General features: G+C 39.7%; 2 protein-coding genes across 5 annotated transcripts; both read right to left on the bottom strand.

The window, feature by feature from the left end:
• Positions 1–24,639: 24,639 nt before the first annotated feature.
• On the bottom strand, positions 24,640–37,424 carry LOC134305713 (uncharacterized). Of its 4 annotated transcripts, none has more exons than XM_062990183.1 (9): positions 36,367–36,435; positions 30,937–31,047; positions 30,752–30,773; positions 30,369–30,455; positions 26,904–27,003; positions 26,713–26,766; positions 26,403–26,614; positions 25,933–26,092; positions 24,640–24,861 (listed from the first exon to the last, which is right to left on the bottom strand). In XM_062990183.1, exons 2-9 carry the CDS (start codon positions 30,993–30,995, stop codon positions 24,737–24,739), a joined length of 819 nt encoding a protein of 272 aa, XP_062846253.1. In that variant the 5' UTR covers positions 30,996–31,047; positions 36,367–36,435; the 3' UTR covers positions 24,640–24,736. The 4 variants fall into 4 exon arrangements, with proteins under 4 accessions (XP_062846253.1, XP_062846252.1, XP_062846251.1 ...); XM_062990181.1 differs by lacking the exons at positions 24,640–24,861; positions 25,933–26,092; positions 30,752–30,773 and adding exons at positions 36,626–36,750; positions 36,839–36,953; positions 37,058–37,424 and having other exon boundaries at positions 26,409–26,614; XM_062990184.1 differs by lacking the exons at positions 24,640–24,861; positions 25,933–26,092; positions 30,752–30,773; positions 30,937–31,047; positions 36,367–36,435 and adding exons at positions 36,626–36,750; positions 36,839–36,953; positions 37,058–37,421 and having other exon boundaries at positions 26,409–26,614.
• A 9,789-nt stretch (positions 37,425–47,213) lies between these two features.
• Positions 47,214–53,280, bottom strand: LOC134305714 (tripartite motif-containing protein 16-like). The gene is made up of 6 exons (XM_062990185.1): positions 52,696–53,280; positions 52,483–52,578; positions 51,441–51,674; positions 50,549–50,708; positions 50,203–50,250; positions 47,214–47,800 (listed from the first exon to the last, which is right to left on the bottom strand). Exons 1-6 carry the CDS (start codon positions 53,278–53,280, stop codon positions 47,265–47,267), a joined length of 1,659 nt encoding a protein of 552 aa, XP_062846255.1. The 3' UTR covers positions 47,214–47,264.
• Between the last annotated feature and the right edge of the window lie 12,144 nt (positions 53,281–65,424).

Here is a 65,424-nt window from a genome sequence, read left to right as displayed (position 1 = left end):
TCGGCGAACGTGACATTATCCTCATTCTGTGTCACATGCACCGCTAGCGGTTTGAACGAATCTGGTAGCCCGCCTAGCACCATGGCCACGATCAGTCCATCACTGAAGGTTTCCCCCGCTTCTCTTAACGCTGTGATAATGTTCTCTGCCCTTATCAGATAATCAGTAACAGTCTCTTTTTCTTCCATGCGCAACTTTGTCAGCGATGTGTACATGTTAATGATTCTCGGTTTACTTTTACCAGCGTAATGTTCTCGCAGTATCTTCAGTGCATTTCTGCCATCTTCAGCAGCCTCATGTCGGATTAGCGAAAGGCTTTTGTCATCGATTAGCCTTACCAGTTCGGCGTAGCAGTCGGCATTCTTTCGTCGGTCATCATCGTTTGGCTGATCTGGTTCTTCTAATATTGTCCCCTTTAGCTTCAGGATGTGTAGGCAGCTCAAAAACCTTGTTTCCCACAGGTCGTATTTCTCCTCAGATCCGTCGAACAACAGCTGTGGTGCTGGAGCTCCAGTGGCTCGGCTAGCCATCTTCACCACGAGCCCGCTAATTTTCTCCTCAGCTCCAAACTTTACTTTTCCACGTAATACGTCGCGCTTAACTAACTACTCATGCTCGTTAATCTTCGTCTCTGGGCCCATAACCTGTTGAGGTGACTATCTTACTGGCGCAGACTTAACCTACGTGGCAAATAATAAGCGGAGCGGAGTTTTTCTGTCATTTTTCTTTATTATAAACACAGAACTGAACTCAGTTCTAGACGTTTTTCCAAGCAGTTTCTCTAATGTCATGTTTTGTTTTCCAACTCAAACATTTACACCAGTAGAAGCTTAAAAATAACACTAGTGTATAAGCACAAGGTGATTAATTTATTTATAGTCGGTGCTGTTTATGCTTTTACACTTTAATTAAGTCAGTGCCTGTGTGAACAATGATCACAAGATCTCCATATCATATTTTTTAACAATTATCCAGTAGTGCCACAGGAGGGGCCAAACAATAATACAAGTCAAGTCACATTTATTTATATAGCGCTTTCTACACTGAACATGGTCTCAAATCAACTTTACAGAATCCACGACCAACAGACCAAAAAAACCCTGTTGAGCAAACCGAGGACGACAGTAAGAAGGAAAAACACCCTTAAAATTACAGGAAAAAAAACCTTGAGAGGAACCAGACTCAGCAGGGACCTCCATCCTCCTTGGGTGGCCTAGAGGAGAATTTAAATTAATAAAATGTAGACAAATCATACATACACAAACCTAACCTAAACAATTTTAAGCTTTTAATTACTTATTTATTAATTTTAGTTTCAAAACAACACGAAGCTGGCAAGAAAAATAAAAGTAAGAGAGAGGAATGGGCTGGGAATACCATGTGCTGGAAACTTTTATCCACACACACCCACCTTCACTCCAAACCTCCTGTTACACACTGACCCAGCTGCATTTTCTTCATCACAGCTAATGTCCAAGGCAGTTAAAAAAGTTATTATTATTTATTTATTGTAATATTTACATTATGATGTCCTGTAGTACGAGCTGGGCGGGTAAGTGTAGCATCTCTCCTATAAAATATTTATTTAAATGAAAAGACATGTGAAACAGTTGCAGGATGAGACATAAAAAGTAGATGTGTGTATTATTTAAAACTAAACTGAATGATAATTGGTTACCTTCAAATAATTGTGCAGCATGTGTTCCTGATTTACATTCAGTGTTAACTAGTAAAGAAGGACCCACTGTGACCCTGACCAGGTTCCATCTCTCTCTCTCTCTCTCTCTGTCGGAGTGCATGCTGGGAGCGAGTGGGCGGAGCGTGGTGAACGTGAGTGTGAATGTGCGTTTAAATGCTTCTCTCTCGTTTGTCATTACTCTATATAATTTAAACATTGTATATCATATAACAAAAGCAATCTAAAACATCTGTTGCATATTTTAACACACTAAACCTTGGTGCGTGTGTGTTTTTTCGGGCGTCTGCACCAGCGTGTGGCTGGAAAGCATGACGACCCGCAGTGGCGGGGTGCTAGACACACTAACGCGGGACCACGGTGTTAAGGTGGCCACCGGCGCTAGTGTGGAAGATTGTATACTGGCTGTAGGAAAATTTGTTAAACTTGAGAATGTGCTGGCAGCGTCCAGGATGAATAGTGCTGTAGTTTTATTTGTAAGCACTGTTGAAATGGCTAGACACCTAGTTGAAGAGGGAGTGGTGATTGGGGGTTCATTCACGAATGTGCTCCCTCTCTCAACTCCATCCAGGAAAGTCATTCTTTCCAATGTTCCCCCGTTTATTAAAGACGAAATGTTGCACAGAGAACTATCGCGCTTCGGTAGACTCATGTCTCCGATTAAAAAGATTAGTATCGGTAGCAAATCTGACTTGCTGAAGCACGTAGTGTCTTTTAGGAGATTCACCTATATGATTTTGAATAACAACGAGAACGAACTAGAGCGCATTCTAACTTTTAAAATAGATGGTTTCAGTTATACGATCTACAGTATGTGTCAACTGATAGCATGCGATGCTTAAACTGTGGTCAGAAAGATCATTTAGTGCGCGCATGCACAAAAGGGAATAACAAGCAAAATAACGATAAAAGTGAAAGTAAAGACAATGAACATAGAGAAAACGAAACAAACAACAAAAATAATGTAAGCAATGAAAATGCTTCAAACAGTGAGAATAGTGAAAGTGGTGAGTGTAGCGTGAGGGATAGTGGTGACTCGGAGCAGCACACACACAGCAGCAGCTCACCCATCCAACCCCCCCCCCCCCCCCCTAATCCATCACCTAATGATGAGAAAAATGTTCCTGATATTGAAGCTCTCATAGAGTGTTACTGTAACTAAGACCAAATGGAAACAGACGAAAGTCTTTTTAAAACACCCATTAAAAGAAAAAAAAAAAAGAAAGAAGACAACACAACTATAAAACAGGCAAAAAAAACTGACATTAACCTCGGTCAACATGAATCAGAAACCGAAAGTGAGACAGGTCTCTCTGACTCCAGTCAATCGAGCTCTACTGAGGTCGGTTGGATCGCAAAAAACTACAACCAAGAGGAAATTAAGTTCTTCCTCAAAACAACAACAAATATGCGACTGGTAAAAATATGCACTGGTGACTTTTCAGATGACTCTGTCCATTAAAACTCTGCCCACACTGTGAGCACTGATACAGTTTCTCTCCAATGTGAACGCGCTGGTGTCTTTTCAGATGACCCTGTCCATTAAAACTCTTTCCACACTGTGAGCACTGATACGGTTTCTCTCCAGTGTGAATGCGCTGGTGTGTTTGGAGATTACTCTGTGTAATAAAACTCTTTCCACACTGTGAGCACTGATACGGTTTCTCTCCAGTGTGAATGCGCTGGTGTATTTTGAGATAACTCTGTGTATTAAAACTCTTCCTACACTGTGAGCACTGATACGGTTTCTCTCCAGTGTGAATGCGCTGGTGATTTTTCAGATTACTCTGTGTATTAAAACTCTTCCCACACTGTGAGCACTGATACGGTTTCTCTCCAGCGTGAATTCGCTGGTGTATTTTGAGAGCACCCCGGGTCCTGAAGCTCTTCCCACACTGTGAGCACTGATACAGTTTCTCTCCAGTGTGAATGCGCTGGTGTATTTTGAGATGACTCAGAAACCTGAAGCTCTTCCCACACTGTGAGCAGACGTTTCCTTCTTCCTGTGTGGGACTGAGAGAGGTGTTAATGCTGACAGTACCAGAGGACGTTTGCTGATTACTGGAGCTTCTGGTGGGCGTCAGATCCTCATGTTCAGTCTTAATCTTCACCAGAGTCTCATATTTATCATGGTTGCAGCTCTTGATGTGATTGTGGAGGTGATTTTGGGTTGTAGAGGAACGTGGACACGAGAAGCAGCAGAAATCCTTGTTCATTTCTGAAGCAGAAAATAATCAAATACATTTATAACATTATAAATAATCAAATACATTTATAACATTATAAATAATCAAATACATTTATAACATTGTAAATAATCAAATACATTTATAACATTATAATTAATCAAATACATTTATAACATTATAAATAATCAAAAACATTTATAACATTATAAATAATCAAATACATTTATAACATTATAAATAATCAAATACATTTATAACATTATAAATAATCAAATACATTCATAACATTATAAATAATCAAATACATTCATAACATTATAAATAATCAAATACATTCATAACATTATAAATAATAAATACATTTATAACATTATAAATAATCAAATACATTTATAACATTATAAATAATCAAATACATTTATAACATTATAAATAATCATATACATTTATAACATTATAAATAATAAATACATTTATAACATTATAAATAATACTGTTAGTAATTGTTAAACTGAGATCTGATGCTAAAGTCCTGTAACGTGATTCATCCTGCATTCATCATTTCCTGCTCACACTGATCTGCATGAGCACAATACAAGCTTTCACTGTATGATGCTTCATCCCAGGTTCCTCTGATTCTATTCAATCCAAATCTTATTTTACTCAAGATAAAAAATATCTTACTGAGTTCATCTTTATCTTCAGGTTCTTCCTTCTTCACAGGCTTCATCTGGAAACCTCCACACTGTTGGTCCTCTGGGGTGAGGTGTTCCTCAGAGGTGACGTGTTCCACAGGGATTAAAGATCCTTCACCTGAAATTCATCAATATGTGAAGAAGAAACTCAACAACTGGAGGAAACTGAAGGTTGTGGGTTTAGTTACCACAAATAAATACTACTTAGATTTAATCCAGACTGGAGGTATCAGCACTTCTACACAGGACAGTACGGTACAGTACAGGTTCTAATCCCACTATCCACATTTTCTTATTAGTTCTACTATACTAACCAAACTGTACTGTACTAACATGGCAAATTGCTCCACATTTACTTACAGAAGTAACTTCCATCTTCTTCCTCCTCCTTTTTTATTAGTTTCTCTTGGAATCCTTCATTTTGTAGATCTATGGGGGTGACGTGTCCCTCTTCTGCTGACTGCATCATTAAAAGATCTGACAGGCAGACGGACAGATAGACAAATGTACTTTATTCCCTATTAAAGAGAAATCCAGGAATACTCTTTCAGACTGTTTTAACTGTTTATTTTTAATGCTGTGAGGCTGTAAACAGAGTGAAAATGTTGAAACTATTGTGGGACTGAGCAGCATCAGACAGAAAAGACTTCTAATAGAACTTTTTGGGTTGGTTTCACAGACAGGGATTAAGCCTAGTCCTAGACTACACAGCATTTTGAATGGAGATTCTCTATTTAAAGCAACATGTAGTCCTGGACTATAAGCCTTAATCCCTGTCTGGGAAACAACCCTTTGAGTTTGGTGGAAGTGGTTTTGTGTCCCAAAGTGAAATGATTAAGTCTGATGTTCTTTACATCTAGTTTCTCATCCACTCCCAATAACAGTGCTGTACTAATACTTTTAACTTTTACTATAAACCTGTAAAACAACCTGTAAACAAAGCTACAAGAACTCGCTGTTTCTATCAAACATTACAAACTGTAAACAAAGCTGAAAATGTGACGCGTTTATATCAAAATGTTAGATTTAATAATGAATAAACTCTGAATCGTTACAATCCACTGATTCATCGGTTCAATGAATCGGTTCATCAGTACTGAATCATGTGTGATGCTAACAGTTAGCGGAGCAGCTAATAGTTTGTTCATTTAAATGAAACTGGAGTTAAAGCTCCTCAAATCCTCACAGTGATGTTTTATTATGAACTCTAGTTTTATTATTATTTAGAATGTGGTTATAATTAAATATAAGGGTTATAATTAAATACATATTTTACTTACAGATGAGGCTCTACAGTACAAACACAGCAGCTTCTTCTTCTTATGATGTTTAATGGCGGTTGGCAGAACAACTTAAGACGCACCAGCGCCACCAACTGGACTGGAGTTGAACAGCAGCTTAGCAGTAAAACATCTCCATTAGCCCTGTATCTCTCAGCTACAGTGTTGGGGGGAACGCGGTACAGTCACGTGATTACTTTTTATCTGTAACGAAGTCATGTAACGCGTTACAGTTACATATTTGTAATGACGTTACAGTTACTGTGATGAGGGATGAGTCGTTCGCGAACGAACCGATTCTATTGAATGACTCTTTTTAAATGAACTAAAAGAACCGAGTCGCTCCTCTAGTATAAGGACAAATAATTAAGGAATAAACTCGTTTAATGATGTTAAATCTGATCGGTTCATGGCGTGTATGTTTTAAAGCAGAAACAAACACAGGCACATCTCTGCACAAGAGAGGATTTTTCTGAAACTAAATAAATAAAGTAAATAAATAGAATTTGTTTGTAGATGTGATTCCAGTATACAGTATTTGTTTGGGTTTAGAATGTAACGTGAAAGTAAAGTAATGAGGAACGAGATTATATTTTCCAGGATGTAATGAGTAAAGTAATCCCATTACAATTTTAGTTAAGTAATGAGTAATCAGTAATGTTCCCGGAAGGTTTTCTTAAGATCTTTAAAGTTTTTTAGTAGGAACTTACCAAAAAGCAGCCTTTCCCAGCTAGCACAATCATCTGGCCCAGTTCCCACTTTTCTATCGGCACCGTCGGCCGAGTGTCAGAATCGGCCAGAATGAATGTAGCCAGATCCGGTCCAGTTGTTACCACAGCTGGGTTTGGCTGGTGCTCGTAGAAACGCGTGCGCGCCGACGCTGGTTGTCCAGCTGTGGCCCAGCGTCCAGTCTCTGATTCAGCGCCGGCAGACGAGCGTCACCATAGCAACAGTGCGATGCGAGCCGTTGAAAAAGAGGAATCGTTCAAAACAAAACAACAATAATAATAATAACAACAAAACAACAATAATAATAATAATAACAACAAAACAACAATAATAATGACAATAATAATAATAACAACAAGACAACAACAATAATAATAATAATGATAATTATAATAATAATAATAATAATAATAATAGTAATACAGTATTAAACAACAGACGAACTACCATCTCTGACTACATCCACAAGGTGGACCAACAAAGCAGGTGTGTACAATAATAGTGTGGACAGTAAGTGGACTCATTGTTTAAAAAGTCCAGCAACACTGCTGCTTGTGATCCTTTTAAACCAGCACAATACACACTAACACACCACCACCATGTCCGTGTCACTGCAGTGCTGAGAATGATCCGCCACCCATAATACTTGCTCTGAGGTGGTCCTGTGGAGGTCCTGACCATTGAAGAATAAGGTAAAAGGGGGCTAATAAAGTATGCAGAGGAACTGATGGACGACAGTGGAACTGTAGAGCTACAAAGTGCTTCTATATGGTTAGTGAAGCTGATAGAATAAGAGTATACATACAAGCAGGTGGTTTTAATGTTGTGGCTGATTGGTGTATTATTTGGTATTGTACATAGTTACATTTGTAAAAGACCGTTGCAGTCTTTTCAGTGACTTTTGCAACTGTTCTCTTTGTGTGACTGAATAACGAACAAAAACTTATTTTTATAGAAAGTTATTTTAAAAGTTAATTGTAGATGACAGTTAACTTAACTGAAGTGTCTGTACTTCTTTATATTATTTCTGTTATGAGAAACTTTTTCTTTCTCACTACTTTTTACTAAAATACTTGTTATTATACTTGTTATACTTGAGTTTTCTCTCTGACATTGCAGTAAACATGGACAGCAAGTAGAACTTTGCTCATTCCTTGGCCTGTAAAAGATCAGCACCATGCAACATGTTAATAAACTCAGACATGAATGTAAATTAGACAGACTCTGAGCTGAAATAAATGGTAGACTTCCATATGGTAGATGGGGTTATTAGATGTACAACATAAACAGAAAACAGTCCTGTCTCTAAATAGCTAAATTATTAAACAAAAAGTACAGAATCTAAATTGCACAGATTTTCTATTTCAGGTTATTTACTGCAATAAACTAGCAGATTTACTAAAACTTAATAATAGGCTTTCAGTCTGTTAATCCCTATCCGAACCCCTATACTTCTGCAGGTGCTGTGAGACAGAATTCATGCAGCAAAGCAGTCGATGAGGAAATTGAAAAATATATAAAAGATGGCGGCAGAAAAAAAGACTGGAAAAAGCAAGACCAAAAGAAATGTGAAGAACTTTACCTATATATATCGTAGTACATAGTATGTATAGTACTATTATGTATGTATAGGATAGTATTGATATTTGCTATATTTATATATATATACTGTATATATATATATATATATATGTATATGTGACATATGTGTGTGATAAATATTTATGGTATGTATTAGTAGATGTAGTAGTAGTAGTATGTTTAGTAGTATTGTGTATGTGTAGTATAGTATTTATATTTACAATATTGTTCACTTTTATAATTATTATTCTTATATGCAATTACACTGCCTGGCCAAAAAAAAGGTCACCACTGTCACACCGGCTGTGGCTGCTCCTCCACACCACCAGAGGTCCCTGTCTCCAGATTTCTAACGTGCAACCACTTCCTGTTTGACGGCCATTCTGTGAGGGTATAAATACCCCACAGAATGAAACACCTGTTGCGAAGTCTTGTTTTGCAATTCTGAGCGTTTTCTAGAGTATATCTGTTTATTAGTGTATGACCTTGATTGTTTCTGTATCTGGATTGTGAGTATTCTCTTTTGCCCTTTGGATTTGTTTGCTTGGACATTTTTGATCACCCGTGTATGACCTTGGACTGTTTTTGGATTCTGACCTTGTTTATTGCCTTTAATAAAACCTGCACTTGATTCCTAATACTGCCTGTGAGTGCTTCGTGACAGAAGACTTCGCCTAAGATGGAATCAGCAGGTTTTGATAACCGATTGGCTCGGCAAGAACAACGAATGGAAGAGATTGCATGTCTCTTGCAAGAAATGTTGCTGAGGACGGCACCTCCACTACCAGACCATGTTGAACCGGAACACTCAACCATAGCCCAAGGGCATGTGAGTACAGTACCATCCACTATGGTGAGTTCTCGAGTACATATCGCCCTACCGGAGAGGTATGATGGGTCAATGGACTTGTGCAAAAGTTTTTTGATGCAGTGTAGTATTTTTATAGAACACCATCCTGAACAATTCCGTGGTGAAGCTGACAAGATCCATTTTGTCATGTCATTACTCACCGGAAAAGCTAAGGAGTGGGCTACTGCATTATGGACCCAAGGTAGCGATGTGTTAAAGTCGGAAGTTCTGTTTTATTCTGTTTTTAAAGAAGTGTTTGATCATCCACAAGCAGGGCGTGATAGCGGCACCAAACTCTGTGAACTAAAGCAGGGAAGAAGGAAGGCATCAGAATATGCGCTGGAGTTCCGAACTATTGCGGCTGGGAGCGGTTGGAATGAACCAGCGTTATTGACAATGTTTAAACGAGGTCTCAGACCGGAACTGCAGGCAGAAATGGCCGTTCGAGGTGCGTCCATGAACATGGATGATTATATTCGGCATACCATTACATTGGACAATCTGCTGTATGACGGTAGGATGATCAGGCGAGTAATGAACTCCACCGAGTCAACAGAAAGAATGGACCGGGATCCTGAACCTATGGAGTTGGGAAGAGCCCACCTCTCCGAGGAGGAGAAACAGAGGAGGTTCCGAGAGTAACGGTGTCTTTACTGTGGGAAAGATGATCATTTGTGCAGATCCTGCCCAACTCGCCCCAGGACCGCAAAAGTGTTGGAGGTAGGTTTTATGCTTCAACCTGAAATAAATGTTAAGTGTATGAGCATAGAGGTTCAGTTGCTCTGGGGTTCAGAGTCTGCGTTTGTTTCAGCGCTCATTGACTCGGGAGCCGCAGGGAACTTCATAAACCGCACCATCGCTGAAAGGCTGCAGATCCCACAAACCAGTACCACCTCTCCAATGGTTCTAAAGGCTGTGGATGGTAGAATCCTGGGAAAGAACTCGGTGACAGAGCGCACCACGGAACTTACCATGAAAATTGGATCACTTCACGAGGAAAGTATTTCCTTCTTTGTCATTACTGCTCCCCAACATGACATTATTCTGGGGTTTCCTTGGCTAGTTAGGCATCAGCCTCACATTTCATGGGGAAGGAATGAAATAGAGAAATGGGGAAAGCAGTGTTGGACAACATGTATGACTTTGCCTATTAGGGCTACTTCAGTTGAAAGCCCCAATACTGTTAAAACAGACAATGTTCCAGATTGTTATAAACCCCTGGGGGAGGTGTTTTCTAAAAAAGGTGCTAGTGAACTACCTCCACATAGGCCTTGGGATTGTGCTATAGAACTGTTGCAGGGCAGCACACCACCTAGAAACAGGATTTATCCCTTATCCCGGATAGAGACTGAGGCACTTGAGAAATATGTGGAGGAGGCTCTAAAACTGGGGTATATTCGCCCATCCACCTCTCCAGCTGCAGCCAGCTTCTTTTTTGTGGAAAAGAAGGATGGGGGGCTGCGTCCTTGTATAGACTACAGAGGATTAAATGACATTTCAGTAAAATACAAGTATCCCCTGCCTTTAGTCCCTGCAGCATTGGAACAACTTCGTGGTGCTAAGGTTTTCACTAAGTTGGACTTAAGGAGTGCATATAACCTCATTAGAATTCGTAAAGGTGATGAATGGAAAACGGCATTTATAACCACCAGGGGGCACTATGAGTATAGGGTGATGCCCTATGGTTTGGCTATAGCGCCCTCTGTTTTCCAGGCCTTCATAAATGAGGTTTTGCGGGAGATGATTGACCAGTGGGTCATAGTGTACATCGATGACATTTTAATTTATTCCAAAACTCTGGAGAAACACATTGATCATGTTAAGAGGGTGTTAGCTCGTTTGTTCGAAAACAAGCTATTCGTCAAGGCGGAAAAGTGCGAATTTCATTTATCCTCTGTCTCGTTTTTAGGTTATGTAGTGGACCAAGAAGGAGTGCGCATGGATGAAGGTAAGGTGAATGCTGTGGTGCAATGGCCCCAACCGAACACAATAAAGGAGCTGCAGAGATTTCTGGGGTTTGCCAATTTTTATAGGCGATTCATTCGAGGCTTTAGTATTGAAGCAGCTCCCCTCACTTCCCTGTTAAAGGGAAAAAAGAAAAAACTAGAATGGACCGAGAAAGCCGAAATAGCTTTCCAATCTATTAAGAATCGGTTCGTGGTTGCTCCCATTTTAAAGCATCCTAACCCAGAATATCCTTTCGTTGTTGAAGTGGATGCTTCTGATTCAGGAGTGGGTGCCATATTGTCTCAGAGAAGTGGTTCTCCTTCTAAACTTCATCCATGCGCCTTCTTTTCAAGAAAGTTGAGTAATGCAGAAAGAAATTATTATGTGGGCAATCGAGAGCTTCTGGCTATGAAACTGGCATTGGAAGAATGGCGGCACTGGTTAGAGGGGGCTAGGTATCAATTTTTGGTTTTGACAGATCATAAGAATCTGGAGTATTTAAAGACCGCTAAAAGGCTTAATACCAGACAGGCTATATGGGCGCTCTTCTTTACGAGATTTGATTTTACCGTGTCTTATCGCCCAGCATCCAAGAACAGCAAAGCGGATGCATTATCTCGCCTGTGGGACGGAGAACGAGAGGAGATTCAGCCATATCCTATCATCAAACCAGAATGTATTATTGGACCCATAAGATGGGATTTTATGGACGAGATACACCGGGAACAGGAGAACGAACCTTCTCCAGAGACGTGTCCACCAGACCGTGAGTTTGTTCCTAGTACATTACGCCAAAATTTGATCGAGAGAATTCATAGTAACCCGAGTTCAGGCCATCCAGGGATCAGTAGAACCCTGGACTTAGTGAAAAACAAGTTCTGATGGAACGAACTGGAGAAGGACGTTCAGACATTTGTAAAAGCATGTCCAGTGTGTGCTCAGTCTAAGACCTCTAGACAGTTACCTGCAGGTTTGTTGGAACCACTCCTTATCCCTAAGCGTCCGTGGTCGCATTTAGGAGTGGATTTTATAACAGATTTACCTATTTCCCAAGGAAATACGGTTATCTTAGTGATGATAGATCGGTTTTCAAAGGCGTGTAGGCTTATCCCTATGAGAAAACTACCTTCCGCACTAGAGACGGCAGAAGAGTTGTTTAGCAATGTTTTTCGGTTTTATGGGATTCCAGAGGACATTGTATCAGATCGGGGACCTCAGTTTACATCAAGGTCTGGAAAGAGTTCTGTAGATTGCTTGACATTAATATCAGCCTTACCTCAGGGTACCATCCACAAGCTAACGGACAAACTGAGTGTTTAAATGGAGAAATAGGCAGGTTTCTTAGGTCATACTGTTCCCGCTCCCAGCAGGATTGGGCCCGATTTTTGCCTTGGGTGGAATATGCCCAAAATTCACTGCGAAGTTCGTCGACAGGTATAACTCCATTTCAGTGTATTTTAGGCTATCAACCACCACTCTTCCCCTGGTCAGGAGAACCTTCGATAGTTCCAGCTGTGGACGACTGGATGAGGAGGAGCAGGCAGACATGGGAGGAGGCACATGTAAGGCTGCAGAGAGCGATTCGTAGACAAAAGGTAAAAGCAGACCTTCATAGACGGGAAGTACCAGGTTTCAGACCAGGACAGAGGGTATGGTTATCCACAAGGGATCTAAAGTTAAAACTACCTTGTAAAAAGCTGAACCCCAAATTTGTGGGGCCTTTCAAGGTATTGAAACAAATTACTCCGGTATCATATAGATTGGAATTACCTGCCTCTTATCGTATCGCTCCTACGTTCCATGTGTCATTGCTGAAGCCAGTGTTTTCTTCTTCCTCCCAGAGGCAGTTGGCTGTGACAGAACCCCCTCCTCCGCTGGACGTGGATGGTTCCCCCGCCTACAGTGTAAGCCGGCTGTTAGATTCAAGACGCCGTGCTGGTAGATTGTTCTACCTGGTCGACTGGGAGGGCTATGGACTAGAGGAGCGGTCTTGGGTCCCTGCAAGGGATATTTTAGATCCCTCACTCATAGAGGACTTTCACAGGGACTTTCCAGATCATCCAGCCCCTAAACCCAGAGGACGCCCCAAAAGGAAGGGGTTCTCGGCGTCGGGAGCCGCCCGTCAGGAGGGGGGTTATGTCACACCGGCTGTGGCTGCTCCTCCACACCACCAGAGGTCCCTGTCTCCAGATTTCTAACGTGCAACCACTTCCTGTTTGACGGCCATTCTGTGAGGGTATAAATACCCCACAGAATGAAACACCTGTTGCGAAGTCTTGTTTTGCAATTCTGAGCGTTTTCTAGAGTATATCTGTTTATTAGTGTATGACCTTGATTGTTTCTGTATCTGGATTGTGAGTATTCTCTTTTGCCCTTTGGATTTGTTTGCTTGGACATTTTTGATCACCCGTGTATGACCTTGGACTGTTTTTGGATTCTGACCTTGTTTATTGCCTTTAATAAAACCTGCACTTGATTCCTAATACTGCCTGTGAGTGCTTCGTGACAACCACCTGGATTTAACTAAGCAAATAGGTAAGAGCCTCCCATTGGATAATTACTTCATGGGTGATTATGTTTCAGCTGGCAACAAGTTATTTACCCCATTTCTCATTTGTTAACCATGTGGAAAGACATCCTGTGGTCATGGAAAAGATGTTAATCTGTTTCAGAAGGGTCAAATTATTGGCATGCATCAAGCAGAGAAAACATCTAAGGAGATTGCTGAAACTACTAAAATCGGGTTAAGGACTGTCCAACGCATTATTAAAAAGTGGAAGGACAGTGGGGAAACATCATCTTCAAGGAAAATCTTGAATGATCGATCACTTAAACATTTGGTGAAATCAAATGGTAGAAAAACTCCAGTAGAACTGTTTTGTAGGGAGATGTTTAATAGTGAAAGTAAGAGCATTTCCACACGCACAATGCAAAGAGAACTCAAGGGATTGGGACTAAACAGCTGTGTAGCCTTAAGAAAACCACTTGTCAGTGAGGCTAACCAGCAAAAATGGCTTCAATTTGCTAGGGAGCATAAAGATTGGACTCTGGAGCAATAGAAGGTCATGTGGTCTGATGAGTCCAGATTTACCCTGTTCCAGAGTGATGGGCGCATCAGGGTAAGAAGAGAGGTGGCTGAAGTGATGCACCCATCATGCCTAGTGCCTACTGTACAAGCATGTGGGGGCAGTGCTATGATCTGGGGTTGCTGCAGTCAGTCAGGTCTAGGTTCAGCAACGTTATGTGCCCAAAGAATGAGGTCAGCTGACTACCTGAATATACTGAACCACCAGGTTATTCCATCAATGGATTTTTTTTCCCTGATGGCACGGGCATATTCCAAGATGACAATGCCAGGATTCATCGGGGCTCAAACTGTGAAAGAGTGGTTCAGGGAGCATGAGACATCATTTTCACACATGGATTGGCCACCACAGAGTCCAGACCTGAACCCCATTGAGAATCTTTGGGATGTGCTGGAGAAGACTTTGCGCAGTGGTCCAAATCTCCCATCATCAATACAAGATCTTGGGGAAAAATTAATGCAACTCTGGACAGAAATAAATGTTGTGACATTGCAGAAGCTTGTGGAAACGATGCCACAGCAAATGTGTGCCGTAATCAAAGCTAAAGGCGGTCCAACCAATTGGAGTGTGTGATCTTTTTTTTGGCCAGGCAGTGTATATGTTATTTTCTTTATAATATTCATATAGTTGTCATTTTGGTTCACTTTTATAATATTCTGATGATTATTTTTTAATATTCTGATTATTATTATTATTATACTACTTGCTGCAATTATCTTAATAAAATACTTTCTGCTGCACAATCTGTAGTTAATCTGTAGCATAAATGTACTATTTTATTTATGAGGATGTGAAAGGAGAAGAAAACGGTAAATAAATGGTATCGCAGTGTTTTGGGGCAATTCCGGCCCAGTTATGGGAGATTAAGCGGAGATCTGGCATCCGGATTTGGGCCAGTGTATTTGGCCCGATTCTGGGCAGTCATTCAAAAAGAGTCAGAGCCGACACGGGCTGCCGGCACTGAACCAGATGCGGCAGGCTCGGCTGGCAGGAGCTGCGCCGGAAGTGGGCCACAATTACAAGGCTAGCTGGGTAATAAGTAATGAGTAATGGATTACTTTTTTGAGTAACTACCCCAACACCACTCAGGTAGCTTTAGAGAGGACTACAGTCAGTCCTAGACGTTCTTCTAAGTAGTTTCTCTAATGTCATGTTTTGTTTTCCAGCTCGCACATTCACACCAGTAGAAGTTTAGAAATAACACTACAAACCAACTAGTCTATAAGCACAAGAGGATCCACAAGAGGATCCACGTACAGATAACTGATCCAGGACTTCATGGACTGGTGTCTGCAGAACCACCTCCAGTTAAACGTGGGGAAGACCAAAGAGCTGGTGGTGGATTTCCACAGGTGCAGACCCACTTTACCATCAGTGAACATCCAGGGAATGGACATTGAGAGAGTGGACTCTTATAAGTACCTGGGTGTTCATCTAAATAACAAACTGGACTGGTCAGCTAACACTACTGCACTTTATAAAAAAGGTCAGAGCAGACTGTACCTACTCAGGCGACTGAGTTCATTTGGAGTGCGGGGGGCACTCCTGAGGACTTTCTTTGACACAGTGGTGGCATCAGCCATCTTTTATGGAGTGGTATGCTGGGGCAGCAGCATCTCTACAGCGGACAGGAAGAGACTAGACAAACTCATTAAGAGGGCCGGCTCTGTCCTGGGGAGCCCCTTAGACCCAGTGCAGGTGGTGGGAGACAGGAGGATGCTAGCCAAGCTCCAACGACTCCCACCCCATGCATGAGACTCTGGCAGCACTGGGCAGCTCCTTCAGTGACCGGTTGCTTCACCCCAAATGTGGGAAGGAGCGGTAGCGCAGGTCCTTCCTTCCAGCTGCTGTTAGACTGTATAACCAGCACTGCTCCAAGCAGATCACACACACACACACACACACACACTTTAAATTATTCATAACAATGTTTGACTTTTTTCCCCATGTGAAATTATTACAATGTGCAATATTTCTCCCAGGTGCAATTATTTGTAATTATTGTAAATATTTTTCAGAGTTTTTTTCCTGACTAATTATTACAGTTTTTTTCAACTGCTTACACACTAAATATTTGCTTGTCACACAACTTTCTAAACATGTCCTTCAAACACCATAACCCCACACCAAATCTGCAAAACCACACACTAATTCTCAGTGTCTGACTCAGTTTTCAATTTTTTAAAACACATTTTGCAAAACTCCACACACAATTTTCTACCTAATACACAAAAATCAAACAGGAAGTAACTTGATTTCTTTTTTCAAACACAACCTATCAAAATGCCACACTAAATCACCAGTGCTTCACTCTCACTCCTCACATGTGCAAACACTCATTACTTTATTGAACACCAAAGAATCATTAGCATAGGTCACATATTGACATAGGTCAAGATGTCTGTTTTGAACTATGAATGACAACGCAGAGAGAGCCAGGAGAGTTGGAGGTAGAGGCAGACCACAAGGAGTTCGGGTTTGAGGAGAAGGAGTTGGAAGGAGAGGAAGGGGAGGAAGAGGAGGAAGAGGACAAGAGTGACAGGGAAGAGGACGAGGGCAAAGAAGGGAAGCAAAGAGAGCGATTGAGGAATTTTTCTCCACATGGCGCTGGCGATATGATCGTCGTCCCTGTGCCCGCATTCCACTTCTCCAGGCAATAGAGGAAGCATGTGGCGACATTGACGCTGCCTCTATTCAAGGATGGATGCGCCATGCAAGAAGGTTCTTTCCTCTGTGTTTAGCAAGAGAGGACATAGCATGCGACGTGGATGAAGTACTGTGGCCAGACCCAGCCCGGAGGAGAGATGAAGCCTAGACACAGACCCAACCCCTACCCTCCCCCCAACCAACACACACACACAAACACACACACAATTAATTTTTTGGTAAAAAATACAATATTTGTTTGAAATTAGCTTTTTCATAGATGTGTTTGGTTTCTGTCCAACTACATATGGTGGTTGGATTTTTTTCTTCTTATGTGCTGTACAAACATTGTATTTAGAGCAGCAAATGATTTGGAAAAAATAAATATTTTTGGTTTCAATACTGCTTCTGTGTGTTGTGAGTATATTCCACCTTCTCTCTGCACGTTTGTATGGAAATAAACGTAGAATCCCATGAAAGACAGAAGAGCTTTAGGTTTTAAACATGTGTGTACATGATGTATCCAACATGTCATATTATGACAAAAGTGTTTGCAATGTGAGGTAAATGCTTGCTTTTGAGATGTGTTTATGACATTTTGAATGTTGTGTGTCATTTTGCTTGAGATTTGAGGCATTTTGCGTGAGCAATTGTGGGTTTTGTGTGTAGAGTTTTGAAAAATAGACACAGAATTTTGAAAATGTGTGTAATTATTTGTTAAAAACTGTAATATGTTCTGACTCAATAACACATGTGGCAGGAACTTTATCTTTAAGCAGATACACAGCACGTACTTTAACAGACTCGTTTCTGAAAATTAAATCACTAAAACTGACACTAAATTTGTATTTCCGCGGTTCACCTGACGCGAAACTCGAGACACTTGGTTGAGATAACGGTCTCAAATCAAGTGCGCATGTGCACATGCCCAGATGTCCAGACTGACATGATGTCTGCAGAAGAGAGCTTTGTGCAAAATAGGCATAATAAAAGGCGCTATAAAGTCATCTGTCTGATGTAATATTGATGTAATGTAATATTTGTCCTGTCTGCATGAGGTAATTTGTATTTTTGTAATATTATAAATATGTAAATCTGTGCTGTATTCTTTTTTTACTGGAGTATTGTTAATCATCTAATTTTTTTTAGATGTAAACAATGTCTTTTTGACATGTTTTTCATGTCATGTAATTAACTTACTCCCCCACACATTAGAGGTGGGCGATACCGGGAATTTTGGTATCGATCCGATACCAAGTAAATGCAGGGCCAGTATCGCCGATATCGATACCGATACCGATACTTTTTAATATTTAAGCTTCATAGATCCAAAGGATCCAAAAGACCTAGGATAGAATTTCGCCAAACATTGTACGTGACAACAAAATACTTTGTTATCACAATCAACATTTTTGTTTAGAAACAATGGAACAGTAACAAAACAAAGTTTGCCTCAACATTAGGACAATAAATCTTTTTTGAGGTAGAAAAGGAGAAACCACAATACACAAATAAAATAAAAATTCTCCCCTCACTAGACATCTTTTCTAGTTCTTTCTTTCTTTGTTTCTTTTTTCAAATAGAATTGTTCTTAGGAAAAACAATAAAAAATAAGGAATTTTCTTCCTTTCAGTGCAATTCTGTTTTTTCTTAAATAAACAGAGTGTAAAAAAATATCACTCAACACAACTTAAAACAAAATCTCCTGAGGTAGAGGGCTGACAAACCACAATACAACAAAATTAACACACCACAACAAATACTGTAAACAGTTTCAAACTTATTCTGTTTTTTCTGAGGAGAGCGCTGAGTGGGCGGGCCAGGCTGAGCCTACCTGCATGGCTGTTTGGCTGGCGCCGCTGAGCCACGTGACGGTGCAACAACAAAAGACGGGGGTGCACCTGTGTGTGACACAGCGCAGCGCTACTCTTACAGACAGAGAGTAGACTTTGATGAATCCGTGTGCGCAGCAGTCAGTGCGTGTGGGAGGGAAAAAAAGCTTAAGTATCGATCTTTTTACACGAGTATTGCTCAATATCAATACCAGCGTTGGTATCGATATTATCGATATTTGAATCGATCCGCCCACCTCTACACACATACACTTACACCCTTCATTCACATACCTCGTGTGATATTGTTAATATGTGCATGAAATGAAAGATTGTGAGTGGAAGGAGAGACGACTGAGTTCTTCATCATCACTGAGAATGTGTTAGATTTAGAGAGAGGAGATTTTCTACCTATAAGAAGAATTTCAGTTATATCAGCATTTAATGTGAGAAAATTGTAAGAGAACCATGTTCTTAATTCTATTAGACAATCAGAGAGAGAGATGGAGGAGGAAGAGTAGCCGTGAGCACAGTGGACAGGTATAGCTCGGTGTCGTCTGCATAACAACAAAATTGAATGTTGTATTTCCTAAAGATACATCCAATGGGAAGCAGGTAAATTATAAATAGTATAGGCCTCAAGACAGAGCCCTGAGGGACACCACTAATAACAAGAGTTACTGTGAATACGTCTACTGTACACGTCTAGAAATGTATGAAGAAAACCAATCAAGCACAGTATCACTAAGACCAATATATGCTAGCCGATCCAATACCTTTTATTTTAAATTCACTTTCACTATTAACTGATAGCATTCACTTACATCAGGCTCTAAACCTCCTGGTTCTACCCACCATTCACTCCACTATAGATAATCACATTATTTCCCAGTAATAGTTTAACTTAAAGATTTATACTTTTATTATTACTATTTACTTATTAATGTTTACTGTGTAATTAATGACCTATTAATTACACAGTATAATTCATTCATTGCTAAACATTTCTCCCCAACACTGTGAGCATCATTTCTGTAAAATGTGAATGCGCTGGTGTTTTTTGAGATTACTCTGTGTAATAAAACTCTTTCCACACTGTGAGCACTGACACGGTTTCTCTCCAGTGTGAATGCGCTGATGTATTTTGAGATGACTCGGTATATTAAAACTCTTTCCACACTGTGAGCACTGATACGGTTTCTCTCCCGTGTGAATGTTCTGGTGTCTTTTTAGATCACTCTGTCCATTAAAACTCTTTCCACACTGTGAGCACTGATACGGTTTCTCTCCAGTGTGAATGCGCTTGTGTGTTTTGAGAGCACTCTGTTGATTAAAACTCTTTCCACACTGTGAGCACTGATATGGTTTCTCTCCAGTGTGAATGTGCTGGTGTCTTTTCAGATCACTCTGTCCATTAAAACTCTTTCCACACTGTGAGCACTGATACGGTTTCTCTCCAGTGTGAATGCGCTTGTGTGTATTGAGAGCACTCTTTCGATTAAAACTCTTTCCACACTGTGAGCACTGATATGGTTTTACTCCAGTGTGAATGCGCTGGTGTATTTTGAGATTAGTCTGTCTATTAAAACTCTTTCCACACTGTGAGCACTGATATGGATTCTCTCCAGTGTGAATGTGCTGGTGTCTCTTCAGAGCACTCTGTCCATTAAAACTCTTTCCACACTGTGAGCACTGATACAGTTTTTCTCCAGTGTGAATGCGCTGGTGTCTTTTGAGATGACTCTGTCCATTAAAACTCTTTCCACACTGTGAGCACTGATACGGTTTCTCTCCAGTGTGAATGCGCTGGTGTCTTTTGAGACAACTCTGTCCATTAAAACTCTTTCCACACTGTGAGCACTGATACGGTTTCTCTCCAGTGTGAATGCGCTGGTGTCTTTTGAGATGACTCTGTCTATTAAAATGCTTTCCACACTGTGAGCACTGATACGGTTTCTCTCCAGTGTGAATGTGCTGGTGTGTTTTGAGATGACTCTGTCTATTAAAACTCTTTCCACAATGTGAGCACTGATACGGTTTCTCTCCAGTGTGAATGTGCTGGTGTTTTTTGAGATTACTCTGTATATTAAAACTCTTTCCACACTGTGAACACTGATACGGTTTCTCCCCAGTGTGAATGCGCTGGTGTCTTTTGAGATGACTCTGTCTATTAAAATGCTTTCCACACTGTGAGCACTGATACGGTTTCTCTCCAGTGTGAATGTGCTGGTGTACTTCAAGTTTACTCTGTGTATTAAAACTCTTCACACACTGTGCGCACTGATACGGTTTCTCTACTGTGTGAATGCGCTGGTGTCTTTTGAGCACACTCTGGAACTTGAAGCTCTTCCCACACTGTGAGCAGACGTTTCCTTCTTCCTGTGTGGGACTGAGAGAGGTGTTAATGCTGACAGTACCAGAGGACGTTTGCTGATTACTGGAGCTTCTGGTGGGCGTCAGATCCTCATGTTCAGTCTTAATCTTCACCAGAGTCTGATATTTATCATGGTTGCAGCTCTTGATGTGATTGTGGAGCTGATTTTGGGTTGTAGAGGATTGTGGACACGAGGAGCAGCAGAAATCCTTGTTCAGTTCTGAAGCAGAAAATAATAAAATACATTTATAACATTATAAATATTAAATACATTTATAACATTATAAATAATAAAATACATTTATAACATTATAAATAATAAAATACATTTATAACATTATAAATAATCACATACATTTATAACATTATAAATAATCAAATACATTTATAACATTATAAATAATCAAATACATTTATAACATTATAAATAATCACATATATTTATAACATTATAAATAATCAAATACATTTATAACATTATAAATAATCACATACATTTATAACATTATAAATAATAAATACATTTATAACATTATAAATAATAAATACATTTATAACATTATAAATAATAAATACATTTATAACATTATAAATAATCAAATACATTCATAACATTATAAATAATAAATACATTTATAACATTATAAATAATCAAATACATTTATAAAATTATAAATAATCAAACACATTTATAACATTATAAATAATCAAATACATTTATACCATTATAAATAATCAAATACATTTATAACATTATAAACAAATACATTTATAACATTATAAATAATCAAATACATTTATAACAATATAAATAATAAATACATTTATAACATTATAAATAATCAAATACATTCATAACATTATAAATAATAAATACATTTATAACATTATAAATAATCAAATACATTTATAACATTATAAATAATCAAATACATTTATAACATTATAAATAATCAAATACATTTATAACATTATAAATAATCAAATACATTTATAACATTATAAATAATCAAATACATTCATAACATTATAAATAATCAAATACATTCATAACATTATAAATAATAAATAAATTTATAACATTATAAATAATCAAATACATTTATAACATTATAAATAATCAAATACATTTATAACATTATAAATAATCAAATACATTTATAACATTATAAATAATCATATACATTTATAAAATTATAAATAATCAAATAAATTTATAACATTATAAATAATCAAATACATTCATAACATTATAAATAATAAATACTGTTAGTAATTGTTAAACTGAGATCTGATGCTAAAGTCCTGTAACTTGATTCATCATTTCCTGCTCACACTGATCTGCATGAGCACAATACAAGCTTTCACTGTATGATGCTTCATCCCAGGTTCCTCTGATTCTATTCAATCCAAATCTTATTTTACTCAAGATAAAAAATATCTTACTGAGTTCATCTTTATCTTCAGGTTCTTCCTTCTTCACAGGCTTCATCTGGAAACCTCCACACTGTTGGTCCTCTGGGGTGAGGTGTTCCTCAGAGGTGACGTGTTCCACAGGGATTAAAGATCCTTCACCTGAAATTCATCAATATGTGAAGAAGAAACTCAACAACTGGAGGAAACTGAAGGTTGTGGGTTTAGTTACCACAAATAAATACTTAGATTTATCCAGACTGGAAGTATCAGCACTTCTCCACAGGACAGCACGGTACAGTACAGGTTCTAATCCCACTATCCACATTCTCTTATTAGTTCTACTATACTAACCAAACTGTACTGTACTAACATGGCAAATTGCTCCACATTTACTTACAGAAGTAACTTCCATCTTCTTCCTCCTCCTTCTTTATTAGTTTCTCTTGGAATCCTTCATTTTGTAGATCTATGGGGGTGACGTGTCCCTCTTCTGCTGACTGCATTATTAAAAGATCTGACAGGCAGACGGACAGATAGACAAATGTACTTTATTTATTCCCTATTAAAGAGAAATCCAGGAAAACTCTTTCAGACTGTTTTAACTGTTTATTTTTAATGCTGTGAGGCTGTAAACAGAGTGAAAATTTTGAAACTATTGTGGGACTGAGCAGCATCAGACAGAAAAGACTTCTAATAGAACTTTTTGGGTTGGTTTCACAGACAGGGATTAAGCCTAGTCCTAGACTACACAGCATTTTGAATGGAGATTCTCTATTTAAACCTAAATGTAGTCCTGGACTATAAACCTTAATCCCTGTCTGGGAAACAACCCTTTGAGTTTGGTGGAAGTGGTTTTGTGGCCCAAAGTGAAATGATGAAGTCTGATGTTCTTTACATCTAGTTTCTCATCCACTCCCAATAACAGTGCTGTACTAATACTTTTAGCTTTTACTATAAACCTGTAAAACAACCTGGAAACAAAGCTACAAGAACTCGCTGTTTCTATCAAACATTAAACACTGTAAACAAAGCTGAAAATGTGACGCGTTTATATCAAAATGTTACATTTAATAATGAATAAACTCTGAATCCGTTACAATCGACTGATTCGTCGGTTCAATGAATCGGTTCATCAGTACTGAATCATGTGTGATGCTAACAGTTAGTGGAGTAGCTAATAGTTTGTTTGTTTAAATAAAACTGGAGATAAAGCTCCTCAAATCCTCACAGTGATGTTTTATTATAAACTCTAGTTTTATTATTAATTAGAATGTGGTTATAATTAAATATAAGGGTTATAATTAAATACATATTTTACTTACAGATGAGGCTCTACAGTACAAACACAGCAGCTTCTTGTTCTTCTTATGATGTTTAATGGCGGTTGGCAGAACAACTTAAGACGCACCAGCGCCACCAACTGGACTGGAGTTGAACAGCAGCTTAGCAGTAAAACATCTCCATTAGCACATCTGTATTAGTGGTGTGCGATACTGCAACATTTGGTAACATCCGATTGAACGACTCTTTGAAATGAACTAAAGGAACCGAGTCGCTCCTCTAGTATAAGGATAAATAATTAAGGAATAAACTTGTTTAATGATGTTAAATCTGATTGGTTCATGGCGTTTGTGTTTTAAAGCAGAAACAAACACAGGCACATCTCTGTACAAGAGAATATTTTTCTGAAACTAAATAAATAAAGTAAATAAATGGAATTTGTTTGTAGATGTGATTCCAGTATACAGTATTTGTTTGGGTTTAGAATGTAACGTGAAAGTAAAGTAATGAGGAACGAGATTATATTTTCCAGGATGTAATGAGTAAAGTAATCCCATTACAATTTTAGTTAAGTACCCTTATAGCACATCTACATCTCTGAGACGTCTGTTGGATGTAACCCAGTTGGTCTGGAATACGTATTTAATAGAGCGTTTGCTCATCTGCAATACGTCTCTGATACGTCACTGGCGGATCGTGGAAGATCTTCAGCTGCTGCGTTCCAGATCAATCTAACTACATCATCATGCCTGCATCTCAGAGACGCTTATGAGAGCTATCCGAGACCATCTAATAGAGCGCTTATTCATCTGTAATACATCTCCTAAATATCAGGCTTGGATGCTGAAATGGCGTTCACATGCTGTATTCCAGACTTATGTGTACAGTATAGCTAAAATACAGCGTCTGAATGTAATTGAATGTGTGTGTGCACTCCCCTCTCATGTACTGCTTTAATAATAATAATAAGAATAAGAATAAGAATAATAGATAATACAGATAATATATCTATAAACAACAGACATTATAATCAGGGGTAGTAACATTCTTATTTATTATTGTTCCTTATATTATAATTATACATTATAATAATAATAATTACGATGAACACAAATAACAAAACAAAAATAACAATTAACTACTAAATAAAATGTAATTTAAAGTTTTCTTTCTTGTTGCCAGCCGCAAGTAATCTTTTAAGCAGTTCTCCGCTTCTGCTTCAGTTGGCGCTGGCAGCACTGGATTTTTCATCGCGGCAGCTGTATGTGAGAAACAAACAGTATTAAAAGAGTCACAAAATAAGTGCTACACTTATGTTATATTAAAGTGGATAAATGGCGCTGTATGTAAGCAAAACGTAGCCTAATCTGACAAAAGGGCATGGTTTTAAACATGACGTTGCTGTCGGGGTCTTCTTTATTTGTATTTTTTTAAGATTAAAAGGGACATTGAAGGTTAAATTTGCTGACAGCTTTACCCCATTTGAAGTAAAGTCGATTTTTTGTACAAATTACACAAATTGTATCCTATGTGCTTTGACAACACATGAAAACCACATGACCAATAGCCGGCAGTAAAACGCTGTGACTGACCTGTAGCGAGAAAAGACTCCTGAGGAGGATGACACGTGGCGGAGATCAGCTTTCTAAACGGTAGGTTTCAGTTTGTAAACTAAATGAATGAATAAATAAATGTGACTTATCAATGTGTTTATCATTACAGTTTAGGTATATGAATACGTGAGTGCAGTTTGGACATGTTTGTAGAATTATCAGTGTGAGTCACCAGGTGCATTGTGGCAAAAGTTTGTGGTGTACCCCTCAGCAGGACCAGTATCTGCTCCTTTGTGCAAGGAGGAACAGGATAAGCACTGCCAGAGCCCTACAAAATGAACTCGAGCAGGCCACTGGTGTGAATGTGTCTGACCAAACAATCAAAACAGGCTTCATGAGGGTGGCCTGAAGGCCCCACGTCCTGTAGTGGGCCCTGTGCTCACAGCCCAGCACCGTAGAGCTCGATTGGCATTTGCCATAGAACACCGGAATTGGCAGATCCGCCACTGGCGCCCAGTGGGTCCTGGGTTCCTCCTGGTGCACGACAGTGCCCGGCCTCATGTGACGAGAGTATGACTTTGAATTCAACCTTCTCTAGGATGATAATTATCATTTCCATTAATCTATGTGGCATCCTTTCGTTCCTAACACATTACCCAGTCCATATCAGGAAAGATAATCTGCATTATTTTTTTTCTCCCATTGAGATCTGATGTGTAGGCTCCATATAAACATTCTGATTGTTTCTTTAGGTGTAAATTGTTTATCTTGACTTACCAATAATAACTTGTCCACATGCGGTTTGTTTTAGACCTCGCTTGTCTCCCCTGCCGCACCAGTTAAGGCTTTTCGCAAGGTTGGGGGTGAACACCTTGCTGGCAATTCTCCAGATTGTCTTTTTCATGGTATGTCCACCACTTAGTGACAGCATGTTAATCTGAAATAATGCACAGTAATAGAAATGTATAAACTTCATACATTTTGTTGTTACTATTAAATGTCTTATTTGCATTTTATTTAAAGGTTTTTTTTAATTAAGTATGAATCCGTATATATAAAGTTACATTCTCCCATTGTCATTCACCCAAATGTTATTTGTATTTTTTTTTTCTTGCATTTGTAGTACATTTTTAAAGTTAAGGCTATCATACACTTAAAAATATAAAACAACAGGAAATATTTGTGAATACTTTGTGAATCTTGTCATGGTCTTATTTGATGGAAAATAATTGATAAATGAGCTTTACCATCCTTTGCTTCAGTCCGTTGCTCAGAAGCCTTTCTTCTAAATTTTCTAGGGCTTCTACTGAATCCAGAGGGATGACATTCAAGTCTTCATCATCTTGCTGTTGTGGGGGCAAAATTCGACGACCACCCACAAGAGATTCTACAAGAGATGTCAGGTAATTTATCTTCAGGTCCATCTCTCTCAGTGCCTCCAGGACAGTTCTGTCTACAGCTGCAAAATAAAAAAAATATCATTTTACAAGATCTAGTCCATTTTCTATTCATGATTAATGTGTTGTAGGGCTGTTCATTCTAACTGATCAAACTTACGTGCGCACTGATTGGGTATGAACCGCCTTGACAGTCCCTGCTGTATGGTGGGTGCTGTTAAAGCAGAAATTAAAATGAAAAAGTTCACTCTACAGAAGATGCATTTTGCAACCTAAGACGTTGTTCTTACCTATAATATTTATGTATTAATAAACTGATAAATTGCTTTTCTCCTTCTTCAGTAAACTCACCGTTGACATGAGGTAGGACGCCCTGGCCTTGTCCTGTCCCTTGAGAAGCATCTGCCCATGTACACTGGTTGGACATGGGCCACCTTGATGGATCTCGTTGCTGTTAACAGCGAATAAAAAATTAGAAAATACATGACTTTTTTTTTTCTTTTTTCTTTATTTATTTTGTAAACATTTTTACTGCAAACCCTTTGGAATTGTCTATATTTCTGCATAAATTTGACCTAAAACTTCATCCGGTTTTCACACAAGTCCTAATAGTAGATAGGGAGATTCAAATCAAACAAATAAGACAAATATTAGACTTGGTCATTTATTTATTGAGGAAAATGATCCAATATAACATACAACCCCTGGCAAAAATTATGGAATCACCACTCTTGGAAGATGTTCTGTCAATTGTTTAATTTTGTAGAAAAAAAAAAAATCACAGACATGCCACAAAACTATCATTTTTCAAAATGTCAACCTTCTGGCATTAAGAAACAATAAAAAAAAGAAACAAATATAATAGTTGTGGTCAGTCACAATTGCTTTTTTTAGATCAAGTAGAGGAAAAAAATATGGAATCACTCAAATCTGAGGAAAAAATTTTGGAATCACTCTGTAATTTGCAGTTTAAAAACAAAACATCTGCAGCAGATTAGATTTGCTAATTATTCTTCAGTTTAAAAAGAGTGCTTACACCTCGGAGAGCTGTTGCACAAAGCAGATTGTCATGAATCATGGTTCCAACACAAGATATGTCAGTTGAAACAAATGAGAGGATTATAAAACTCCTTCAAGAAGATAAATCATTGTGGAATGTCGCAAAAGATGTTGGTTGTTCCCAGTAAGCTGTGTTTAAAATCTGGACCAAGTACAAACAAAATGGGAAGGTTGTAAAAGGGAAGCATACTGGTAGACCAAGTAAGACATCAAAGCATCAAGATAGAAAACTTAAAGCAATATGTCTTGAAAACAGAAAATGCACAACAAAACAAATGAGAAACAAGTGACCGGAAAGTGGAGTCAATGTCTGTGACTGAACTGTAAGAAATCACCTAAAAGAAATGGGATTTACATACAGAAAAGCCAAACAAAAGCCATCATTAACACCTAAAAAGAAAAGAACAAGGTTAAAGAAGGCTAAAGAAAAGCAATCGTGGACTGTGGGTGACTGGATAAAAGTGATCTTCAGTGATGAATCGCGAATCTGCATTGGGCAAGGTGATGATGCTGGAACTTTTGTTTGGTGTCTGTCCAATGAAATTTATGAAGATAACTGCCTAAAGAAAACATGTTAATTTCCACAGTTGTTGATGATATGGGCCTGCATGTCGGGTAAAGGCACAGGGGAGATGGTCTTCAATAAATGCCAAAGTCCACATTGAAATTTTGGACGCTTTTCTTATTCCATCAGTTGAAAGGATGTTTGGTGATGATGACTTCATTTTTCAAGATGATAATGCATCTTGCCATAGGGCAAAGGACGTGAAAAATTTCCTTCAAGAAAACATATAATGTCAATGGCATGGCCTGCAAATAGTCAGGATCTCAATCCATTTGAAAATCTCTGGTGGAAATTGAAGAAAATGGTCAATGACAAGGTTCCAACCTGCAAAGCTGATCTGGCAACAGCAAGAGACAGTTGAAGGCAGATTGATGAAGAATACTGTTTGTCATTAGTTAACTCCATGCCTCAGAGAGTTTAAACCATTATAAAAGCCAGAGGTGGTGCAACAAAGTAATAATGGTGCAGTGTTTTCTAATGATTCCATAATTTTTTCCTCAGATTTGAGTGATTCCATATTTTTTTCCTCTACTTGATCTAAAAAAAAGCAATTGTGACTGACCACAACTATTATATTTGTTTCTTTTTTTATTGTTTCTTAATGCCAGAGGGTTGACAGTTTGAGAAATGATAGTTTTGTGGCATGTCTGTGATTTATTTTTTTTCTACAAAATTAAACAATTGAAAGAACATCTTCCAAGAGTGGTGATTCCATAATTTTTGCCAGGGGTTGTATATGTGAGTGAATCTTCAGGATTAGCAGATAATTTGAAGGTGAAATTAGAGTCAGGTGTTTTCAATCAATGGGATGACAATCAGGTATGAGTGGGCACCCTGTTTTATTTAAAGAACAGGGATCTATCAAAGTCTGATCTTCACAGCACACATTTGTGGAAGTGTATCATGGCACAAACAAAGAAGATTTCTGAGAGAAGTCATTGATTCTCATCAGGCTGGAAAGGGTTACAAAACCATCTCTAAAGAGTTTGGACTCCACCAATCCACAGTCAGACAGGTTGTGTACAAATGTTGGAAATTCAAGACCATTATTACCTTCCCCAGGAGTGGTCGACCAACAGTGATCATGACAAGAGCAAGGCGTGTAATAGTCGGCGAGGTCACGAAGGAACCCAAGGTAACTTATAAGCAACTACAGGTCTTTCTCACATTGGCTAATGTTGTTCATGAGTCCACCATCAGGAGAACACTGAACAACAGTGGTGTGCATGGCAGGGTTGCAAGGAGAAAGCCACTGCTCTCCAAAAAGAACATTGCTGCTCGTCTGCAGTTTGCTAAAGATAAAGAAGACAAGCCAGAAGGCTACTGGAACAATGGAACAGATCTTTTTGGTTTAAATGAGAAGCGTTATGTTTGGAGAAAGGAAAACACTGCATTCCAGCATAAAAACCTTATCCCATCTGTGAAACACGGTGGTGGTAGTATCATGGTTTAGGCCTTTTTTGCTGCATCTGCAAGAGAATGTGGGTCACGCAGCAAGACAACAACCAGAAGCACACAAGTCATTTTACCAAAGAATAGTTAAAGAAGAATAAAGTTAATGTTTTGGAATGGCCAAGTCAAAGTCCCGATATTAATGCAATAATGTTGTGGATGGACCTGAAGCAAGCGGTTCATGTGAGGAAACCCACCAACATAACAGAGTTGAAGCTGTGAAGTTGTACGGAGGAATGGGTTAAAACTCCTCCAAGCCGATGTGCAGGACTAATCAGGAGTTTTCGGAAACGTTTAGTTGCAGTTATTGCTGCACAAAGGGGTCACACCAGATACTGAAAGCAAAGGTTCACATACTTTTACCACTCATAGATCTGTAACATTGTCATTTTTTTATTGAAGAAAATGGTCCAAAGTCTAATATTTGTGTTTCATTTGTTTGATATGGTTCTCCTTATCTACTTGTAGGACTTGTGTGAAAAGCTGATGATGTTTTAAGTCAAATGTATGCAGAAATATAAAATTCTAAAGGGTTTCAAGCACCACTGTAGTTTTGGTTTTGATAAGGCATGATGAGAAAATTAGCTTGGTTACGGCAATTATGGCACATTCTGTGCTTTTGAGAATGCTTGATTTTTATTATTTGCATTTCAGCGACTTCAGGCATCATTCTTACCTGTAGTGTTAACGTATTAATACCCAACTGAAAAATTGCTTTTCTCCTTCTTCAGTAAACTCACCATTGACATGAGGTAGAACCCCCTGGCCTTGTCCTGTACACTGGTCAGAAATGGGCCACCTTGATGGCTCTTGTTGCATGGTATATGCTGTTTACAGGGAATAAAAAAAAAGATACTCAGAACATGTGTGACTCTAGTTTTGTTTTGACTGGGCATGATGAGAAAATTAGCTTGGTTATGGTGATTATGGCTCATCCTGTGTGTCACAAGAAGACTAACTAACCTGGGCCCAGATTCTTAAAAGAATCTTGGTGTAAAGATAAACTTAACTGGTAGAGCAAGCATCACACTAAACACACACTCTGACAGTTAAGATTATCTTAACGCTATTTTAAGCATCATATTCATGCTCAGATGCTTTTGAGATTAAAAGTGTACTTAACTGTCATAGCTGTATGGTGGGTGCTGTTAATGGAGAAATAAAAATAAAAATGGTTACTCTACAGAAAATGCCTGACTTTTATTTTTAGTATTTTAGCTACCTAAAGTGTCATTGTTAACTATATTATTCATGTATTAATGCCCAACTGGATAAAAAAATATTTTTCTGCTTCTTCAGTAAACTCACCACTGACATGAGGTAGAACACCCTGGCCTTGTGCTGTCCCATGAGAAGCATCTGCCCATGTACACTGGTTGGACATAGGCCACCTTGATGCATCTTGTTGCATGGTAGGTGCTGTTTACAGAAAATTAAAATAAAAAATGACTTTGTGATATTACATTTTTTCCATATCACCCACCTCTAACTCTGAGATTATTTATTTATAGTTTTGGTATTGACAGAGCATGACTAGATTAGTTTGGTTATGACAATTATGGCTCAATTATGGAATGTCACAAGAAGACTAACTAACCTGGGCCAAGATTCCCAAAAGGATCTTAGTGTTAAGATTATCTTAACTTGTAGAGCGAGCATTACACTTAAGACTTACGCTCTACTAGTTAACATTCATAAACACTAATTTAAGAATCATATTCATGCTAAGATGCTTTTAAAAACCCCATGCCTGCTTTATAACTAACTCACATGGCTGTTAAGTCCTGTGTTTAGTTAATAATTGCTCGTTAACCGCAGGACTTCTCATGAATTAAAAAAAAAATTCACCATGTGTATTGTCATGATAGAAACTATTTGCAGTGCTATGTCCAGCTTTATTAGCTGATACAGCCCCATCTATTTAAAGCCAAGAGTGATGATTTTGTACACTAGCATTTTATTTTTAAACAGGCCACTAAAGTGGATACTAAACAAAGCAACCAGCAGCTAAGCAGCCCCTTAAAACACTTACTGTACTGAATTACTAAAAATGAAAGTTCCAAATCTTTAAGGGCCTAGATAGTATACAAAATGTATAGAATTTAGAGAATTAAACATTCTCTCTGACTGAGGAACAAATTGGGTAATCTTAAAAAATAAATCACAAGTTTGTTGTGTGCTCATGTTAGCTTCAAATCAGAAGTGCTTCTTGGTAAATAGCTTACCATAGAATCCTGTACTTAATGTTGATGCCTTGAAGTCTCAGTTGTAATTTGACGTATGTAACTATGATCCCAATTTATCCTTGGCGTAAAAGTAATCTATTGTTCCAAATGCACAAACACTTTCAAATTGCAAATTTCACATCTTTTTATGGCAAACTAGCATTGACATTATGATAACATCAACTTTTTTCTTAAATGTAATAAGAAATTCCTTGAATGTTGTCTTTGTTGTGTTTAACATTTGGGAGCCCTTGGTAAGTGAAAATAAGTACAGATACTCTACAGAGAACACAATTACTATTTTGGCTGAATTTAACATGTTGGAAAAAAGTAAACATAAAATGTGGCCTGACATACAATTGTCCCCTGCTTCTGATTTGTCGTCATTTAGGACAGTGTTGCTGTGGTGATCCATGTGTTGAATAAAGCAGAAAAGACCGGGTAAGTATTATGTTTTTTTTTCAGAAGTGCCAATATCTATAGTGGACAACAGTCATTTCCTTTATGTGGGGAAACAAAAATGGCTTTCTGATCATTAACGAAACATGATATTAACAAGTTGGATTGATGACGTCTGGATGTTCTATTTGCATAATGAGATTGATACTACTATTTTATTAAAACAGAGGTTTTTACTTGAGTCATAAGACTTGGACTCAACTCATGAATAGATGGTTTCATGAGCAACGTTACTAAAAAGATGTGCGCTCATTTTGGCAACAGAAGTTGAGATTTATTCCATTGATCCACTGTGTTAATCAGTGGAATAAATCAATAATACAGGACAACATATCTTAATGTATATTAGCTTCTTAAAGTTTGTACTGAGTGATGATACAGATGCACAGATTTATGGGTTTAAATAAATCTCAAAATAGAAATGTAGTTAGCCTTGTTTAGTTTAGCCTAAAACAGTCAGGTTTTTATTGAGAATAACACAAAATGGATTTGTTCCCTCGGCTAGCATGGGTCAGTGAGTGAATGCTTCACTTCTGTTGCCAGAATGCGCACTCATCTTCGCGACAACTTTGAAAGGGTCTATTTGATGACAAGTCAATTGAGACTCGACTTGACAAAATCAAAAAAGACCCTCAACTGGACTCATAACAGGAGTTGATATCCAAGTTCAAGACCCAAAATGGAAGAACCATGAGAGGCATTTGACTGCAAACAGGACTTTACACAGTCTATGGAAGCATATCAGTATTATGTTTTATGGAATGTGTGGCAGATATTTCTGATTTAATAGTCCGTGTTAGCTGACCATAGGCTGTCTTCCTTATTCCGCTACGCCCACGCCACAAAGAGTTTGTTTCTTCCGCCTTTGCGTTAGAATTTCCGGTCATATCATATCAGATGGTTTACGGTCGTATCGTATTCAAAGTGAATGCAGTCTAAAGTAGGCTTCTGCTGTGGACACTGATTATAAAGTAGCTAGCTATGCTAACCCAACATTCCAACAGATTTCCAACACAACACACAAATAATAAAGTGTTGTAGGGCACCATATCTAAAGAAGAAGAGGACCTGCATCTATGGGTTAAGGAGCTAAATTTACATTTAAATTTAACAAACGTCCACACGTCTATTGTTATTATTTTGTGGATGGGGAAACTTGGTTATGAAGCTCCAGTGAAAAGGACACGTCAGGTGTTTGTGAAGCTATCTGGTAAGATATTAGCCTAAGAGAGATCCTTGCCAAGAGCCTCGCAAGCATAATAACATAATTACTCTGGGTAAGGACGTGGTCTTGGTTTCCCCACCACAAAATGGTAAGAGCAGACGTGTGGATGTTTGGGTGGATGTTTTAAATTTAGCAACTTCAACCACAGACGCAGCTCCTCTTCTTTGGAAGACTGTGGATGTGGCTTCTTTGGATGGTTATATGGTGCTCCACAACACTTCAATCTTTTTGTGTTGTGTTCATAACACTATTGTTCAAGTGGAATTCTCCTCCTCTTCCAATTATTCAACTAGAATCTGTGCGACGAAACCAAGCTGAAATTAGTTTCTTATTCTTATTTTTTATTCTTACCTTTCATTTAGGCACCAGAACGTAACTGCTGTATCGTTTAAAGAGGAACGGAAAATTAGAAAAATAAGCTGGTGAATTGGACGTGAATTTTTATAATTGCTCGTAGCTCAGCCTTGTTTTGTCAACCAGACTGATAAACCAAATAACTTGGCAACACGTTTTCAAAGACATTTTGTCACAGAATGAGTGTAGTAGGCTAAAATATGTAATTGCAAAAAGGAGAGGTGCTATTTCCTTTTAATATTTCAATTTTGTCATCTTTCTAGCTTGGTGTTGTCTATGATAATAGAAACATATAAAAACATTATTAGAGAGTGCAAATGCATATAAGGTGAATTATCATTTTGACGTCATTATTGTGTAATCATAAGGCATGAATATGCAGTTCTGGAAATGCGTTGTAATTAAAATGCATTTATAATTAAATTGTTAATTTAATTATCAATTGAATTTAATTAATCATTTGTGTAAATGAAATGTCAATAGTGCATCAAATGGCAAATTTAAATGTTAAAACTGAATTTGAATTATCATTTGGAGACCAACATTGAGTGGGAAATTTAAATTCAAACATACACTATATTGCCAAAAGTATTCACTCACCCACGCAAATCATTGAATTCAGGTGTTCCAATCCCTTCCATGGCCACAGGTGTATAAAACCAAGCACCTAGGCATGCAGACTGCTTCTACAAACATTTGTGAAAGAATGGATCGCTCTCAGGAGCTCAGTGAACTCCAGCATGGTACCGTTATAGGATGCCACCTGTGCAACAAGTCCTGTCGTGAAATTTCCTCGCTGCTAAATATTCCACAGTCGACTGTCAGTGGTATTATAACAAAGTGGAAGCGATTGGGAACGACAGCAACTCAGCCACGAAGTGGTAGGCCTTGTAAAATGACGGGGTCAGCAGATGCTGGGGCGCATAGTGCGCAGAGGTCACCAACTTTCTGCAGAGTCAAGCGCTATAGACCTCCAAACTTCATGTGGCCTTCAGATTAGCTCAAGAACAGTGTGTAGAGCTTCATGGAATTGGTTTCCATGGCCGAGCAGATGCATCCAAACCTTACATCACCAAGCGCAATGAAAAGCGTCGGATGCAGTGGTGTAAAGCACACCTCCACTGGACTCTAGAGCAGTGGAGACGTGTTCTCTGGAGTGACGAATCACGCTTTTCCGTCTGGCAATCCGATGGACGAGTCTTGGTTTGGCGGTTGCCAGGAGAACGGTACTCGTCTGTCTGCATTGTGCCGAGTGTAAGGTTTGGTGGAGGGGGGATTATGGTGTGGAGTTGTTTTTCAGGATTTGGGCTCTTAATGCTTCAGCAAACCAAGAGATTTTGGCCAATTTCATGCTCCCAACTTTGCAGGAACAGTTTGGGGATGGCCTCTTCCTGTTCCAACATGACTGCGCACCAGTGCACAAAGCAAGGTCCATAAAGACATAGATGAGTGAGTTTGGTGTGGAAGAACTTGACTGGCCTGCACAGAGTCCTGACCTCAACCCGACAGAACACCTTTGGGATGAATTAGAGCGGAGACTGTGAGCCAGGCCTTCTCGTCCAACATCAGTGTCTGGCCTCACAAATGCGCTTCTGGAAGAATGGTCAAAAATTCCCATAAACACACTCCTAAACCTTGTGAAAAGCTTTCCCAGAAGAGTTGAAGCTGTTATAGCTGCAAAGGGTGGGCCCACATCATATTAAACCCTATGGATTAAGAATAGGACGTCACTCAAGTTCATATGCGTGCGAAAGGGAGATGAGCGAATACTTTTGGCAATATAGTGTAAGAATACATTTTACATATTATATTTTCATTAGATTTTTGCTACTGATCTGCTTCCATATACATAAACAGTCTGAACTGGTCCTGATGATGAGGGAGATTTCTACTGCCATCATCACATTGCTTTTTCAGCTGATTGTAGAATAAACAGTTCTGGCTGAAGGGTTGAGTTGCAGTTGTGAAAGTGTTGGTCTAAACTACTCGACTAAACTACACACTAATAAATAAAGTAATTGTACTTTACTATACTTGGGTATTGTTTTTGGAAGACTTTTGCTTTAGTACAAGAATGTTAGTACAGTATTTGTAATATTTGTACTTTGTCAAGAGCTTACATTTGCTTACATTTTTAATTAGACATTCAAACTACTCTTCCCAAAGGGTGAAGTCCAGGGGAGTTTTACATAACTTTTCCCTTGCCTGATGAGTCTTTTTTTTTTTTCTTTTCTTTTTTTCTTCTTTTTTTTTTTTTTACATTCCTGTCTCTGTAAAATTGAACCCTCTGTAACTCATCTTTGTTCAAAGCCCAATGTTGTGTGCAGTGCAGAGGTACTCTAGGACCAGGATTCCGAAAACTGCTTAAAGGTAACAGGGGAAAATGCATGCTGTTGATTACTTCAGTCATTAGGTTAAAAATACTGAAGTGTTCCTTTTAAATCCACCATTCTAAATGTTTCAGACATTATATACCTTGACTATCTGACAGGTTGTTACACCACTCCTGCTCTGCTCTTCCAGGCTGAAAGGTGCTGGTTAGTGCTAAGAATGCAAAAAAAAAAAAAAATGTCAGGTTTAGAGCGTTGACATTTTTGCAACTCTTTTGTGATGAAAGGTGTAGCTATGGTATGAGATTGTTAGTAGATGACATGCACTGTGGTTGCTTCAACAACAAAAATGTGTGTAGTCTGTGTGGTAGGATCCACACAATTGTAAAATTAAATGCACTAACCGTTATTTTTTGAACCATGTTTCTGTCTTTGTGGTGGGGCTGGGGGCCTTGGTGCATTTGCAAGTTTTTTTACTTTGGCAGGTTGTGGTTCTTCTTCTTGTTCAGAGGAAGAGTATATTTTCTTTCTATAAGAGTACAGTAATAAATTAGCAATAGGTAGTACACACTGCAGAATTGTTTTACAATATGTATAGCACAGTATGCACAGCTCACTTCCTGACTCTCTTTCCCAGAGTTTCTGTGCTGGAGTTTCTTAACTCAGTTTCTGAGTTAAGATCTGATGTGTAGCATGACTTTTTCCAGTTGGCAACAATGTTGTCAAACGACTCTGAGGAGGGCAAAAAAAGAAAAGAGTAGCTTAGATCAGGTATATTATGGTTACAATAATATATTTTTCCATACAGTGTGTGGTCACCAAACTTTTATTATCACCTGATTCATAAAGTATTCGCACGCTGTGCTTGCTCCACCCTTTATCAGGCTGTGGGACCTCTGATTTCCTGAAACTTTTCAAGAGTCGGTTTTCGTCTTTGTAGGGAGGCCACCAGGAGAAGCCATCCTCATACCAAGATTTTGCCACTGGTCCGGTCTGCTCCTCCCCAACAAACTCTACTATGAGGTACATTGCAGGAGCTGCACCATGCCCAACCCCCCCAAAATGACACGTTTTTTCTGACAGAAAGGTACTAATACTTTTGTTATTTTTTTTTAAAGTGAGCTGTAAATAGATGCATTAATAAATTTTTCACACATACTACCATTCACCGTTTGCGATCACAGTTAAAAATATATCATTCTAATATTATTTAATGCAAAACTAGAAGTTTCAGATAATGAGGAAGCTACAAATGTAACACAATTTCCAAAATGTAGATGTATCCAGAGTAATGTGTGTGTGTGTGTGTGTGTGTGTGTGTGTGTGTGTGTGTGTGTGTGTGTGTGTGTGTGTGTGTGTGTTTTTATACACACGTTCATTACTCTGGATACATCTACATTTTGGATATTGTGCTACATTTGTAGCTTCCTAATTATCTGAAACTTCTAGTTTTACATTACACACACAATTCTCCACTTATCAAATGTGATGCTTACATTTCAGGGTAAACAAAAATGGTAAACAAAATTGCAGTATTTGATTTATCACTTTTAAAAAATAAAATAAAAAATATTGAATTAATTGAATAGACAGTTTGATATGTAGTTTGCTATATTTAAATCCACATTGTAGTTAGTTTTGGATATAAAAAAATTCTTGCTAGTGATTCCAAACATTATGAAAGGTAGTACACATTTACTGAGTTTTTGCATGCAAGAGTGGAATTGACACAAATTTGTGTTTATATGGAATTAGGAAGGCCTTCCCCTCTATTTGATCAGCTTTGCAGAAATGTATCGTTCTTGTGAGCCCATGAACCAAATATATGCCAAAGGTAGATGATGACAGTGGATAATCAAAGAATGATTCATGCTGCTCAAATCTGCTGTATGCCACAAATACCTCATTCCTGCAAGAGATGATATTTTTAACCTTTGCAACTTTTCCCTCAAGGTAAATATAACTGTTGGCCTGGTCAAGCTTGACAGTGAACTGTGGTGTTACCAGCTTTTTGTATTGGGTTGCACCATAAAAAGGTGAAGGAAGAGGACCAGAGATGCTTTGTCTTAATAAACATATCTCTTTTTCTGGGCTATCTCTCCATGGTACCTCTGACAGTCTTTTTACAATTTGACTGAGTGGGCTGCTAGGTTTTCTAATCATTTTTTTCATTTTACTCAGGTGGTTTTCATATTGGAAGGCACTGAAGCTGTCAAGAACACCGTGATTTTTAACGTCTTGCGCAAGATGCGCTAGATTGTGAACATTGTACGACACAAATTTAGGGCCATAGAGCTGTCCAAAATGAGAAACAAAAAGACCTAGGATGTTATTGGCATATTCAAGATAGTCCTCAATCAGAGTATTGTTGCTAAGGATGAAAATGCCCACAAATAGCAGCAGAAAACTTTGGTACACTGCGGTGCTCAATGTATCTTTGAGCAGAACAGGGCCAGTGTACAATAAAAATTGTCTAAACTCTGTGGCTTTCCACCTGTCAATTTCTCTGAGAGTCCTTGGTCGATGTGCAAACTCAATAGGTACATAGCTTTGGATACCCAGCAGCCTTTCCGTTAATGCGTTTTCCTGAAAGTTGGACAGCCTACAAGTGAGAGCACCTAACTTCAGCCACAGGTACAGAAGTCGCCGCATGACACCTAGGCACACAAGGTGCATGTAATCAAGAAGGAACCCAGATACCATTCCCAGAGATGTCTTTTCTAGAGCTGAAATACCATGGTGGTGATCCAAATCGGTCTTATTCCTGAAACTTTGATCTGTCCGTTGTGGCAGGTCGGTTCTAGGATACGTCATTCTGTTGTCTATGTAAACGCCTTCCTGTGTGCATTTCTCACACTCATGGTACCCTGTGTGACCTTTTATACACTTAATAAAAGCACGAGCTGGGGCATCACAGACCATTGAAGAGAGCTGCAAAGTTAACCTTACTCCCTCAAAGTCAAACCCCTCAGCAAGCTTGGCTATCTCTAATGCAAAGTCATCAAGAAACTCGTTTGGTGAATTAGGCTTTCTTTCACCACAAAACCGCCCAATTGTCACTGGCTCATGATGAGGCAAGTTAATAACAGTGCCAAGGATGGGCCACAGCTGCGTTGGTGAGCTTTTGAAAAGTGGTAGCCCATCAATATTGACTTGAAGTTTCAGGTGTTTTGTATTGGTCACTAAACCCTTGTTTTTTTGCAGAATGTGTGTAATTGATTGGAGCACACCAAAGTAGTAGTACTGACCACCGGCTTTATCCTGAATTGCAAGATCATTTGATCTTGCTGTACTCAAGAGTGTCCTGGCATCTTTTGGCAAGATTGAGTGATACTTGCCAAGGACATCTAGCAGTGCATTTATTGCACTGTGCGTGATGTGGTGTTGAATTGCCCATTTTGCTAGTTCATCACGCAAAGAATTAAACTCCAGTTCTGACTCTGATCCAGAATCAAAGTCCTCACAGTCAAAAAATCCATCATTAGTAATGCAACTGAGGTCATTTTTACACACAGCAGATTGGCAATCCATGAACTCCAAATCATCATCATCGTGGTCTTCGTCTTCAAGTAGAGCATTGTTTTCCATTTCTGAATCAATGCTCTGCCCCCCCTCCCCCCCTTGTGCCTGAATTGACTCTAAGTCTCGATCAACCCATGCTTTTGTTTTTCGCCTAAGTGTCCAATATGATGGTTTTCTGCAAGACATTCTGTACAGTTAGACAAAAGATACAAAACAGAATCATTGTCACATTCAATGTATGTTATTAAAGTTATTAAATGATCTATTGCTTGTTCATTACATACCTTTGTCTTCTGCGCACCTGTCTTGCTAGTGAACCTGATTATAAGAAGACAACTGTGAGTAATTGTATAAAAAAAGGTTAATATGGTAAATAATCCATACTCCTTTGATAAGTGTACTCACTTAAAAAAATATATGGTTCTTCAAGGGTTCTTTAGTAAAGTGAATGACCATGAGCATTAAGGACCTATATAGAATGGAGAATTCGTTGTACATGTTTCTATTTAGCACCAAGAGGGTGCTTGTAGTGTTACAATGTCAAGCTTGTAACAGTAGAAGAACCCTTTTGGTGCTATATAGAACCATGCACAACACAATCTCCATCAATCTAAAGAACCATTTCACTATGCAAAGAACCTTTTAAGCATGAAATTGTTCCATATAGAAGTCATAGTTCTAAGTAGAACTACTTCCTTAACTAACGAACCCTTGAAAAAAATCATTGTTTTGTCAAAGGGTTCTCTGAGTCATGCCACAGAAGAACTACTTTTGGTTCCATAAAATACTATGTTTGTAGAAGGGATGTGTGAGTGTGAAGAAGTCTTAAAGAATCTTAATTTGGAAAAGGTTGTGTTTTTTGTTTTTTAATGTAAAGGTTCTTCACACTCTCACGTTCCTTGTGCAAACTTTGTATTTTATGGTAACAAACGTGGATCTTCTGTGGCATCACTCAGAAAACCCTTTGACAGTTTTCCATAAGGAAAAAAGTAATCCTGGATTGATCTTAATCACTATCTGGGAACACTGACCCTGTGGTGTGTTGAAATGTTTGCAAAGTTCCTGATTTTGTGCACTTTTTTGACTGCTCAACTATAGTGAAGGTAAATATATTTAAATGTAGGTTTGATCATTTTTACACATGTATTTAATAATAAATGGGAGATAATGTTAACTATCCATTGAACGACTGAATGTACCATGCTTCTTTAATATATAGTTTCTTGATGTTTGAAAGAACCTGTGTATTTTTATTCAGCATTGTCCAGAGCTGGACAGTTAACTGCTGGATTTCTTTCCAGACAAGCCAGAGCACATCAGGTTAACTGTTTAAAGACTGAGGCCAACTGATTACACAAGTATATGTGCCCAGGCTACTTTATGAAAACCTGCAGCCACACCGGCCCTTTGCGGATGTAGGGAACCCGCCTACTATTTATTTAACTGGCTGAAGCATGTATCACATGCTTTATGTGGAGAGGCGTGACTTCTCAAAAAAAAAAAACCCAAAGAACTAAAGGTGAGTGGTTTAGCTGCAGCTGATGAGAAACGGAGGGATTTCACGTAGTATGTTGAAATTTTCACTGCTTAAAAGTCTGCAGAGAGGTAATACTAACATTTTGTGTTTTTCTAAAGGCATGTTTCTTAGCGTTAGCTAAAGCTAAAATTAGACATTTACATTTTCAGCATTTAGCAGACGCTCTTATCCAGAGCGACTTACAGAAGTGATGAGGTTAGCTAGCTCGCTAGAAGGCCAATTAGTGAGGATACTAGTGCTTGCTAGCAAAAGTCGTTTAGCCCGTAATTACGCCACTGATGTAACCTTCGCTAGTAGTGTTAAGTTAACAGAATTGTATTCAGAATTGACACTTCTAACTAACAAATACCAAAACTATTTCCGGCTAATGCTATAGCTAGTTTTTTTTTTTGCTTCAAGCTAAAGTCGTAATGCTAGCCAAGTTAGCTAGCTAGTGCTACTTACTTTGTAAATGGGGGTAAATACTTTGTATGCAAACAGGAATGTAACTTATACTCAGGGAAGATGTATTGAAGAAAAGTCAGTGGAATTACTATATACAAAAAGCAACTATATGCTACAATAAATCGATGGTTTTGACGGGTAGAAGAGCAGCGTCTCGGGCTATAGCTTACAAAACCGTTGAGTGTCCGTTAACTGGTTCGCTCGCGCTAACCTTTTAAATTCGCCACGAAGATTCTAACTCATCCACGCGCACAGTTAGTGTTTCGTGCTTGAGCTATAACTCCTAATGAGATGATTTGTTAGTTCAGTGTTGGTATAAAAAGTGAGAACTTCAAAATATACAGGGATATGGATTTTAAATGCCAGGATTGGTAATCACTGGACTCCATTTCATGCCACCGATAGTCAGAGCGGTCAGATGACCGGAGCTCAGCGCTTCTATAGGTATAAGTAGGTCAGACCTGCGCAGCATTGCTAGTAATAGCTATCAAATAAACAAAAGGCATTCCCTGTGTGATATATACTATTTATATTTAACATAAAACACTCCTCATATGATGGGTTAGGTTGGGTGGTGTTCTTACCTGGATAATGTTTCGAAAGCAGAACTGTATAAGTGACTTGTCCAGAAAGTCGCCAATAAACAAGCCCTCGTCTTTCAGTTCCCCAAGCAGCTGTATCCAGTATTCCACACCTTGTTTGCGCATCATTCCCCACCAACTCTCAATTCTTTGGTTTGTAGTACTTGACCCACTGATAAAGCTCCTTTCTCCAGCTTTGTCATCAGTATCATCTTGGCGGAGGAATCTTTGCATGTCACGAATCACCACATTTTCCATCCCCAAGTCTGTACGGACGATCCTGGGGCAGCCGCCTACCTGATCCACGGCTTCCAAGAAGTACCCTCCTATAACCCGTGGGTCACTACTCGTGTGGGCTGCTTTAAGCCAAATTACTTTACGGGAAAAGCCATCGATGCAGCCATTAATGCAGATCCCATAGGTTTTCAATTTGTCATAAGAATCTACATGCCAGATGTAGTTAGGCCCTTCAGCAAAATACCGCCTACGGTTAAGTCGCCGTCTGCAACGCATTGCTGAGGCACCTGGGTTTAGAGCTGCAAGGATCAGTCGAACATCTTCCTTTCTTGCTTTAATGCCCCGTTCCAGGCATTTGCTGAACATCCATCTGTAGCCGTGTAGCCTTCCAGGTCCATCAATTTGTTGGGCGATGAAATCTGTCACTTCTGCCAAGTCTGTATACTGTCTGCGTCTGAGTTCATGTGCTTTCAGTTTGCGAAGCAAATGTCTCTTGCTCAGGATTATGCCATGTCTCACTGCAAGAGACTCCAAAATATCAGCATAATTCATTCCAAGATGGAAATAAAAAGAAATCAATTCACTCTCCATTTTCTAGGGAGCCGTAGATTGTTTGTTTTGGAGCCTTGATGTAATATGCAATTTCCTGGGTGTAAGAACGGAGCCCCTTGTACATTCCCACTCCTTAGTAAGTCGTGGCCACGCGTTACTAAGTCGTGGCCACGCGTTACTAAGGCGTGGGAACGCGTTAAGTAAGTCGTGGCCACGCGTTACTAAGTCGTGGCCACGCCTTAGTAACGCGTGGCCACGACTTAGTAACGCATTCCCACGCCTTAGTAACGCGTGGGAACGCGTTAAGTAAGTCGTGGCCACGCGTTATTAAGGCGTGGGAACGCGTTAAGTAAGTCGTGGCCACGCGTTATTAAGGCGTGGGAACGCGTTAAGTAAGTCGTGGCCACGCGTTACTAAGTCGTGGGAACGCGTTATTTTTTTTTTTAGGGGATGTCACCTTAGGGGCTCCGTACTTGGGGGCATTTCAGCAGGTGTAAAAATACAGCATGAGATGTATTTTTTCCAATTTGTTTAAACAGTTTTTTTATTTTTTTTTCTGGTTAAATAGTCAGTAGTAAGTTCCAAGACTCAGCCCATACGTATTCACTACCGTCCTCCACTGGAATTTGTTTTCATAATTTAGCATGTGAAGATCTTTTGTTTTTGGATCACTGAGATTTGATTTTTATTGCAGGTGTTTCAGTGTTAATGGTTGAGGATTTTATTACATTTATATACTGAATGTGTAATGCTATGTTATATTCAGACTGTATCTTGATTGTGTCAGGTACTGGTTGGAATAAAGTAATGCAATCTTGTATTTTCTTGTTGTTAACTTGTGCTTAATGTCTTACTATAGTATATGTTTTACAGCATGTGAAGGATGTGGTAATTTAGGATAGGATTTGGCAAATAGAAGTAAGTACCGGTTGAGTAAAGAAAGTAAGTCGGCTAAACAATAGAATTTTAGTAAGGCCAATGTAAAAATCGTGATGCATCATGTTGCCTTAAAATTTTGAGTTCTGCCAACAACTTAATTTTTTCAGTCAAGTTAGAATTTCTTGTTTTGCAAACAGGGCATTTATAGTTCAATGAACTCAAAAACTGAACAGGAATTTTGTAGTTATCAGAACATTACGTTCTTAATAGCCTGAACTAAATAATCAGTGTTGCTTATACAAGCAAATCTAAGTTGGCTAAACAAGCAAATATTAGTAAGAATGACTTCAGTGCAGTTGTTGAGATAACTAAAAAATCTTAGTGCATCATGTTGCTTTAATATTTTGAGTTTTCTCAACAATTTGTTTTTTACAGTGCACTCCATAAAAGATGGCTGATGCCACCACTGTGTCAAAGAAAGTCCTCAGGAGTGCCCCCCGCACTCCAAATGACCTCAGTCGCCTAAGCAGGTAGAGTCTGCTCTGACCTTTTTTATAAAGTGCAGTAGTGTTAGCTGACCAGTCCAGTTTGTTATTTAGATGAACACCCAGGTACTTATAAGAGTCCACTCTCTCAATGTCCATTCCCTGGATGTTCACTGATGGTAAAGTGGATCTGCACCTGCGGAAATCCACCACCAGCTCTTTGGTCTTTCCCACGTTTAACTGGAGGTGGTTCTGCAGACACCAGTCCACGAAGTCCTGAATCAGTCCTCTGTACTCACTGTCCTCGTCATTGTTTATGAGTCCGACAATCGCTGAGTCGTCAGAGAACTTCTGGAGGTGACAGTCCGGTGAGCTATACATGAAGTCAGCCGTGTACAGGGTGAAGAGAAACGGTGCCAAGACCGTTCCCTGAGGGGCCCCTGTGCTGCTGACCACCATATCAGACACACAGTCCCGTGCCCTCACATACTGTGGTCGGTTAGTGAGGTAGTCCAGTATCCAGTTGGACAGGTGACTGTCCACTCCAACAAGATCCAGTTTGTCCTTCAGGAGCCCCGGTTGTATGGTGTTAAAAGCACTGGAGAAATCGAAGAAGGTGATTCTCACAGTGCTCCCAGGTTTCTCCAGCTGAAAAAGAGCTCTGTGTAACAGAGAGATGATGGCATCATCCACCCCGACGCCAGGTTGGTAGGCAAACTAAAGAGGGTCCATGAATGGGCTCACCAGAGGGCGGAGATGGGTAAGGACCAGCCTCTACAGTGATTTCATCAACTGTGTAGCTGTCGAGGTCCTTTGGGTGCTGTGTTTTCGGCACAGGTACCACACAAGATGTTTTCCACAGCTGTGGTACTCTTCCCAGCTTCAGACTCAAGTTGAACATGTGCTCGACTACCCCGCACAGCTGATCTGCACAGGACTTGAGGAGCCTGGCACTGATGCCATCTGGACCTGCAGCTTTCTTCACCTTGATTTTCCTCAGCTCATTCCTCACCTGGGCTGTTGTGAAGGACAGATTGGAGCATGGGGGCTGGGTGTTGAAGTGCGTGAATGGGAAGTTAAAGTTGCTAGCAGATGAACCAGTGGGGGGTGGTGGTGATAAGGGCGTGAGTGTGAGAGACGACGGGGGAGGGCAGCAAGTTGGTGGTGCCACAGAAGGGGGATTCAGCCGTAATGTCTGTGTAGGGGGAGGGACAGGTGAGTGATCAAATCTATTGAAGAACAAATTGAGTTCATTCACCCACTTCTGGTCCCCCACCACCTGGGAGTCGGGCTTCTTGTGGCCAGAGATGGTATTAAGGCCTTTCCAAACTCCGCTGACATTGTTCTGCTGTAGTTCTTCTTCCAACTTCCTCCTGTAGCCGGCTTTCCCCTCCCTGATCTTCCTTCTCAGTTCTCTCTGCACAGCTTTCAGCTCATCCTTATCGCCCGATCTGAAGGCCCTCTTTTTCCTTTTTAGGAAAGCCTTTATGTCAGGATTTATCCACGGCTTATTGTTGGAGAAACACCAAACAGTCTTGGTGGGGACAGTGTTCTCCACACAGAAGTTGACATAATCCGTAATGCAATGAGTGAGACTGTCAATGTCCTCCCCATTAGGCTCACACAGTTCTTCCCACACTGTTGTTTCAAAACAGTCCTTCAGAGCCTCTTCAGTCTCCTTAGACCATTTCTTCACTGTGCGTGTGACTGCTGGTTCTCTGTGCACAAGGGGTTTGTACACAGGCAGAAGATGAACCAGATTGTGATCAGATCTTCCAAGGGGAGGGAGAGGTGATGAGTTATAAGCCTCCTTTGTGTTGGCATAAAACAAGTCCAGTATTTTATTGTCTCTAGTGTGGCAGGTTACATATTGTGTGAAGGTGGACAGAGGGCGGGACATACGCAGCTATCGCGATAACATGCGAGAATTCCCTCGGGAGATAGTACGGTCTCATGCTAACGGCTAACAGTTCAATGTTTTTACAGCAGATTTGTTGCTTAATAGCGATGTGTCCAGAGTTACACCATATTTCATTCACAAATACTGCCAGTCCTCCTCCCTTCCTCTTACCGCTCTCCGTTGTCCTGTCCGCTCGGATGAGGTGAAAGCCATCCAGAGATACGAGCGTGTCCGGAATGAGCGCGTTGAGCCATGACTCTGTAAACACCATGACGCTACATTCCCGATACTCCCTCTGATGCAGCGTTAGCGCCGTCAGCTCGTCCATCTTATTGGTGAGATATCTTACATTCCCCATAATGATGGAAGGAAGAACCGGTTTATAACGTCTCCTTCTATCCCGACACCGAGCTCCAGCCCGTTTCCCCCGCTTCCTCCTCCTCAGCTCGCGGGGGATGTCATGCCTCTCATGCGGTAGCACAGCTGTGTTGCTAAGCGCTAACAGCTGATCCCTGGTGTAAACAATAGGAGCGTGGCTCCGCACGGGATCTCCAGACACAGTCGTAAACAGCAAAAATAGTAGTGCAAAAACCAAAACAAGCACCAGTTTGGTGTCCATTGTGCATAAAAACAAGTACAAACACTTAACTAACAAAAAGTAAAACTTAAGTACTTAAAAGTAAGGAAAAAAGTAAGAAAAAACTCAAACGTGAGCAGGAGCTGTTGCAACAGGCAGCCACCTCTGCGGCGCCTTCCGTTAATAAAGGGGGTAAATACTTTTTCACAGCACTGAATAAATGGTGGTTAATAAATTGAAAAAGAAAATCTTCATAAATGTATCACTGCCTCACAGATTCTAAAATCACTCAAACAGTTTAATGTTAGACTTTCACGTAAATTTTACATTTAATTTGTTAAATCTGACAGTTTCACTTCTGACCCTGGATAAAGAAAAAACCCCGGGTAGAGGAGCTGAGTGAACGTGGTCTGAACTCTGTGGAGGAGCTTCATTGTATCAGAGACGCTGTAGAAGGACAGAGTTCCTGCTTCATAATCCACATACACTCCTATTCTAGAGGAACTCGGCATTATGGGAATTTTAGTCTCTTTGTTATTGGGCCTGAATAGAAATCCGAATGGAGAACACTCTAATCTCCAGGACTGATCATTACATCCAAACAAACACTCACCACCATCTCCCTTCCTGCTGATGCTTTTATATGACACTGCTATATAAACCCCATAATTCCCACTCCACTCAACCTCCCAGTAACAGCGTCCACTCACACTCTCTTTACACAGAACCTGAGGCCAACAATCAAATCTATCTGGATGATCAGGATACGACTGTAATGTTCTACTGCAGGTCACCACTTTGTTCTCCTCAGACAGACGGAGGTTTTTATTTACTGTGTTTGGATCCAGTGTGAACCGACAAACATCTGGAGAGGAAACACAAAATAAACCAATTAACATAGAAGAGAGAGAGAGAGTGTGTGTGTGTGTGTGTGTGTGTGTACACTATGTGTGTGTACAGTGTATGTGTGTGTGTACAGTGTGTGTGTGTACAGTGTGTGTGTGTGTGTGTGTGTGTACACTGTGTGTGTACAGTGTGTGTGTGTGTGTGTGTACAGTGTGTGTGTGTGTGTGTGTGTGTACACTGTGTGTGTACAGTGTGTGTGTGTGTGTGTACAGTGTGTGTGTGTGTGTGTGTGTACAGTGTGTGTGTACAGTGTGTGTGAGAGAGAGAGTGTGACTAAACAAACACACACACACAAACACTGTACAATCACACAAACTCTACACATACACACAAACACTGTACAATCACACAAACTCTACACATACACACAAACACTGCACAATCACACACATTAGACAAACACTACACAATTACACAAACCCCACACATATACACAAACTCACACATACATTACACAAACACTACACAATCACACAAACACTGCACAATCACACAAACTCTACACATACACACAAACACTGTACAATCACACAATCTCTACACAATCACACAAACTCTACACATACACACAAACACTGTACAATCACACAATCTCTACACATACACACAAACTCTACACATACACACAAACACTGCACAATCACACAAACTCTACACATACACACAAACACTGGACAATCACACAAACTCTACACAATCACACAAACAATGCACAATCACACAATACAAACGCTACACAAACACAACACGAACACAAATACACAGACACTACACATACAAATACTACTCAAGCACACAAATGCAACACAAACTCATAAACACTACACATACATGCAGTCACTAAACATGCATACAGACACTGCACAATTACACAAACACAAAAACAAATGCTACACAAACACATGAACAACTACACAAAAATACACAAACACATACATTACACACACTACACATACACACAGATAATACTCAAACACACACAAATGCTACACAAACACACACATACATTACACAAACACTGCACATATACACACAGACACTACACATACACACAGATAATACTCAAACACACATAAATGCTACACAAACACACAAACACTACACAAACACACACATACATTACACAAACACAACACATTCACAAACAGTACACAGACACACACCAGCAACACACAATCCAACAACAAACACACACACAGTAATGCTAATAAAGCTTTTTGAATTGTGTGTTTCAGTGTTTCAGTGTGCGCGCACACGTGTAAATGTGTATAAGCATGTATGTGAGTGGGTGTGTCTCTGTAACTGTGTGAATGTGTGTTGGTTTATGTTAGTGTGTGTGTGTGTGTGTGTGTGTATTTCAGTGGTTTCTGTGACTGAATGATTGAGACTCATAAAATCTCCTGGATCATAAATATACAGACAGCAGTTTAAATGATTGTTTTACTTGTTTTAACTTCATGGCCTCTGAAGTTCTTGGTGATTTTAAATAACTATTGAAGAAGAGTACATGGAACCGTGGTCTTTGGCAGGGACTCAAAATGTCCCTAATCTGAGGCATGATCACTGTCAGAACGATGTCACCACTGTCCAAACAAATTCAAAAACAGATAAAAAAGTAATTGCAATATATCAGTCTGGAAAAAGTTACAAAGCCCATTCTAAGGTTTTAGTACTTCAGCGAACCACAGTAAGAGCCATGATCTCCAAATGACATCTGGAACAGTTAAGATTGCTTCAAGAGCTCATCAACGTCTCATCAAGGAAAATATACAAGAACCCAGACAAACATTTAGGAAACCGCAGGACCTGCTGTCCTCAATTTAGATCTGATTTAATGATTCCAGTATTAGAAGGAAACTGAGCACAAATTAAGTCCATGGGAGAGTCAAGTAGTAAAATCACTGTTAACTAAGAGGAACATAAAGCCTCGCCTCTCATTTACCAATATAAGATCCTTAATGACCCTCAAGCATTTTGGTGATGATGTTCTGTGAACTGATGAGTCAGAATTCTTATACTTGCAATGAAGTTAAAACAGCATTTTACAATAAAAACATCTTACTAACAGTCAGTCATGGTGGTGGTAGTGTGATGGTGTTTTAGGGCTAAAGAAGAACATCTGGTCATCAGTCCATGATTTAAAGATTAAACACCAATAACAAGAGCAGATCTTTGTTAAAATAAATCTGAGGAAATAAAGTTTAGGTTTTGGACTTAATCAAATCTGGACTTGAACCAAACTGAGCTGCTGTAGCATCTTAACTAGTAACGTGTAACAAATATGTAAAATAACAGATAACTGGGGGGTGAAAATACTTTTTCACTGCACTGTGTATGTTTGTGTGCTCGTGAAGAACTTACATTGTAGAAAATCTTCTCTAATAGGTGAAGTAATCCGGACTTTCTTCACTGCAGAAAGAGTAACAGTACAATCACTAATCACAGTTAATACATATTTACACCAGAAACTGTTGCAGGTAAAGCCAGTAAAAAGTTTGGCTTGTTCTCCCAGTGTTTGTCTAAATTGACATTAAGTCTGGGTAATTGACCAAGTGTGAGTGTATTTCATTCACCATGACCAGTACTGGGTTGATGAGTAAATGAATGATGTTGTTAAATGTTCATGTTGGTGGATTTGATTGTTTTGTTTGATGTTTGAGTACTGAAGCATTTTGGAGACAATGGAACACTGAGGGCTTAAACTCACCTTCATCTGGTATCTTCTCACACTGATCTTTCCAGAATTCTTCTACTTTCTCTCTCAGCTGAGATACAGACTTTGTAACATCATCAAATGAGAGGAAAGGACTGATTGTGATGGTGGCTGATTCTGCAGATCCAGCAGGAGCCGAGAGAGAGTGAAAATTCTACATCCAGATAAATAATGTTCACAGAGAAACAACAAGATGATGATGAATCACAAATGATGGACAACAGACATGAAGCACAGAGTGATGTTTCTCCTAATAACATTAACAGTATTTCATGATCTCTTAGAAAAGCTGATTCTGATTCTCACAATTTTTCAGAACCCCAAGTGTTACGACTTTATGGGTCATAATGTGTTTTGTGTAGGTGGGGTTTCCCTATTTTACAGATTTGTGGAAGATGCATGAACATGCGCAAAAGTTACCACCATGTGAAGATGCCTATAAAAAGGAGACCTCAGGGAAGACAGGAGAGGATGCTTTGCTTGTGATGTGGTTTTTGTTGCATTTCCGGCTCTCCCCAACATGTTTGAATGAATGCTAACAATAATCAAGTTTAAGGGAACAAATCTTTCAACAAAAGGCATCAGGTTTTAAAGATTTTTAGTTAAGGGGACGTCAAGTTACAAGGTACCGCTGTAATTTATTACTTGGACTGGTGCAGCAATAATATAATTATTTTTAGTTCTGTTAAAAATAATTCTGTTAAAAATCACTGAGGCCAGTACTGGGCTAGTAAGCAGAAGGTTACTGGTTCAAGCCCCGCGGCCACCACCAAGTTGCCACTGTTGGGTCCCTGAGCAAGGCCCTTAACCCTCAATTGCTCATTGTGTTCAGGTCATTGTGTAAGTCGCTTTGGATAAAAGTGTCTGCTGAAAATGTAAATGTTACCTGGAGGAAATGGACGGGATCCTCTGTGTGTGAAAGCTGTTCCAGTTCAGCATCTTTCCTCTTCAGCTCTACAATCTGCTCCTCCACCTGCTTCAGGACTTTTTCAGCTCGACTTACTTCTGCTGTCTCTCGATCTCTGATCAGATCTTTTAGCTCAGAGCATCTTCTGTTAATTGAGTTGATTAGTTCAGTACAGATCCTCTCAATGTTTTTCACTGCTGTCTGTGCAGAACACTGTTAGAAGATTCAGAAAGAGGAAACGTTTCTCACTCAGATATTTGTCCATCCTTCACATTCATATGTAGCTACTGGCCAGACTAAGACTTTCATCTCATAGCTTGGTGATGGTGCTAATGGCTTGACTTTTCATACCCTTGAAAATGTTACCATCATCATCATGTCCACATGATGCAGTACTTGATACTCTACTTCCCAAATATAAGAAAGAGTTCCAGTCTTCTACCTTCCACCTTAAACTCCAGCACTTCTTCAGTGTTCATCATCACTTTAGTTTTTACTGCATTTATCAGCATGTTATATTTCCTCACAGAACACACCTGCTCCTGTATGTCCTTAATTCAAAATTATATGTGTGGATTAAATCTAATAATACGCAAAAACACCATATATACTGTGAAATGTGCTGGTGGTAGCATATTGTTACAGAAATACTTTTGAGTATCAGGAAACACCAGCCGGGACAGGACTGGGATTCAATTTAGTGATCTTCTCAAGTCAATAATCAATAACAACTATCAATAAGTCAATAACAACAATCAATAATATTCTTGGGTGGCTCAGTCAAAGCCCTAATCTGATCTTATCACCCTTATCATTATTAGCACAACCTTAAAATTGTTGTACAGCATTAATCACCAACTAACCAGGCAGAATGTGAAGATTTTTTGAACAAAAATGAACAAAAATGTTTGTTTATGTTTACAAAGTTACCTGAGATATAAAATATCTCATTTTTAATGGAGATTGGTTTAATGGAGGCGAGTCGGACTGATCCTGAGAGCTTTTTGTTGATAAAACTTACCTTGTGAGACTCCATAGCATTTATCAGCTCACAAAGTTCCTTCTCTCTGTTCTGGATTTTCTCCTGGAATTTTCTCTGGATCTCCAGCAGCTGCTTCTACACAGAATAACAATTCAGAATTTACTTGTATTGTGTACGAGCACCACATAAACAACGTCAGTGTAAATGATAATGAGTTGTTACTTGTTAAAGAGAGCTGTGTAATATTTTTACCTGTTTCTCAGTTCTTTCTGCTGCAGCTGATATTGTATCATGTCCTTTATGATCATCCATGGTACACATCAGGCAGATACACTGCTGATCAGTACGACAGTAAACCTCCAGCAGTTTATTATGCTGAGAGCAGATCTGATCCTGGAGTCGTCTGGAGGCTTTAACCAGCTTGTGATTCTTATAAGCAGAAGATTCATAGTGAGGCTGAAGGTGAGTTTCACACAAAGAGGCCAAACACACCAGACAGGATTTAACAGCTTTGGATTTTTTCCCAGTGCAGGAATCACACTCCACATCTTCAGATCCAGCAAAACAGTGACCAGGATGTGGAGCTTGAAGTTCTGTTTTCCTTAGTTTCTCCACAACTCCAGCCAGAATTGTGCTTCTTCTCAAAACAGGTCTTGGAGTGAAGGTTTGTCTACACTGTGGACAGCTGTATGTTCCCTTATCATCCTCCAGATCCCAGCAGTTATTAATACACACCATACAGAAACTGTGTCCACATGATGTAGTTACTGGATCCTTCAGTGTTTCAAGACAGACTGAACAGCTGAACTCGTCCTGAGTTACTGAATTTTTGGACATTTTTCTACACGTAAACAGAAACACCAGTAAACACAGCAGGTTATTTACAGCAGCTCAGATTTCCTGGTTTAGTTCGTGAGCATCATGTTTATGTTTACTTTTCTCGATTTCTGTTCATTTAAAATTTTTTGATTATCTTTTGTACTCATGCTGTGGGACTTTTAATTTGCAATGTTGTTGTAGTAAGTAGTATAAGACACTAGTTAACTACTACAACCTTCATCTTATCAAAACTTGCATTTCTTAATTTTTGTTAATCTTCTATATTTTATTATTGCTGTACCTTTACTGTAGTACATTTTATGATTCGTTACTGTACCCATGCTTTAGGACTTTTATAATGTGGTTGTAGTAACTAGTACAAGTGACAAGTTAACTACTACATCCTTGGTTGTAGAATTTTTTTTTTTTTTTTTTTACTTTTAATTCTTTATTACTGTACCCATACTGTAGGGTTTGTTTCTGTAATGTAAGTGTAGTGGGTGGTACATGTCACTAGGTAACTATTGCATCGTTTATTATATTAAAATGATTGATTTTAGAATTGTTGACACTATATATTGTTACTGTACCCATACTGAAGTACTTTATACAGTTATATTGAATGGTACATGCCACTGGGTAATAACTACACCTCGGCTTCATGCACTTTGTAGACGCTCCCTTAGCACTTCCTTATCATTTCAACTCAGATGAAGCTCACATTTACAAAATAACAGAAAATAAAAATGTACAGAAAAAACGTTTTAAACATATTTGATTGTAGTTTGTTCCTTGTTTACTGCAGAATCAGTTAATGCAGTTTCACTTATTTTTGGATGTTTATTAGCCGAGAACGAGACGAAAGAAACTCGAATGTCAGGCGAATGTCCAAGACTTCCTGGTTTAGTTCGTGAGTGTTCTGTTCAAAACAAGTGTGTTTAAATCAAATCAACAATCTGAACTACATAAAGTAACAATACACAGTAATGTACAGAAGTGTGGAAATGTATAAACTCACCTGCGTTCATCAACTTCAATTATTAACAAAACTACAAACACGGAACAGATCCACACTCAAACAGAACAGGATCAGATCAGTTTCACTTCTGCTGAACTAAAGGAGAGAGAGAGAGAGAGAGAGAGAGAGAGAGAGAGAGAGAGAGAGACTTTTTTTGACTTTTAAGACACCTTTAATCAACATTTTCAGATAACACCAGCAGTTAAAACCAGCTCAAGGAAAATCCAATGAGACAAGGGAGAAAAAAATTAAAATAAAATTAATAATAAATAAATTATACAACAACGATTAAAACAGTCATATTACAGTGACAGTAATTTAGATATTCATCACCAACTCACCAAGATCACCAGGTTCACACAAAATACCCCCAACCCCCCACACGTCAAAAAAATTATCTACATTATCCATGATGGTATAATATGTAAATTCAATCAATAATCGCTTTCTCACTAAACCTCTGACCATCAAGACTGGATCGGTACCACCACAACCCTTGATCCTGCTCTTCCTTGTGCACCAGATTGCCAATTTTGCGGCACCATACAGAAAATTTAAAAGAACCACTTTATGTCTATTTGTAACAGAGTACTTGGGCCCATAAATAAAAAAACTTTTGTCAAAAAAACCTACAAATCCAATTCCCCAGTTCTTAATTAAATTCAAAAGGGGGTCTAAACGTGAACACTGTAAAAAGACATGAAAAAGTGACTCAGTGGCCCCACAAAAAGGACAGCTGTCACTAGCCGAAGGATCAATCCGTGCCACGTGCCTGTTGGTAGCTAAGATCCCATGCACAATCCTCCACTGGAGGTCACCCACCCTCTTCTGAATGGGTCTTTTGTACAGGGACCGCCAGCTACCCTTAGGGGAAAAACCAGCCCCAACAACCACTGCCCATTTGGTCTCTCTTAAGTCTCGCAAGTTGTGAAAATGCACAGCTTTAACACAAGCCATGTACAGTGACCGTTTTTGTAGAGTGCTAAAGACACCCAGTGTAGGCATTTTGGAAGACAGCAGTGTCCCCTGTCCCTCCTGCCAATCCTCCCAGCCCAAGTCCATCACTATATCTGGAAAAATGGCCTCATCACTCCGACATTGCTCAACAGGGGTCATTCTAAGGTACTCGGACACAGAGGCAGACATATCAGATTTTAAATGGTCTAGTACCTGCCCAACCAGGCGCAAAGACCTAAAACCGACCCGTTCTGCCAGCTGTTCTACCGGTACCCAGTCCATACCTCTCCTTAAGTGGCAGAGCTTAGTAATTCCACTCTGTATCAGACGACCTCTCACAGAGCCTGAAATCTGGCCCAGAGATGGAAAAACCGGGTTAAAAAACAGTGGCTCTTCAAAAATCCATGCAGATGGTACATCACACTCCTTTGAGAAGGAAAACAGTTGCCAAGCCTCCATAGCAGCCGAGTAAAAGGGTGTCAGGCCCCCTAAATCCATGGTCTTCAGTGAAAGAGAGAACAAATGTCTATCCAAGCCCAAACGCCCAGCAGTTCTCAAAAGAGCGCAGGCTACCTCCGTCCAACTGTGATGCTCATGGTACAGCAGGCGTTGTATAGCCTGCAAACGCAAGGCAGCCACTCTGGAACGAATGTCCATGAGCCCTTGTCCCCCCTCTTGCACAGGAAGGTACAAAACTGCAGCTCTCAACCAATGTTGTCCATTCCAGAAAAAATTCACCAGCTCTCTCTGAATATCATCAATAAGTCCCCTTGGTGGATTCAAGACAGTGAACTTATGCCATAAAGCAGATGCAACAAGGTTGTTGGCGACTAGAACTCTACCCCTATATGATAACTGGGGTAGCAACCAAGACCATTTGGACAACCTGGCACGGACTTTCTCCACTACACTTTCCCAATTTTTTGTTTTTGCTTCATCAGTGCCCAACCATACTCCTAAAAACTTCAGACCAGTTCTGCTCCACTGTATACTACCTGGAAGTTGTGGCAAAGAGTCACCCCTTATTTCTGAACCACACCAAAGAGCCTCAGTCTTACCCCAATTTAGTTTTGCGGAGGTGGCCTGTTCATAAACCTGTAATGCATTTTTCAATGCCAAAATGTCTTGTTTATGACGTACCACTACTGTGATGTCATCAGCATATGCTGAAATCTTAACTATGCTGTTCCCAATCTGCAAACCAGACAACCTTTTCCTAAGTGAACACAAAAAAGGTTCTACAGCGAGCGAGTACAACTGTCCAGACAAAGGGCAGCCTTGACGTATTCCCCTTCCTACCAATACAGGAGTACTCAGACCCCCACCCGCCTTTATTATACAAGATGCCCCCGCATATAACAGCTTGATCCAAGAGATAAAACCATTTCCAAATCCAAAAGCCTTCAAGGTTGAAAAAAGATAGCCATGATCTACTCGATCAAAAGCTTTTTCTTGATCAAGCGATAAAAAACCAAAATCTGATCCAGACAGTTTAGCATAATCAAATAAATCTCTAATTAAAAACAGATTATCATAAATGGATCTTTTTGGTATGCAGTAGGACTGATCTTCGTTAATCACCATGTCTAAAACAGTTTTCAATCTATTTGCGATTGAACGAGATAAAATTTTATAATCAGAACACAATAAAGACACAGGTCTCCAGTTCGTCAGTCGGCAAAGATCCCCCTTTTTTGGAATGAGTGACAAAACAGCACGCTGACAGCTTATTGGAAGAACACCAGCACTGGAACTTTCCAGTAACACCTCATAAAAGTCCCTCCCTATAACTCCCCAAAAACTTCTGTAGAAGTCCACTGGTAAGCCGTCTATCCCAGGTGCTCTCCCAGGAGTGAGTTGATATACGGCCTCAGTGACCTCCTCAAAAGTCAATTCATTGTCCATTTCCAGTTGATACTGTTCATCCAGTTGAGGTAAGCCCTCAAGCAGGACATCTGCACTTTGCAGATCTGGAACATCTGCAGTGTACAGGTCTGAATAAAACTCTACAGCCAGCTTCCGAACCTCAACTGGGTCTGTGGCAATCATACCATCCTCTTTACGCACTGAAATCAAAGTCTTATGTACAGATGAGGGCTTTTCCAGATTGAAAAAGAAAGCAGTGGGAGCGTCCATGTCTTGCACAGAAAGGAACCTTGACCTCACCAGTGCTCCCTTTGCTTTTTCATGCAGAATGTCACTCAGCTCCTGAAATTTTGTGGTGAGCTCCGTCCGCAAATCAGGAACATTCTGATTTATCAATGAATTATGTATCCTTGTAATGTCCTTTTCTAAAGCAGTCATAGTGGTTCTTAGTCGGGATGTAGAGTAGGAAGTAAAATCTTGGCAGAAAACTCGTATTTGAGCTTTCCCCACGTCCCACCACTGCATTAGATTATCAAAATCTCCTTTTTTTCCTACCCACTCAGCCCAAAACAGCTTAAAATCTTCACAGAACCTTCTGTCTTGTAAAAGTGACTTATTAAAATACCACAGACAGGGTCTAGGTGTATGAAAATTAAAAGAAAAATCCACAGTACATAAGTGGTGATCAGAAAAAGAAGTGGGCTGTATACTAGATCGAGAAATTGTATCACGTGCACAGTCTGAAACATAAAACCTGTCCAGACGTGCTGCAAACACTCCCCTAGCCTCCACTTTAACCCAAGAATACTGCCTAACAGAGGGGTGTTTCTCTCGCCACACATCTATCAGTTCAAAATCAGAAACAATATTAGTAAGAACACGAGCAGACTGGGGGTGTGGCTCCTCTCCATTTCTGTCTTTAACAAAATCAAGGGTACAATTCCAATCACCTCCTAAGACAACAACATCTTCAGACGAGAAAGATTGTAAAAACTGCCTTAGCTTAGTAAACAGCTCACTTCTCTCTGATCCTCTATTAGGGGCATACACATTAATAAAAATAAAAACATGATCATAAACCTTGGCTCTAATCACAAGTAAACGCCCTGCTACAACTTCATTCACCGATAATACAGTTACTAAAGAGAATTGAGAGAAAAGAATGGCAACCCCTGCACTAACATTCGTCCCATGACTAAGATAAGCCTGCCCCTTCCACCATAAACCCCATTCAGAGACTGAATTATCATCACTGTGTGTCTCTTGTAAAAAACAAACATTTAATTTCTTAAAATTAAAAAGTTCAGAAAAAAGGGCCTGTTTACTCCTATCTCTAAAACCATTTACATTTAAAGTACCCACCCTCAAAACCCCCATTAAAACAGAAAAAAGAGAGAGGGAACAATAAAGCAGAAAACAGGTAAAGAGGACAGGATAAAACTTCTCCCCATGTGCTCTGTATTTATACAGCCTCACGATCAGAGACAAACCGTAAACCACTCCTCACATTTTTAGCTTTTCGGATGGCAGTGATGTGTTTTTTCAAACGGAACCGTTTCTGTTTGGAAAGAATTTCATACCCAACATCTCTTTGCGCCTTCAACACTGAAGCCACAAACGTATCTAAATCCGGGAAAAAATCAGTCACATCCACAGTTTTTCCCTTCGTCATATCCAAAAAAGAGTTGATCTGATCTACAGAGTACAGCATCTCACTTCCAAGTTGACTACCTCCAAAATCAGACACCACAGACATTCTGTCCTCCTCCATGTCCTCTTCTTGGGACACAACTGGACCTGACTGAGCGTCACATATACTCGCAGACATCTGCACTGAAGCATTGGCACCAACAGTGCTCAGGCCTTCCTGAGCACCCCCCTCACCACTTATATGAGCACCCTCCTCACCATTCACCTGAGCATCCCCCTCACCACTTACATGAACACCCTCCTCACCACTCACCTGAGCACCCCCCTCACCACTCTCCTGAGCACTCTCTTTATCACTCACCTTAGCACCCCCTTGCACACTCACCGCACCGCTCACCTGAGCACCCTCCTCACCGCTCACCTGGGTCTCCCCCTCACCACTCACCTTGGCACCTACCACACTTTCACCCTGGCTAGCTTGCTGCTGACCAGCCTCACTGTCTGAAACACTAGTTTTTAAACGCTCACTCACCTCAACTCCACAATGCGCCTCCGGAGCTGGAGCTGTGGACGATCCCTCACCTGAATCCTCAGGAGCGGTATCCGCAGCGTCCCTCTCCGGGGCGCCACCATTCTCAGCTGCGGTAGAATCCCGGTTCTCCTGCACAGTCCTCCGTTCATTCAATGGGCACTCAAAGCGCTTATGCCCTACATTGCCACACTGAAAACACCTCAAACTATCCGTACTGGCGAAGACCAGGTACGAGCCTTCACCATCCGAAACACGGAACGAGGCCTCGAGGGTTTTGTCCGCGCTGTTTAGAATCATGAGCACCTGGCGCCTGAAAGACAGGACGTGCTTTAGTCCTGATTTCTTGCATCCTAGTGGTATGTCCCTGATCTCACCCACAAATTTGCCAAAACGACTCAGCTCCTTTATTATTGGTTCATGGGACATGTACGGGGGAACATTAGAGATGGTGACCTTCGTCACGGGTGTAGAAAGGGGGGACACCGGCACAAAAGTCTCCTGCACCCAAATCCCACTCACTATCAGCTCATTGACCAGCTGTTTATCCTTCAAAAAGACAACCACAGCTTTATTCATGCGGGACGCGGAGTGGATCTGCTCACAGCCCACTTTCTCACCCACCGCGATCAGTACGTCTTCCACTGAGGCGGCAACAGGTGGAACACACCTGAAACCGTTTGATCGGGAAGAGAGAGACGGCGTCCCCGCCACGCGACGAGACGCCATTACTCCCCCCCGACTAGGCTCAGCTAGTTACCGATTACAGTGCACAGTAAATGAAATATAAAGAAAAAAGAATATAAACTCCCAAATAAGACTGTGAGAATTTAAAGAAAAAAAAAGAAAAGTAGTGTAGATTACTCACTCACTTCCACACACACCACCGCTCTCGCAAACTCACACTCGCCCCGCCCACTCCCAGCATGCAGAGAGAGAGAGAGAGAGAGAGAGAGAGAGAGAGAGAGAGAGAGAGAGAGAGAACCATCAACTTCTGGAACCATCTAAATGAGAGCGACCCCCAAACTTATCATTATAAAGCCCTGAAACACCAAGAGCTGAGCAAACATACCAGTCCCCTCATCCAACTGGTCCTGAGTCACTGCACCCATACACCACTAACACACACAGATACACCACTAACACACACAGATACACCACTAACACACACCGATACACTAATAACACACACAGACACTCCAACACACACAGATACACCACTAACACACACAGACACTCAAATAACACACACAAACACATTGCTAACACACACTGGCACACTAATAACACACACTAACACAATAAAGACTCAGGAACAAGAGAAATCTGTAAACCCAATTAGAATAAACCAAATTACACAAAAACTCCGAACTAAATATCTGAATTATTGGGAAACTGAAACTAAAACTCAAAGTAAAATGCAGTGTTATTTGGCCCTAAACAGACACTACAGTGCAGCAGATTATCTCAGCACAGTATCCGACCCTAAATTAAGAAACACCCTGACGAGGTACAGACTGAGCGCACACGACCTGGCCGTGGAGACGGGGCGACACACCCGGTCCTGGCTGCCCCGGGAGGAGAGGTTGTGTCAGCACTGCACTCTCAGTACAGTAGAGACGGAGCTGCACTTCCTCACCCGGTGTACCAAGTACCACCACGTCCGCTCCCAATTCTTCCCTAAATTTAACAACATCATCCCCAACTTTACCTCCCTCCCAGACCCCGACAAACTGCCCCACCTACTGGGGGAGCACAGAGAGAGCTGCACACTAGCAGCACTCTATACTTACACCTGCCACCAGGTGAGGGACAGTGGGTGACCATGTCTCATACACACATACACACACACATGCACAAACTGATTGTTTTACTACCTCATTATTGTAAATATTATACTTTTTATTGTTATTATTTTGCACTGTTTTTATTAATATTTTATTCTATTCTATATTTTTTGCACATGTAACTGTTCTGTATATTTTTGTTCTTTCTTATTTTTATTGTTTATATTTCCCTGTAACTTGCTTTGGCAATACGAATGTCCTTATTTGTCATGCCAATAAAGCTTCTTTTGAGTTTGAGTTTGAGTTTGAGTTGAGAGAGAGAGAGAGAGAGAGAGAGAGAGAGAGGTTTTCACACAACTTTATTTAAACATTCAGGACATCATATCCATAATAATTTTACATTACCTAAGTAAGCAAAGTGGAAGAAAATAAATAAATAAATAAAAATAAAACAAATAGATAGATAAATAAATAAACATTAGTACTTAAAAATTGTAATTATGGTTCAAAACCTTAATATTCAACATCACATAAAATCTTTCCTATACACCACATCGTACGGAATTCTGCAAGATTGTTAACCAGTTTGAAATATGTATATTCAATTCTGATCCGGGCGGCTAACATTCCTCTTAAAATCCCCTCAGCACTAACAGCTCCAGCTCCCCTTATTCTGTTTTTACGGCTTTTCCACACCGCTAACTTAGCGAGGCCTAAGACACAGTTAAGGAGACAGATTTTCTTTCAGTATTTGAAATTGTATTTGACACTACTAATAAATGCTTGATGTGAGAAGCGCTCATCAAATTCTCCAAACCACCTGGATAGTATTTGAAACAGACGACTTAGTCTGGGACAGAGAATAAAAAGATGTTCAACTGTTTCAACAGCTCCACAAAAGGGACAGTTTGACCTCACCTCTGAATTGAAATGGGCTACATGTTTGTTAGTGGCTATGGCCTTGTGGATCAGTCTCCACTGGAGATCTCCAACCTGCTTCTCAATGGGGGGCTTATAAAGAGAATGCCAGTGTCCCTTCATCAAAAGGCCATGCCCAAACACTCCTGACCACTTCCATGCCTGCACCTGTTATAGGACACTCTGATGGCGCACTTAACAGGGGTGTATCAAAGGACAAGATACTGTTCACATCTTCATTCTCTCCTACTCTCAGTGCTGAAACACTGATGGGAGGAAAGCACATGTTCCTTGTATGGATCTGCAGGTGCTGTTGTTCTATCACCTCTCTGCAGATTCCTGGGACTATCGCTATCACTTCATCCAGTATCTGTTTTAACAGACGCATGGAACGTATCCCTGTTGCGATTTGAAGCGATTCTGGCGATTTCCAACCAACCTGTTCCCTAAGATGCCCCAATAATGTGCATCCTGCCCTCACAAAAGCCTCTTTCAAACACCTTGAAGCCAGCAGTCTAAGAGGGAGAAATGGGTTATGAAACAATGGTTCTGTCATAATCCATTCTCCTGGTTCTATTGTTTTTCTATTGATTGAGAGGGTTGTTCGCCAAACTTTCAGCACAGATTGATAAAACGGTGACAAGTTTGTAATTTCTAAGTCTGTCAAATTTAAAAGGAATAACTGGTGATCATAGTTCATGTTTGTTGCTTTTCTGAGTAGAGCGCAAGCAATTCCTGCCCATCCTAAATGTTCTGTGAATAGCAACTTCTGAATGGTCTGTAAACGAAAGGAATCAACACGACTTCTCAGATCGATCAGCCCCTGTCCTCCTTCCTGTTTAGGAAGGTATAATACTGGGGCACGCACCCAGTGTTGCCCAGACCAAAAGAAATCTACCAGTTTGCCCTGGATTCTGTGTATTAACTGCTCTGGAGGTTCTAAAACAATAAACTTGTGCCACAGCATGGAGGCAGCCAGATTGTTTGTAACTAAAACTCTCCCTCTATAGGAAAGTTCTGGCATTAACCATTTCCAGCCAGCCAGCTTTGTTGAAACCTTATCCATCACGCCTTCCCAGTTTTTCAATTGATAATCAGTGGTTCCAAGAAACACCCCCAATACTTTTAGACCATCCCTCGCCCACTGTATATTCCCAGGGAGTTGTAAGTGCTCTATTTGATCCCATTGTCCTAAAAGAAGTCCTTCACTTTTACTCCAGTTAACCCTTGCTGATGAAGCCTTTTCAAAAATAGACAGACATTTACATAGATCTAAAATATCTTCTTTTTCTCTAAAAAACACACTGACATCATCCGCATATGCTGATACTGAAAGGTTTACAGAGTGCTCAGCGAAAGAAAAACCTCTGATGTTTTTCCTTATTCTGTTCAGGAGTGGCTCAATAACAAGGGTGTAAAGCTGTCCTGATAGCGGACAGCCTTGTCTTATTCCTCTCCTGACTGGCAAAGGGTAGCTGAGCCCACTCCCCACCTTCAGCATTACAGCAGCATTATTATAAAGGAGTTTGATCATGGATATAAAATTATTACCAAACCTAAAAGCTTTTAAAACGTTAAAAAGGTACCAACTCTATCAAATGCTTTTTCTTGGTCGATAGATAAAATCCCAACATTTAGATTGTCTCTTATTGATATGTCAATGATATCACGAATTAAAAAAAGATTATCAAAAATAGTTCGACTTGGCACACAATAAGTCTGTTCTATACCAATTATCTTACATAAAACGTTCTTTAGTCTATTTGCCAAACATTTTGAAAAAATTTTGTAGTCCACACACATGAGTGAAACCGGCCTCCAGTTTTTCAGTAACCCCAAGTCTCCTTTCTTTGGTAAAAGTGAAAGCACAGCCCTCTGACTGCTGGACGGTAGCAAACCAGTTTTAATGCATTCTAGAAGTACTTCATGCAAGTCTGTCCCAAGTTCCTTCCAAAAATGTTTATAGAACTCCGCTGGCAGTCCATCCACGCCAGGCGACTTGCCCGTTGACAGTTGCTGGACTGCTTCAGTAAGCTCCTCAAATACCAAGTCCATATCCAGTTCACTGCTGTCCTCTAGCCGCAATGCAGGGAGCTCCTGGAACAGCATCTGCATACAGCCATGATCGCAGCTGTCAGTCCCATAGAGTTCTGTGTAGAACGCTGTAGCCATCCGTCTCATCTCCACTGGGTCGGAGATGATGGAGCCATCTTCTCGCCAAAGATATATCATCTGCTTTTGTTTTACAGCTTTTCGTTCAAGATTAAAAAAGTAGGAAGTGGGGGCATCTACGTACATCTTTAATTGATGCTATTCTTGTTCTTATCAATGCCCCCTTAGCTCTTTCATTTAAAAGACTACTTAATTCTAGTTTCTTTTCTTTTAAAATGTTGATAGTATTCAGGGGGGTTAAGGTGTTATCTATTTCAAACGTTTTAATGTCTTCTTCTAATTTTTTAATTTTATTTTTTAAAACAGCTGTCATATTATAAGTAAAATTTTGGCAAAACACCCTTATTTGTGTTTTCACCAACCTCCCACAATTGTGCTAAACTTTCAAAGTCCCTCTTCTTGACCCTCCATGTGTCCCAGAAACTACAGAAAGAAACACAGAATAATTTGTCCTGAAGTAATTTCATATTAAAATGCCAATAATAGTTAAAACGTTGCAGTTTTTAAAGACATAAATCAACAGAAATCATGTGATGATCAGAAAGGCCATTTGGACTAATAAAAACATTTAATACTCTATTATTTAGAAGTTTGCTAATATAGAATCGATCTAATCTAGCACCAATTATCTGTGAGTTTAAGAACTTCACCCATGTGTACTGCTGGACTGATTTATTCCTCACTCTCCATATATCAATTAACTTAGAATCTTTTGTGATGTTTAGCAGTTCTAAGCTAGACTGTACATGGGGTTCTTCTCCATTTCTGTCCAGTGTGAAGTCTACAGTACAGTTCCAATCTCCTCCTACTATTATATTATCATTTGTATACCTGGTTAAAATTTCCTTTAGTTTGTTAAAAAGCTGTATACGTTCTGTGCCTTTATTTGGTGCATAGATGTTAATAAATACAAACTCTAAACCCATTATTTATGCTCTTACTAAAAGCAATCTACCTTTAGCAATATCATTCATCTCTATTATATTTACATTTAATTCTTTAGAAAAAAGAGTAGCCACACCAGCCCTATTGTTTTCACCATGACTCACAAAGCAGCTTCCTGTCCACCCCTTATGCCACTCTAATTCATTATCTACATTTGTATGGGTTTCCTGCAAGAAGATAATTTTAACTTTTTTTATTTTAAGAAACTCTAAAATGGCTACCCTTTTATTTTGATCTCTTCCTCCGTTCATGTTTAGAGAACCCACTCTTAAAGTCTCCATTAAGAAAAAGGACAGGCTGAAGAAGAGCAGGAGAGTAAT

The sequence above is a fragment of the Trichomycterus rosablanca genome, unplaced genomic scaffold (assembly GCF_030014385.1).
Source record: "Trichomycterus rosablanca isolate fTriRos1 unplaced genomic scaffold, fTriRos1.hap1 scaffold_145, whole genome shotgun sequence".
Classification (NCBI taxonomy): domain Eukaryota; kingdom Metazoa; phylum Chordata; class Actinopteri; order Siluriformes; family Trichomycteridae; genus Trichomycterus; species Trichomycterus rosablanca.
This window is presented reverse-complemented; position numbering and strand designations above follow the sequence as displayed.

Bases quoted from the DNA above. Each gene is read 5' to 3' on its own strand.
- LOC134305713 (XM_062990181.1), bottom strand. From the start codon at position 37,250: ATGTACCTCATAGTAGAGTTTGTTGGGGAGGAGCAGACCGGACCAGTG. The intron at 26,767-26,903 runs GTGAGTTTACTG...CTGCTTTAACAG, and splicing joins CGTCCTACCTCATGTCAACG to CACCCACCATACAGCAGGGA. The intron at 26,615-26,712 runs GTAAGTTTGATC...TTTATTTTGCAG, and splicing joins CATACCCAATCAGTGCGCAC to CTGTAGACAGAACTGTCCTG.
- LOC134305714 (XM_062990185.1), bottom strand. From the start codon at position 53,280: ATGTCCAAAAATTCAGTAACTCAGGACGAGTTCAGCTGTTCAGTCTGT. The intron at 51,675-52,482 runs GTAAGTTTTATC...ATCTTCTAACAG, and splicing joins ATGCTATGGAGTCTCACAAG to TGTTCTGCACAGACAGCAGT. The intron at 50,709-51,440 runs GTAACATTTACA...ATCTGGATGTAG, and splicing joins ATCCCGTCCATTTCCTCCAG to AATTTTCACTCTCTCTCGGC.